A 72,089-nucleotide genomic window follows, 5' to 3' on the forward strand; every position below is an offset into this window, starting at 1 on the left:
AGCAGATATCTGGAATGGTAGATGATCTGAGCCTGGAGAATGTGAAAGGATCTGAGGACGTGTCTCTCCAGGAACCTAAGAGGGTTTCCAAAGCTCAGAAACGTCGGAACAAAAAGACGGAGATGGAGAGGCAGAGACAGGAAGAGATATCACGTCAGGAAATAGAAAACGAGACAGGAGCTAGGAACGTGGAGTACCAGAGGCTGAAAGAGTTACTGAAGGAAAGAGGATTACAGATCTCCGAGATTCCGTCTGATGGGGACTGTCTGTATAACGCAGTGGCTCACCAAATCAATAATGGGGGACATCGTATCGACTGTAAAGAACTCAGGGGGCAGGCTGCTAGCTACATGAGAGGTGAGTCTGTATAACACAGTGGCACACCAAGTCAATAAAGACATAACACGAACTGTAAACAACTTAAGAGGCAGGCAACTAATGATGAGAGGTGAGATTCCTAAGTCTAGAATAATTTATAGGGGTCTAACTGAATTCACAGACAGCTGGCTACTTGAGAGGTGAGTCTCTTAAACATGAAACAAACATCTTTCTGAAATGCATGTATACCGGTTTGTGTAATGTGTCCAGCGATTTTTTTCCACCAATTGGGAATGGGTCCGATACCGGTTCAATTGGGAAAAATAACATCGAAGAAAAACAGGCGAATTTTCTCTCATTTATGCAAATGCTATGTATTTTGCGTTTATTCTAAATTATTTACCTATTACACCTTGTTTTAAGGAATAAGCAACAAGTACTTATTGTTTTTTATATCAATGTCCCATGTTTTCACATTTTCATGCTTTCAATTTGTCAAAATGTATGACACTAGGCTGTCTAACCGACATGTCCCGCCAAATTACGACTTTCTCTACTTTCGATTTAAGGGGGGACCTATGTCCGAAAAGTCTTTGTGTGAAATTTTCAAAACTTTGACATTTCTTTCCTGACCACTTGCTTTTAATTTTTAGGTATTTAAAACAATACCTTTATATGCTTACTTTTACACAGGAGCACATGCAAAAACAGTGTGAAATGCTAAAAATAGATTATTTTCAGACATTCTTGTTCTACTCCAAATATGCGCTAAAAAGAACCAAAAATGTCAAATCACATTCAAAATCAACATGTATTTAATTTATAATTATGACTTGTACCTTTAAAATGAAGGCAAATTCGTTGTAATTCATCTCGCATGAAAAATTATAAAGGAGCACAATGTAAGTATCATCCCGTTTTTCTTGTCGTATTTTTTACAATTCCGACATGCATAACAGGTAATATCTTAAAAAGTCTTTGTGTGAAAATGTTGTAATTAATATTTTTTGAAAGAAATGACCCCTCTCTTTATTTTAACAAAGAAAAAAGTATACCTTTATGATATAATAAACGAGAAATATGACGTTTTCTATTATTTTCGTACTCTTCTGTCATAAATATTGACCTTTCTGCACTAAAAAAGGGAAAGTTAGCACTGACAAACATCTGAATATAAATCTATTTTGCAAAAAACGAGTATTTTATTTTGATAAGAAATAATTTAAACAGATAAACTCTTTTCTTCTTCATTCTAATCATTCTGCCCCCCCCCCCTTCCCCGTCAACAACCAACACCTAATAGAACCTAGGAATGACTTTATTCAATAAAATCTACATGTACACTATAAATCAATAAAATATAGGTACAAGTATATTTCTTAATTTTTCTTAGTTTAATCCAGAAAATATAATTAATGGTAATCATAAAATTATATTTCCCTGATTTAAGCCGCTGTCTTTGTTGAATTTTATCTTAAATTTTTTGCATTTTTATATCAGCATGTCATGGAGGTATTTCTTCACAACTAAAATTGCTATGAATTATCAACCAAAGAAAGAGAATTCTAATATTAACAAACTCCATAAATCAAATAAAACTGTTATAAATGATGAAAAAAATTTCTTTTTGTAAACTGTGTATGTTATTGATTAATAAAAATGTTAAGCCTATAATCACAGTTGCAAAAGTCAGAGGGAAAAAAACAAACGTCGCTATTGTGACGTCACATAACGCTGCTTTGACATAGAACGACATAGGCCCCCCCTTAAGCGGAAGTGATCAATTAGTCAACTTGTACAATGTTTCATTTTACAAGAAATATGATGTTGTCGTAGTCTGTAGCATCACAGTTGAATTGGGAATTTTTAGTCACAGAATTGGGAAAAATTAACGTTTTTTGGCATTGGGAACGGTGCCGTTTATCGGTACCAGTTATATAAGGAACAAAAAACGCTGCTGTGTAGAGTAGAATGGGGTTGGGGCTAACAACCTATTTGATTGGCAGCCAACTACATAAGTGATAAATCTCTACAACACAGAAATAACTTGAGTCTTGACTGAAATATGTAACGGTTTACCAACTACATGTACATACAACTCGCTGAGGTAACCTTAAACTTTTGAACAATCTAGATGCCTGACTGCTATCTATGTGAGAAGTGAATCTCCACAATACAGAAATAATCAGCAACTTAACACTATATAGGTCAACAGCCTTTGTGTGGTATAGATTAACAACAGTTCATTAGTGTGGGAATTGTACAGTCTCTTAGCGTAACCCTTGAGAATCTGTCTTTTTCTTTCAGAACATGCTGATGACTTCCTTCCTTTTCTGACAACAGATAGTGGGGAGCTTTTTACAGAGTCTGATTTTGACAAGTACTGTTGTGAACTGGAAACAACAACAGTGTGGGGAGGTCACCTAGAAATCAAGGCACTGTCACATGTTCTCAATCAACCAATCACAGTGCTTCAGAGTGACACTCCTCCAGTAACACTAGGTGATGATTGTCAAGGTGACCCTGTGACACTTGTGTACCAGAGACATGCTTTTGGTCTTGGAGAACATTATAACTCAGTTGAACCACTACAGGAGTCTGCAGAGACATAGTCCCAAAGTAATAAATTATACCGGTATACCATCACCATAGCAACCGATAAACATGGAAAGGAATACCAGACAACAAAAGTCGTTTCTCCTGTTACACCACACTATGGCCAGGTACATTGGTTACCTTAATTATGTGTCAAACACTCAGAAATCTGCTGTAACGACAGACTATGGCATGAACATTTATTGGATTGATATAATATAAACTCATTTGTTGTTGTGTCATATAAAGTCCTGAGATTTGTTGATTTATTGTCTTAATATATACATACATGTATTAACAATGAATCAGTGATAAAATGTATTACTGGAAAAAATATCAACTTTTTCATTTGATTGCAATATTTATTGGATTAGTTATTTAAAATTTATTTTACTATTTGATCACAGAATTTAATTGTCTGGGTTATATGATGAAATTTCATAAAATTTAGGAAAACATCCAATAACTATGTCTGTTTCATCTTTCTTTCAGGATCATACATATATCTTTTGAATGTTAAACTAATTTTGATTGGTTGATGATCAGATGGCACTTCCTCTGTTTTAAACCCTTTTTTCTTGGATCCACCACTGTATCTTTGATAAGTTTCTGGTTTGACTCCCTCTACAATATAAATGAACTCTCTTATACAAATAACAAAAAGAGTATAGTTACAGACAATATGGCTAGATAACAGAGAACATACTCATAATTTGGTTCAGTAAAATCTTGATATCTTACAATATGATATAAGCAGAATTTTTAACGAGAATTCAATTTTGGCATTAAAAATGTATTAGCAAAGGGGTGGAGATCCATAAAATTAAATATTAAATTATTAACAATTTATTCCACACTTAAAAGGTTAGGCTACCTTTAATATGTTTAAGATACATGTTTACATCTATATTGTCAAATTTTAATAATACTTCACAAAAATTATATACCAATTTATATAACTATAAATCACTAAAATTTACTTCTTGCTGAAACTTCAACTTACCAAGTATATGGTATGTGTTACAGAAAAGAAAGGAATAGAAGTAAAAAGTTTGGAAACATGTTACTTACAGTCCACTGTCCACTGGCAGAATTATTTTATTTGTACATTTAAAACAAAGATTTATTTATACCAGAATGTTACATGATAAATTGACTGACCTGGAATTCTGATTTTGACTTTCCCACTCTGGCCAAAGCTCCCTTCTATCACCCCTTGTTCTCCTGAAGACAGCGCCACCTTCAGGCCAGCAAAGGTTTGAATGTTAGTTTCCTTCTTAAACAGGTTTTTACCGATGACTGTGTACTCATCATTACATCGCTCCACCAGTCCCTCCCGGACTTTAGTTTTGTACACCTTGACTTTTGGCAGGATTGTCTGCTGGTACTGAGTGTCTTTAAACCCAACCAGAAGTCTGCCATGAAATGCCAGTCTACACATGTTAGCATGAATATCTGTGTCCAGCTTTGAACCAATTACAAGGCAGTGTTCAGGACATGTGATAGGTCGCTCATATTCAATGACTGCGTACTGTTGGACTGGATGTTTGGATCCAGATTCCTCAGCACCTGTTGATTTGGCAATTAGTTGTTCCTGATAAACATAATCCAAATTAAAATTAAACTCTCTGCTGTCCTCCGCTGACGGTCCTTCATACAACCCAAAGAATGTCACCCTCCCCATCACAGTTTCGTGGCCAGAGGTGATGTGGAATTTAGCCTTGGAGTTCACTGTCCCTTTGTAGTACCCTATCTTCTCTACACAGACAATCCCTCCACTTATTGTGGGCAGGGCACCAGGCATACAAATCGGGCCACGCTCCAGTTGTTTGGGATCAAACTGTGTCACACATATCCCAGCTCTGTCTCCCTAAAAACAAAAATAAAACAGCTCAGTTCAGTGTTCTGATGCAGACAAATGACATTACAGTACAAAAAGATACCAGCTACTTGTCCTAAAAGATACCAGCTACAAGAAAAGCAAAATTCAAGCTAATTAGCATACAATGCCAACTGCATGTAGTACAATATACCACCTACTTGTGGTACAAAACAGTAGCTACATGAAGTAGAAGATCTTCATCTCTGTCTAGAATATTGGAGTAGTATCCAAACTCGGTATCTGAAAAAACTTAATATAATTTGAAAAGGATTTTGAGATTTGTCTCGGATTCATTTCATTTAATAAGAATTATCTGTATGTTACCTGTAGAATAGATTCCACAGGTTTCCTGAACATCTGAATACTCTTCACTTTCTTTGTCACTTTCATGGAGGGGATCTCAATGCTCTGTAAATGAATGGAGGAAGACACTGTTAGAAATACACATCAAATGAGGAATTGTGAAAATATTATGTATTTGTCAACAATGTTGTTATGCAAGCACCTAGATCTGCTCAAACCTACACCATTTCCATGGTATTTAATGCACCAGTATCCAAGTGAAATGTATATGCATGTAATGTACGCTCAAGATTCAAGATTCTGTCCACTAAATGATACAGCAGCAGTTCAAAGGGGACAACTTAAGATCCATCAACCCTTTCTTTAATAGATTATTTTTCAAGGAGGCATTTCTACTTAGATACTTAATTCATGAAGTTCACAAATTATCAATGCCTATCTCAATGACCTTGTCAATAAACCTTTTGATGCAAATATCTTTAATTTTAACCTGCCATCTTTTTATTTGTTCAAATGAGACTGAAAGTCAATTGGTTCCCTTTAAAAACTTACGTCATTCACTGCCAAAGAGCCACTCAGTGTGGTGCCAGTCATCACTGTTCCTTGTCCTCGAATTGAGAAGCAGTGATCCACAGAGAAAATAAATGGACCGGAACTCTCTCGTTTGGGGAGGTATGTATTGTCACTTAACACAGAAATTAACTCAGACACACCAAGACCCTCAGAGCCATCTCCCTAAAATAAAAAAATTAAAATATCTTACTTGAAATGAAACATTCAACATTATGTCATATTTAGGAAATAAACATCACAAATTTCATTTTGTCAAATCAGTTTATATATACTGAAGATAACTTTGATAATTGTTACCTCAGGGCCCCCGGGCCTGGCGGCTACAGCACAGATTGGACATCCTCTGAACTTTGTGGACTCTAAAGTCTTGTGCATTCTCTTCTTCATCTGTTTCATCAAATTCAGTTTAAGTAACAATAATTTTTCATTTCATATAATTTAAATATATCTGTGTTACATCATCAATTTAGGTTTAGAAAACAAATTATATGGAAGATTTGAGAGAAATAAAAAAATATATAAAAAAACATGTATTGCAAACTATTTCTAAATTCTAAATCTTTCCTCAACACTTTAAAAGAGTAAATATTAGAAGATTTATGAATGACTTGGTAAACATTGCACCAAAGTGAAAAAAATCCCATTGTGTCTTCCTTTTCCAAAGGATAAAGTTGTTGGATGGTTCTTTTTCCAACTCTTCAGTGCAAAAATGTTAGCACTAACCCAATTAAGTCTTGGTGCTTTACACAGAAGCACAGACAATTGACACCTTAAACTTCTTCTTTGATAAAAATTTAAAAATACTTTGTAGTTAGATTTTTTATCAATGAAGAGAAAGGTTTAAAACACCTTTAATAGTGCCTGTGTACATAAGGAAATGGTCTTTGAGGTTAAAATTCTGGTTAATATTTTGATAAAGGACCTTTATCAATGTCATACAGAGCTGTGGAAAACTGCCGGTCATGCCGGCAAGACCGGCAAAAAATGCCCGTGACCGGTAAAAATGCTATCGATGTCGGTCCACGTGACCGACCTCTTTCTTTGTTAAAGGTTTTTGTTTTTCCATTTCGATTTAGGCCTATCATCGGCGCACTTCCCAGCTTAATTATCGTACCTTATATACGATTACGCAATACTTTTTCTTTGCACGAGATCGAGGCTATAGAAAATGAAAGCGAAACCAGCATTGTCTCGCGTAACCTTATTGATTTACAAATGGGACAGAATTAGGTGGAAAACATAAAAAAAAGATAAAGACAGGCTAAATATGTAAAACAATACGACAGAAAATATTCAAACACAGTTGAGTAAAGCGGTAAACCCAGTATGGCCGTCGTTTCGACTGTTCCAGATTTCTTTTTTTTATCGATCATGTTCATGATGTTGGTATCTTTATTATCCATGCTCAGAATTTCTTAGACTCATTTTTGAGGTAAAATATAATTTCCAAAGGCATTAATGTTTAAAAAAAATTACTTTTACTATGCAGAATTATCATTGTCATTTGCCCAAAAGTGATGAAATCTAGTATTGTTATAAATGCAAAAAACAAAAACGGAACATGCCGAAGAGGACTTGGAAATGGAGACTAATTATTATCATTAAGTAAAGTGTAATTAAGAAAATACATGTTATTTTCTTTTTAATTTTGCAACTTACTATTTCGGACCGGCAAAAATCACTTCGGACCGACATATTATGTCTTCTTGGCGGTCCGAATGACTGGCTATCTGAAAAAGTTTTCCACAGCTCTGGTCATATACTTCACCGTTCACCGTTTATCTAAGTACCTTGTCCACCTGAGCCTGTCTTTTTTCCTGAGGTATGAGGTCCACTTTATTAAGGACAATGATCATGTGATCACAAGTAATCTCCCCTATCACTAAACATTCTGCTGTCTGTGTCTGCATCCCCTTTGTAATATCCACCACCAGCATCATAAGGTCTATTATTTGGGCACCTGCTCAACATACAAAAAAGTAAATTATCTGGGCACCTGCTCAACATATAAAAAAAGTGATTATATCAGCACCTGCTTACTATACGGGCACCTGCTCACTATACAAAACTTAAATTATCTGGGCACCTGCTCAACATACAAAAACTTTAATTACCTGAGCACCTGCTTACTATACAAAAAAAAATTATCTGGGCAGCTGCTCGACACGCAAAAATATAAAGCAATTATCTGGGCCTCTTCTTATTAACATACAAAACTATAAATCGATATTCTGGGCACCTACTAAACATAAAAAAAACTCAATTATCTGGGACCAGCTCAACATACCAAAAATACAAAAAAGTTATCTGGGCATCTGCTCAACATACCAAAAATGTTAATTATCTGGGCACCTGCTCAACATACAAAAAGTTAATTATCTGGGCACCTGCTCAACTTACCTTTTACCATGAAAAAAATTACGTGGGCATCTGCTCAACATGCAATGAAATTAATCATGTTGACATCACTTAAACAATTTAAAGCATATCATAAACTGCATAGATCATGTCGACATAAAACATCACCCGAGTATTTCGAATGTGCTAAACAAAACACAAATGATCCGCCTTTAAAAGATAAATCATCAAGTGCCTATCGTACCTCCAATAATTGTTCTGATCAACGAAGCATGACCAGGACAGTCCACCAGTGTATACTGAAGCTTCTGACATTGCGGGGCGGACGATTTCAGGTGATCTGGAATGTCAACAGAAAAAGAGGAGAAGCCTAAATCTAAGGTGATCCCCCGCTCCCGGCTCTGTGGATTCTTGTCAAAACTAGCTGTGCTCTCAACTGTACTCAGAGCCTTTGATAAACTTGTCTTCCCACTATCAACGTGACCAAGCACACCTACATTGAAATTGAAAGTAGCCATCATTCAATTGTTATTTGGAATCACGATCCCGATTTCTTTAAAATATCCAAACGGAAAATTAAAAAGGGCTTTTTTCTTAATTAAATTAATTTTGCTAGTATTGCATGAATGAAAGCAATATATTCCCATGCTGATTTTTTTTGCTTGGATGTGGTTAGAATGTCATATGGCATTAAAGGGGGGGGGGGGGGCTTGGGGATATTTAATGTGCATATCAAAATACGTTGAAATAAGGAGGAAAGTTATAAGTTTTGGTTTCACGTGGATTTTACTTTTCAAGCAATCGAACGTAAAACCACTATGGAATGTTTCCACAGAACATTCCTCCCTCCTTTCCTAGGTGTCTTAATGTAAAAAAAAAAAAATCTGTAGAGTCATTATTTGAAACGATACTAAGTAAGCTATTGACAAATAAGTTGAAGAAGCAAGGATAAAAAGTTTTTTTCATAGGAAACCTTTAAAACATTCTATGGTTGATACAATGACCTTGGCAAACAATTGCAAATGTATAATTAAATCTAATGTTGGCCGCCCTTTTTCATTCAAATCAGTAGCTCGTTGGTATGAAAAATTATGATGGAGGCCCATCCTATTTTTCAGACTAGCGAGCGTCAGATATACAGCTTACAGATTTAGACCATTATTTTTCCCAAATTGTCTATGGACTGCTGATTTCTGAAAAAAGAAGTATTAATCGTTGATCTCTCCTAGTGATACAATATGAGTAAAAAGTAAACAGTTTATTTTGCTTGTGTACTTGATGAGGCTGTGTCCATAATTTTTTAAGTCTAATGGCAAACATTATTTAAAATGCAATCCATATTTGGAAATTAAATGTGATGCATATGATACTTGGCATGAAGACTTTACATGTCCAATCCACAGGTGCTTGTGAGGTGCTCCCCCTTTTTTTTTTAGCTCACCTCAACGAAGTTGGGGGAGCTTATATAATACCCTCGGCGTCAGTGTCGGCGTCACAGTTAAGGTAAAGCTTTTTGGAGCAGTTTTCTTTTTAAGTACTTCTGTGACCTATATTGATTACACATGCATGGAAGATGCTTCTAGTGTGTTTCATTGTACCAGTCAAAGTTTCAGATGCTGCAATTTCTGCAAAGGAATGACCAGGTTATTGGTTTTGGAGCAGGTAAACATTTTTTGTGCAGTTTTGGGTGTAGGTCTCATTTCCAAAGAAATATAAGCCCAATGTTGACCAAACTTGCATGGATGATACATCTAAGGATGCACACTACCAGACTTGCTTTGGATGCTGAATCTGACCTACATTTTCTGCATGAGTGAACAGGTTAATGTTTTAGTGCAGGTATTAATTACACATGCATGGAAGATGCTTCTAGTGTGTTTCATTGTACCAGTCAAAGTTTCAGATGCTGCAATTTCTGCAAAGAAATGGCCAGGTTATTGTTTTTGGAGCAGGTGAACATTTTTTGTGCAGTTTTGGGTGTAGGTCTCATTTCCAAAGAAATATAAGCCCAATGTTGACCAAACTTGCATGGATGATACATCTAAGGATGCATACTACCAGACTTGCTTTGGATGCTGAATCTGACCTACATTTTCTGCATGAGTGAACAGGTTAATGTTTTGGTGCAGGTCTCATTTCCAAGTAACTATAAGCCCCAAGTTGACCAAACTTGCATGGATGATACTAGTACATCTAAAGATGCACTCTACCATGCTTACTTCGGATGCTGAATCTGACCTACATTTTCCGGCTGAGTGAACAGGTTGAAGTTTTTGGTGCAGGTATCATTTCCAAGATACTATGAACCCTATAATGACCAAACTTGCATGGATGTTATATCTTAGTATGTATACTACCAGGCTTGCTTCAGATGCTGAATCTTACCTACATTTTCTGGATGAGAGAACAGGTTGAAGTTTTTGGTGCAGGTTTCATTTTCAAGTTACTATGAGCCCTATAATGACTGAACTTGCATGGATGATACATCTTATGAAGCATACTACCAGACTTGCTTCGGATGCTGAGTCTGACCTACATTTTCCGGATGAGTAAACAGGTTAAAGATTTTGATGCAGGATTTACTTCCAAGTTACTATGAGCTCTTTAATGACCAAACTTGCATGAATGATAATCTAAAAATGCATTCTACCAGGCTGGCATCGGATGCTGAATCTGACCTACATTTTCTGGATGAGTGAAGAGGTTAAGTTTTATTCAGGTTTCATTTCTAAGTAACTTATAATGACCCCTATGTTGTGCAAACTCGCATGGATGATACATCTTAGAATGCACACTACTGGACTTGTTCCAGATGCTGAATTCGACATACATTTTCCAGATAATGGACCAAGTAAAAGTTATGGTGCAGGTCTATAACCAAGAAACTATAAGGCTTATATAAACCAAACTTGCCCAAATGATGCATCAAGGGATGAAAACTCTCAAACTTGCTTCAGATGCTGGATTTTAATAACATTTTTATGATGAAGAACTAATTTGAAGTTTTTATATAGGTCTATTCCAAAGTATCAGATCAAAATTGCATAAATTTTGCATTTTTGGATGTACACTTTCTGTTGAGTAATTTTGGGACTTTTTTTTTGTAATACAAAATTTTATTCAGATAAGTTGGGTAATTATGTGACTTTGCCTTACTTAAGGACGTTCGATCCTGTGCTTTTGATTCGATTTTGGTCTAGACCTTTATTTCTAAAATTCTGCATCGTTTTTAAATTTTAGCATTGAATTTAGATTAAACAATGCAGATTAAACTATATCCATTGCAAAAACCGCAATTAAATTCCATTCAAGAAGGGTTAAGCCAGGGACTATATTTTGGGGCGGAAGGTTTTTTAGAAGAAAATTATCAATTTATCCCTTTTGAACTTAATAAGGTACTGTTAATTTTAGATTCCTATTTTTCCGTGCTGGTTGCACACAAAGCTGTTTTTTGCAGTGAAATGTGTTATGCGTGTTCTGAAATATCTATTAAATTTTTTGTTATGAATTCTTTCGACGAATTATGACAAATATAGTAAATATATTCTGAAAGTCCGGGAAAAAATTGAGCCAATTTTATCAGAAAATTGACAAATTTTTCGTAATATCTAAAAATTTACATCATATACCCCCACTTTTGATGTTCTTTTCTGAATATTTAAGATAACTTTTACCTATCTTCTGAAATTCAGCAAAAGTTTAAGACTTTAAAATAATTTTCTTTTTAATGCCAGAAAAATCCCATTTTGTGAGTGCAGAAAGGTCAAATAATTGATTATGCGTAGCAATTTGAAACTTTTTCTTCATCACAATTTTAAAGTGTCTTTTTTAAAATAGACTTATAGTTTATTTTGTTCCATGCTTAATTAGGATAAAAATATTAGAGGGAAAACGTTGAAGATGTAATTTTTTATTAAGACATAGATTTCAGTGCAAAAAGGTTATATTTAATGTACTGTAGCTCCAAAAGAAGCATATTGACCCCCATATTTTGATTTGATTTTTAATTAAGCTATATGTGTAGAAACTAAAAATATACTTGACAAAAAAAGTTTAAGACTTTAAATATCAGGATCGAACGTCGTTAAAGACAATTAACATTCATTGAGGTGAGCTGGCTGTAATCTCTGACTACCTATGTTTTTATTTGTACATGTATTATTTCATAAATTAATCCTTTAACCTTGTGCCTGGACACAGGTGGTCAAAGGAGGTGGGCTGGCAAGTTGGTAAACTGCACATCTAGATAATAGACTGCATTGCAGCTGGTCGATGTACAGTAGATGATTTTATTGTGTATTAAAACCTTTATTCTTCCACATTCTTATTTCTTAGTCAATTTTATAAGTTTCATTCTTCAATATTCAGATAAAGGTGATTTGATTTCTTTCATAATCTGAGATTCGCCCAAAAAATTACTTCCTCATGAAAATGTAGATTCTTCAAATTGCAATCCATAAAATCTGGCCTCCATGAATTAAAATTATTCCATAGCAATAATGCATCTAATAAACAACAAAACCCAAAATAAATAAAAATTTTCCTTTAATTTTCTACATTCATTGCTCACATAATATTTGTTAAACACTGGTATTGTGTTATAAATTTTTATTATCACTATCATAATTCATTATCATTCTAAAAGCAGCTGTGTCTACAAAGAAGTCATTTTCCATATACAGGGGTCGGTGTTTGACTCTCACTCGCTCAAACAAAGTGGGGGTTTCCACAGTCTCTATATCCGCTTTCGTAAATGTCATGTCCTTTTTAGTACCAATAAAAGTCAATGTTGTTACAGTGAATATCTTAGTTTCACGGTTGTAGTACAAGGCAGTCACGTAGCGGTAAACCAACCAATGTATGATGCAGGGTTGAAGGAAAATGAAGAATCCGGAGATGAGCCCACATGTTGCCTGAAGGAATGGAGGAAGATTCTCTGCCCGCATAAAGACGTATGGAAGGAGAGCCATACAAGTCATACTGGAGGATACAGAGAGGATCTTCAGACCCCTGACCCGTGAACTCAGGGGCCCGTAGTAAACAAGGTCACCCTTCTTGGGGTCACGTAGTAAGAGTCCAGATTCCTCATGCAACTCTGCCTTTGAGGTCAAGGGCCGATATCCACAAACATAAACTGGAGATCTACAGATCCTAGACTTTAAACAATGATGACTGGGTGACCTCTGGTGACAAACTGCCCATCCAGAGTAAAGCCGCCTAACTGCTGGGTGTACGCTGTATTTACTGGTTAGCTGTGTCCAACATAAGCTAATGCTACACTGAAATATAAAAAAAATCCAGGGGTTATCAAAATTTTATAATGGTAATTACATTAAAAACTGTACTTGGAAAATTATTTGATGCGAAGTATACACAGAGTTCTTGAAATCTTTCGGTTCTGTCGGCAAGACCGATAAAAACAACCAAGGACCAATTACTTTACGTTCTGTGTCAGTCCAAATGACCGGTAAGTGTTGACAGAGGAACTTGCAAAAATCCTTACTAAATTTCGTACGAATTCCCAATAACTGTCTCATCGTAATCTTTCAAACGCTTTTCTGCGTCTTGTAATGGCTTCTTCGATGAACGCAAGTGTCAATTTACTTCAAAATATATAAAAAAGATGAGTCTGGGCGTACAAAGATTTATTTGCAATGCACAGTGAATAGCTCAACTTAAAGTAGAATAAAAACACAAAGAACATACATGTGAATGTACATGTAACCTCCCATATGTGCTAAATTATACAAGTATACAGACTGCAGTAATACTACTGGTGGGGGTGGGTGGGTTTTGCGAATAGCACAAGTAGCTCGTAGTTATCAATTGCTCAAAGGCGCACTAAAAAAGGCGCTCAAGTTAACATAATGACGTAACAGCATAACATAACTGCCTGAGTAAAAAAGGTGGAAAAACTATTTCCGTAAACCTCATTCATTTACAAGAATTAACATTTTACTTCAAAATATATAAAAAAGATGAGTCTGGGCGTACAAAGATTTATTTGCAATGCACAGTGAATAGCTCAACTTAAAGTAGAATAAAAACACAAAGAACATACATGTGAATGTACATGTAACCTCCCAGACCCATGTAAATAATGTGTGAAAGAGGAGAGGGGGACTAAAACCTCAAAAAAAAACCCCCCAAAACCCCCCTAAAGACTGAAAGGTAGTCCTCTACCAAACTGGTACATTTTTTCGAACTTTTGGTCAGTGGTAGACTCTAAGTAGCGCAGATAGGCGTTGCTCTTCCAGAAGCCCAGTTCCTGTATCAACTCGCCTTGTAATCCTTGCTGGAAGGCCCAAGTGGCCCCTCCCCTTCGAAAGGAGTGCCCAGTTATATCCACTCCAGGCAAGACTCTCCGCAGTCGCGACAGAAACCAACTATAAGACAGGGGTTCGCCGTTTGCCTTCTGTAGGAGGGGTGAGGTGTCAGACGTTAAAGAGTCAATGAAGAGCAGATGAAATAAGCTGCGCAAGGCACTGGCTGGGCACAGTGGGTGACCATGCAAGTCAGGAAGTGTAACTTGAAGTTGTTGCTCTCGGAATTGCAGGGTCTTGGTCCAATTCAGGGATAACAAGAAGCCCTTGGCATGTGGGCTTATATTTTGAATACACAAATCACGGTCTGGAACACAGATAGGTCCCTGAGATAAGAAGTTTCCAGGCCGCAGAAGTCCAAAGAAGGCGATAAGGCATGCCGTCCAAAAGGACAAGTCCTCCTTCAGATCTAAACATAGGGAACTCCTAATCAGTAAGAGATGTCTAGGCTGAATAGGTGTCGCTGCTCCCTGGGCATCACCAAGTTCACGTTTTGCTCCCTTCAGGGTTTGCTGAATGGACCACACTCCATGAATAGGGTCATCTAAATCATTAGCACAATGTAAATGTTTCACAATGTTCAGGTAATTCTTGATGGTACTATACTTAAAGGACTTCACATCCACCAAGTATGCAATGTATAAGATAATCTGCTCAGGTGCTGCTGGTACTCCAGGTAAGTTAACTTTAGCACAAAAGTCCAGATAGCAGGTAAGTTGGGCTTGGTAAGTTTTCTTGGTGCTAACCGCCCATCCCTGGGTCCTCAGGCGACTGGCTGCCATGCGCAGTGCTTGACGAAGCTCGGCCCCATCTGCAATAAATAAAAGCAGATGACATGTGTGAGACCAGTGCTTTTACTGTGAAAGGTACAATGTATGACCCATCAAATGGTAATATTTCATAGAGCTTAGTGAGCATGTAAGGTTCACTTAAACGCGAAATCACATCTGCTATTGTGTTCAGTTTACCCTTTACATAGGATGCATAGACACTAAAGTTATAAAATGCTTGAGTCCAGAATAAGCTTCTAAGCCATTCCATAATAAAAGTATTTCTGCTGGAACCTTTGTTTATGTATGCTTTAGCAGTAGTATTGTCCGTGTACACTATAACTTTTTTGTTCGCAAGCAGAGGTGCCCAACGTTGTAATGCTAGGATTATAGCCACAGTTTCCTTGGTATTAATATGCTTGTCTGCGACTTCTGGCACGTCCGGTGTCCAGTTCACATAAAAGTAATCACCGCTAAAGTAGCCGCCGCCTCCTGCATTGCAAGCATCCGTCATCAAGGAACGAACAGGACGTGTCTCTAAAAAATGCACTGTTCCGTTGAATATGGGGAGGAACGCTATCCACCACTCCAAGTCTTTTCGAAAACAATCCAAAAGTACTTTGTCCGATTGGCGGTGTAAGACATTTTTAGCGTTGATCACACGACGTAGAAAGGTGCGGCCACCTTGTATCACCTGACAAGCCCAGTTTAGTTTACCTATCAAGGACTCAAGTTGACGTTTACTTGCTCGCTTCTTGGTTTGAAAGGTCATCAGGAGGTCTTGAAGCGCTTCCATTTTGTCCTGAGGAAGTGAGAGGGTAAGATCACAAGTGTCTATCTTCACACCAAGAAAAGTCAGTTGTTGGCACGGTCCTTCCACTTTGTTCCAATTGATACAGAACCCTAATTGTCTCAATGTTTTGATTAAAACTTGTAAAGCAAACAAACATTTCTCAAAAGTTTCTTCGATAACTAAAAAATCGTCAATGTACACAATCACTGTAACACCATACTGAAATTTCAAAATTCTACAAACACAGCTAGACAATCTTTGAAAAATGCTAGGACTCTTAGCAGCCCCGAAGGGTAATTTTGCATCATATATATACGTTGCATAACTTTCATTTGAAAATTGCCACTTTAAACCTGTAAATCTGTAATTACTAGGGTGAATGTTGACTGACCTGTAAGCACTTTTAAGGTCAACTTTGGCTAAAAAACAGTTTCTAGAGATCAGTTTACAAGCATGGGTAAGGTCCATATATGTACATGAAGTATCTGAAGTATAGTCATTTAAGCTTTTGCCAATAGGTCGACTAGCATCGTGAATGAGCCTAACCTTGTTAGAGGACTTAGGAATAGCGCCAAGCGCACTAACAATATTCATAGGTTTACCGCATACAACATAATTTCCATGCAAAATCTCATAATTAATTTGTGACTCAACCTGATCATGAAAAACTAAAGAAGATTTATAATTGCTACATTCAACATAAGTATCAAGGTCTATAACATTGTCAACAATATGAAAACCCTCCTTTACGCCCTGCAAGATGAATTCTCTATCAAAGTCATCAGGGGGGATAAGTTTTTCCCAGGCCGATAGCTGCAGGTCGTGGGATGGAGGGTTGCCTATGCGTTTTTTGGATCTGTCGTTGTTTTTCCTGCCAAGCCATGCTTCACTGCTGGATGATTAGGCCCGTAGCAAATAAAACAATTGTGGGCTAGCCTACAGTCTGAACGCACACAGTTGTCTTGGTTAAAACGACGGCATATTTCTCGTCCATTCGGTAAGAATGGTCCTCGTCCGCGTTTGTTGGGTGCTAACGTTGTTGGCTGGTGAACTGGCTTCTCCGCTGTAGCTGTTTTGTCCACTTGCTGTCTATACATGTGCGAAACTGTCTGTGTGGTAGAGTTGTCCCGCCTTAGGTATTAGATTAAACTCTCGAAGTTGAGCGCACGGAGTGTTCCATAAGTAAGAGTACTTTGACTGATTTTCACGGTATTCTCTATCATACAGCAAAACGCTTGGCCACACATAATTAGCAGCTAATCTGAAGACAGACTGGGTGTAGCGTAAGTAGTCTTGAGACTGTCTTAAAGTACAGGTACCATCTGCTATCATCTCAAATAGAATTTGGAGGCTTGCGTACCCCCACTGCTCTACCGTTACATCTCCTAGGGATAGCTTTTTCTCTCCTACGTTCAATTTGACTCCATTGCCCATATCAATCGTTTTCGATTCGTCTAACAAGTCTCTCGTTCCAGTCCAAACGTAATCTTGAATTTTCCTAGCTTTCTTAGACGTAATAGAATTACCTTGAAATTCCTGTGGAACTTCCCGAGTCCAAGTCCTCGTTTCCGTTTCTAGTGGGGCTTGCAGCAGTGCCTCTACGGGACGGGGGGTTGCAGCACGCATCTCGGTTTCCTTTTGTATTTGAGTCTGCAAGTCGCGGTATTTATTCTCCAGTTTCATCTGCTGTAGCTTTCTCTCGAGATCTTGGCACTTTGATTCGAGGTCCGCTATATCACGCGGGGAAGCAATTTTTTCGTGTTGACCGTCCTGACCTTTTGCTGCTGGCGAGGGTCGAACTGGCGTGGTATCGATATCGGTCGTTTCGTTTTCCTTCAAGGACTTCATGATTTCTAACATTTTAGCCCCTGCGTTTGCCCTTCGTTCTCTGTCTACCATTTCACTCTGTATGAAACGCAACTGCGATGTTTTTGCGAATAGCACAAGTGGCTCGTAGTTATCAATTGCTCAAAGGCGCACTAAAAAAGGCGCTCAAGTTAACATAATGACGTAACAGCATAACATAACTGCCTGAGTAAAAAAGGTGGAAAAACTATTTCCGTAAACCTCATTCATTTACAAGAATTAACATACTATGATTGGTAAACTGTAAAAACAGGTTTGTTGACGGTGCTCCGGTAAGTCAGATGAGAAAATCGAACTAGATTAAAAACCTATGAAGAAAACGACCAATGGGATAATTCAAAGAAAGTTGACGATCAAATCGGAATGAAGTGTGCAGTATTTATTGACAAAGGGTGCACAATATATTGATAATAAAATTTAAAGTTTTCATCTTTTTATTGAATTTTCTTCAGACTGATAGAAATCTGTCTGGACTGACAAACTTCATGTAGTCAGTCCAAATGACTGACAGTGAAAAAAAGATTTCAAGAACTCTGATACATGCTGCATGCATTATATTATATACTACCCTGAATTACTTGAGCTTATACATATCTGTATTTATAGTAAAAGTATTGTCAGAACCTGTTTAATTCCTAGCTGCAACTGATCCAAATGGAACAGTTCCAAGTTTAAATAATTTCAGCATGACATGTCACCAAAGCATAACTTAATTATATTCTGGGAAAAAAATACAAATGTATGAAAGCATGATGAAATCAGTCTTTTAGCCAAATCAAGCAATTGTACAGGATTTAATAAACAAAGACAGGCCCTGAGACTATTATTAATATCAGATGAATATATTAAAAGTAAATCCTTTATAGTTTCATGATGATGATGTCTGATATCAAATGCTATTTTCGCTGAATTCTTAACCCTGTTCACACGGAGAGTTTAATTCGAATTAAACGTAGTTACTGCGAATTATCTTCGCTTAGCGTTCACAAGAAGAATTTAAAGTAGGTCTACACTCGCACTACGTCATTTACGAATAGTAAAACCGGAACCACGCTTCCTTTTTCGGAGATGTGATTTTTGAACTATATTGGTTTGACTTTTACTTAGCGTTTTAAATATCCGGTAACGAATTTGCTCCAAGTTGCTCACGTCAACAAATGTACACACACTGTTTCTACAGTTTGATAAATTAAAAAGAGATGGCTGGGAAAAACTTTCGGTTGACAGAAATGATTAGGTAATAAAATGATATTTCTGTGAATGATGCATGTGTTATATGCCGTGCCGATATCACGGACCACGAACATGCTACATCATAACATGTTTCAAACTGTCGAAGTCGAGGCGACTGTATTGTTGGCGGCCAAGTTAAAGTTACTAGTGATAATTCGGAAGAAAAGTAATGACTACGATTTGACTCAGACAATTTATGAATGTTACTAATTAATGTATAAGACGGACCCCCCCCCCCCCCCCCCCCCCCCCCCCCCCCCCCCCCCCCTTCAACCTGCTTACCCACGAATCACAATGCAAAAATTATCTTTTGAATATATGTAATATAACAAAAGTTGATTCGCTTGCAGCATACTTACTTTCTGTAACAAAATTGTCCAGTTTGTGAGAAACAGTCAATCACTTTCATTTTCATTGTCTCCAATTTACAGACAAGTGTGTTTTAATTTTTTTAAAGTGTAAAATAAGATAAATTTTAGTGACAATAGGTATTGGGTGTGTATAATTATTGTTTTAAATATAGACAACTTATATACAACTTTGTTAATACAAATATACACTCAAACATTAACAGTATTACAGGAAAATGTGGCAATATATTACTTCTGGAAGAAGGAAATTAGGGGGGGTCCCTTTAGTGTAGAGCTCATACCACGAAAAGTAATGCGTCAACATATAATTTTTTTAAGCTTATTCTTTTTCTTAAATATTATTTAGTAAAAATAATGCAAATTTACGAAGTTTGAGTCCATAATTTTTTTTTAAATGACCGAGATTGACCTGTGAAGCATATTTTCTCATATTAAATTTTGATACGTTACCCTAACAAAGTGCATCTATTTATAATAATTCATGCAAAACAATGATTATATATTGTTTACTAACATTTTTTTACTCTATTTTGAATATTAAAGTTGAATATTTAGACTTTAATTCATTTATATACAACAAAATCTAGGATAGGTAAATTTTCAATATTTTACATTTCGGGGTATATACTCCGATAGGCAATAGAGGAAAAATAAACATGTCGACATATATTTTTTCTTGTGTCTTTCCATTGCTGGGATGTATGTCTATCTTATAAAAGCAGATTTTTTAAGATTGAACCCATTTAGTGCCGAGTGTAGAACTACCTTAACGTAAATTAGTTTTAATACTACGCATTAAATTACTTCACATTTGCTCGGTGTGAACGCTAAGCGAAGCTAATTCGAATTAACTTCTGACGCATGCGTAATGGCAAAATTCAGTCAAATGCCACTTGGCAGTGGTCAGCTATACGTTCTAGTGCTATTTTTGAGTAAAAAACTAAGGAAAATTGTGTTAATCATTAAATTGTGTATACAGACACTTTGCCATTATGTCAAATGGATCTGCTTCTGCATAAGGTGACATGATTTGCAAATGACGTCATAATAGCCGTGCTGACGCCAGGCTGCAGAAGTAAAATTTTAATTCGCATTAGTTCACTTCGCATTAGCTGAACACAATTTAATTCACAATAGTTTGATTCGCATTTGTTTATTTCGCACTAATTTACTGCGAATTAATCTCTTCGTGTGAACAGGGCATTACTTTCCATAAAAGCGTCAAGCTCTCCCTAATACATCAAAATATAAAAACTGATTCAAAGAACCTTGGATTACAGGCAAAAAATTTAAAGTAGTAAGTGGTTTAAAATGTAAACAAAAAATCATTTTTTGTGACAATTGTTAATGTTTTATTTCTTTAAATCTTAGGAATGCTCTATTCTAAAGAGGTGATTTATAGCTGCAGATGTGTAGCTCTCCGGAAAAATTATATTGATAGACTGGAGAGCTACAGAGCCACCATTGAAAAAACTGCATATTTATTGCGCACAAAAAAGTGCGCTCAGTTCTCGATTTATTTCTCCATGTTTTTAAACTGTAATCTAAAAATATTACTAACCGTGTGCTCCTAACATATCCTTTTGCTGTTTCCACAACCGACATTTCTCATAATTGTTGTTAATAGTCCTCCTGACCCTGATATTGTAATCATCGAACATTTCGCTTATTAACACTACCGTTTTGGTTTCAAAGATAATTCGGTCCAATATACTTCATTCAGATGTAAACTACGAGAGTAATTGATTGAGGATAAAGGATTTTTTTTTTTTTGGAAATCTTTCCTTTTTTGCAATTGAGGTAAGAATTTGGAAGTATTAATCAAGAACCGAGCGCACTTTTTGTGCACAATAAATATACAGTTTTTTCAATGGGTGGCACTGTAGCTCTCTGGTCTATCAATATATTTTTCGGAGAGCTACAGATCTGCAGCTAGGTGATTTACTAACAATGCTATTTTAAATGTAGGATTACTTATTTACATGCCTCTGCCCTCAGATTAGAACTAACATTGGGAAAGGTCGAGGAAACTCGAAATTTTGATTGTCGCATTACACACCTGTGAAGGAACTTGCGCAGTCCTTATCAAGCCTAGTCCTAATCTACAACAATTCATCGTCAGCTTTTACACCAAACTACAAAATGGAAACATTATCTCTATAAACTGGACCGGTTTCTGTCAGCAAACCTCATCGATCGGTCGGGGTCATTGAAGTGGTGCAAATTTGTGGACGTCAAACCCGATGAAAATTATACATGGGGGGGGGGGGGGGGGGTTAGGAATCTTAAGGACATACACAAACGTACATATACAAAAAATCTACAATGTACCTTCCCAATTGATTATTTTCTATGAAATTCTAAATGTTGAATTATCCTAGTTCCATATGATGTTCTCACAGGCACATGACGTTACTTATTTTTCTTTTTATCTAAAGAAAAATAAGTAACGTCAGGTGCCTGTGGATGTTATTGCACAAAAATAAGCATAAATTATCAGAAGTTTTGACTAGATAAAAATTATGAAAATTAAAGTACATTAAAATTAGCATAAGTAAAGCTTTAGCTTGTAGAGGAGGTGCACAGAATTATCATACATAATCAATTACACTTGTCCTCACATTGTCCTTAAACAACTGGAAATTTTTAAATGAACAAAGAATTATAAAAATTAGTTTAAAACTACGTTGCGTATTCATGTCCTTAATGTAATGTGGCATTGTGAGATTAACTTTCGTAAAGTCCACCCATAATGATCCAGCTGTATAGTCACCCAACCAAACAGTTTGTTTCAACTATCTGAATTATTCATACAAGCTCAAAAGTTCATTTGAATAATGCAAAATTGGAACAGAGCATGCAAACACAAACCTAAAAAAATTGCTGGATCTGGTACCATTGAGGAGTGAGCATCCCCTGCCGACCTGTCACCCCCTCAGTATAGATAGACGAAATTTTCGATGATCTCAATTTCAGGGTCAGGAGGGCTAATAACAACACACGGTTAGTACTATTTTGAGATGACAGTTTAAAAACATGGAGAAATAAATTGAGAATAGCGCACTTTTTGTACGCAATAAATGTACAGTTTCTTTTTCAATAGGTGTCACTGTAGCTCTCCGGTCTGTCAACATATGTTTTCGGAGAGCTACAGTTCTGCAGCTATTAGAGGTTTTGGGCTTTAAAAGTCGTAACAGGTCCCAGATGTATCAGACTCTGTGGTATCTTTTATTTCATTTTTTTGCGCACTTTTGGGGAGAATTTCTCCACTTACCAGCATCGGTCAAATAAATACCTTTCACTCCCTAATTCTAGGTACATTATTTAACTTTTTTTTTTTTTTTTTTTATTGGCTTTCACAAGTACACAAAGCAGACTATATATATATATAAGCAAAGCATATAAACACATGTACACGGTAAATGTCTTGATAATTTCGTTCGTTTACAGCAGTACAAAGTTTACTTGTATACGTGAAAGTTATTTTATTTTATTTAAAAAAAAAGGGGGGGGGTCAGCAGTAGTAGAAAAATGCATTCAAATGTTTATAATTAGCTAATGTAAATCCTTAAAATTAGCATATAATTACATTTTACCATAAAAACAAATGATTTTTTTTTTTCAAAGTACATCACAGATTTTTTGCCAGTGCCTTTCATATTCCATATATTTACAACTTTGTAATAACAACACCTTTTCTGTAAAAATTCTCTCTATAATCCTCTTTATTAGGATGTCGATACTTAATTTTGGAATAATTTTATATTTACTAGCAAAAATAAATTGCTTTACAGTAAGTATAATCAAGTTTTGTAATTTACAAATATTTCTGTTCTCGTATTTACCAAAAAGTATTGATATTTTATCAAAACTACAATGCATCTCAAAATTGTCCAAAACCCATTCTTCAATCCTACACCATAAATCTTTTACTTTGAAACATTCTACAAACAAGTGGTCAATTGTTTCTATGTCACTTAAACAAAAAGTGCAGGCTGGTGAGTCAATCAACTTCAATTTAAAAAAAGATAATAATTTGTTGGAATAATTCTGTGTAATATTTGAAATTGGAGCCAGTGAAATTTGGATTCCTGAGTAACTTTGAAAGGAAGTTCAAATATTTTATTCCAATCTGCTTCATCAAAGAAAACATTATTTTCATTCCATTTTAAAAGAGAACTGATTGGCTCTCTCTTGTTATTTATAAATATTTTATACATATCCTTACACCCTTTATTACTTCTATAAAAAATGAAAGTTGAATGTGGAATATTTGGTCCAATAACCTTTAATCTTTTAATGTCCTCTATTCCTGCATACTTCAGTCTTTTTAATATAGCCCTCTTAAGACCATTATATTCAACAAAATTTGTTTTCACTTTTAAGTTTACTATGGTATCGAAGCTTAAAAAGTTACCATCATTATCAAACATTATTTAACTTATTTGTATAATTATCTTATCCACCTCCCAACCAACTATAGTTGTCTTTACAGGCAATAAACTCGTTTGACGTGAATTTTCAGCAATCTAACGAATAATTTTAAATAATCAAGCGAGTTTATCACTTGTAGAGACGACTATAAAAGGGTTGGTTGAATAATGTGTCTAGAATTAGGAAGTGAAAGGAAGTTAATTGAACGATGCTGGAAAGTGGAGAAATTCTCCCCAAAAGTGCGCAAAAAAATTGCACCGTAAATTGGATCTTTTTTGCATTACGAGATCTGTAGCGTTATGGTCAAAGACAAATATACAAAACCATAACGCTACAGATCTGCAGCTAACATTTTTTGCCCGATAAAAATATACGTATGCAAGAAATCTGTTATTTTGATACAGAGGTAATGTGAACCTTTTTGTAGCGGTAAATGAGTATATATATACAGCGGTGACGACGATTTTGAAGAAAAAAAATGCTGTAATGATATGTACCCGGTCTCTTGATGTAGGAGATAGATCTATTTTTGGAAATGTTCCAAACTTTAAATTTGCATGGTCATAGCTTTCGAATGGTTGGAGCTTTTATATTTTTCACGTGTATTTCGTGTACTAGTATTCAGGGGCCCGTTTTACAAAAGAACTTACGACTAAGACCAAAAACCTCAGATTATTGTAAAATTTTGCAAAATTAATAGTTCTCATTGAAATTGTGTAAAAAATATCTTATCACATTCCTTTTAATAAGTTTAAATTAATTTTCGATTTAATGTTAATCAAAAAGTTATATGAAAAATTAAATTTGGTCCTAAGTCGTAAGTCCTTTTGTAAAATGGGCCCCAGACCTTTTTCCTAGCACTTGTATTTTTGACCTTTCAACCTAAAAATTGCAATTCGACCAACTTTTGAAAAATTTAAACCTTGACCAGAACTTTTGAACGGTGGGTGCTAAGACTTTTGTATATCACATGTATTAACTTGGGTATCAACATCTTTCACCTTATGTCCTCGACTTTGGAGTTAAATCTACATTTGGAAGAAAAAACTTAACCATGCCTATACGTTTTGAATGTTTGCTGTTTGGACCTACATGTGAAATATATTGGAAATAGCCTTAGTGCTGTGTAGCAACCGCTAATGATATAAAGCCGCTTAATGATACAAATATCATTGAAGGTTGCAACTGCTTAATGCTTTAAATTATTACATAATTGGTTGACCTTTTCAACCATTAATGCTAAATCGCCGCTTAATGAAAGAATTATATCATTAAGCGGATGCGGATGGCAACTATTAATGCAATGATGAATGACATTGCAACGCTTAATGATGTGTATCATTAAGCGGTGTTATACCATTAGCGGTCGCTACAGTACTAACCATTCAGAAAATATCGCCGAGGTTAGAGTTTTCTTTTTCAAAAAGTAAGTCGCACTCCAAGGTCAATGTTCTGAGGTAAAAAAAAAATCCTTTGGAAAAGGCCTTGTCAGAAGTATTGCAAGATCGAAACATGTGTTTTTCTCGTAAGTTGTAACGGGAACTTTCTTTGGATATCAAAATTTTCAAATTCATAAACTTGGAGTTTGACCTACATTATTTAGATAAAAATATAAGAAAGGTGTACCAGAAAAAACATTTAGGCTCAGGAATAGAAGGTATTAATTAATAAAAAAAAAAACAAGAATAGTATTTTCTTTTAATTTTCTGATTTATTGTTTGAAATTGAACACTGTTTGCAGTATGATAGGATTGAACATAGTTAGTACTGTTACCACAGAGAGGTTCAGTAAGGATACATATCTGCTTTTTCACCTTTATCTCCTTTATCCCCCTTTGGCCCTCTATGTCCTCTGGGACCCGGTGGTCCTTTGGGTCCGGGGTGACCTCTCGGTCCTGTATCTCCTTTAGGACCTTGGTCCCCCTTGGGTCCGACTTCTCCCTGGGGCCCTGGGTCTCCCTTTTCACCTTTCTCCCCCATGTCGCCTTTAGCACCTTTATCTCCTTTCTCTCCCGGCTCCCCGGGGTCTCCCTTGTCCCCTTTAGGGCCTTTATTTCCCTTGGGACCCATTGGGCCCTGTATACCTTGAGGGCCAATATCTCCTTTATCTCCCTTTTCTCCCCTGTCTCCCTTCTCTCCTTTATCCCCTTTAAGTCCAGGGTGCCCCCGGGGGCCAGTGGGTCCTCTTTCGCCTGGGTCACCTTTTGGACCTCGAGGGCCCCTGTCTCCTTTCTCACCTCTGTCCCCCTTAGGTCCTTGTTCACCTGGATCTCCAGGGTCACCCTTTTCGCCTTGTATACCAGGAGGGCCCGTGTCTCCTTTTGGCCCTCTGTCTCCCTTAGGTCCTCGTTCACCGGGAATGCCCTGGGGTCCCTGATCGCCCTTCTCGCCCTGTGGACCTGGATCCCCTTTCTCCCCTCGTTCACCCTGAATTCCCTGTTCTCCTCGTTCACCCTTTTCTCCCTTTCCCCCTTTCTCTCCTTTCTCCCCTCGAGGACCGGGTGGACCCATGTCTCCTTTCAATCCGGGAATTCCTCTGTTACCCTTACGACCCGGCAGGCCCGGTATTCCGGGATGCCCTGGAGGTCCTTTATCGCCCTTTGGACCTGGAGGTCCTGGGTGGCCTTTAGGTCCCACTGGTCCTCTCATTCCTGGGTCGCCTTTCTCTCCCTTCATCCCGGGCTTGCCTTTAGGCCCCACTGGCCCAGGAGGTCCGGGTTCACCTTGCGGACCTGTGATTAAATAACATCACTTAGATAAGACGTTAAACAAAGGAAGATATTTTTATATATATTTTTTCTTACACATTCTTTAAATACATAATGACATTTAAAAAATCTTTAATTCATGTTTTATAAATGTCAAATGTAGGAAGCCGATACTTTAAACATGTAAACTTTAATGCTACGTTTAACAATTTTTTTTAGAAAAGAGAGCAAGCTGTTCTCTACGAGGGTTGTCCCAAAATTCCGTAGACAAGCGTTGTTTTTTTAGGAATCTTATGTCATACATTAATGAAACTTCGTATATAGATTAAACAAACACTATCTAATGGATTTATCGACAAATATGGAGTAACTACACAAATTATTCCCATTTAAAAGACATATTTCATTGTCTGGTGTAGGAAAGCGGCGCAATACCCAAAAGTTGCCATTAAAATTTGGTATATCATATTTAAAATCCTAAGGAAAAGTAATTACTACCTCATATTTTTTAATGGAAATGAAAATTCTTAATGTTGCTTTATTAACTATATTTCCTCAAATTTTGGTGTTAGTGCTTTGATAAATATGAATTTTATAACGTTTTATATACATGGGGTTGAAATCCGAATTTTTGAAAAATGGCGGTTGCGTTGGCCCAGGCGGCGCACTGGACTAGGATGAAGTGTTTTAATCGTGAATTCACTCTTACAGAAATGTTCCAGTCATAAATGTTTGGTTGACTAGGAAACTTTTTCTCGTCCTTAGTATTTACAATGACTAAAACGGTTTCTCTATGTATATGTGAATAACAGTAACTAAAATAAAAGACAGTGCAGAGAAATGGGCAAGAATTCCATTGTGCAAATTCATTAGGGAAAACAGACGAAAAGCCCATAGAAATAAAGAGTTTTCAAATTATTATTATTTTATACCTGTACATGCATATACTTTGTTTTACATATTTTAATGTTTGATCATATAGTAATTAAGATATTTTACATTTATAACCATAACCGTTTCGTTTAATTTCAGAATTTGATTCTAGTAACTAAAATATTTTCTCCAAAAATTTGAACCGTTGACAATTGTTCTTTTTGACGTTGGAGATTGCTCCGGGTGTCAGAGAACTATATCACTTCACATGATATTACTCGAAAAGTTTTCAAGTCAATATGATAAAACTTCGTAATTTATCTGCCAAGAACATGGTTTATCCACCCTGAAAATTTTATAAAGATACGTTAATTTCTTAAAAAGATATGAGCTCAGTCTACGAAATTTTGAAACAACCCTCGTATCTTGTATTTTGGGATATAAAAATACAAGAAGCAGAATTAATCATACCAGTAAGATCTTAAAAGAATATTGATAATTTAAAACAGAATATGCCACTATTAAATAATATTTTTCAGCTTTATTATTTAATGAGAGGCTTAGAATTTACAAATGACTTTTAGTTTTTAAGTCTTTAATCGGACCCTATTTTCTTTACTTTTAAAAATTCTACAGGATAAAACTATTCTTTCTTTGTTTCGTCTTTCCATTTTTTGGAAGCTCTAAACATGAAGAATTTTTTTTTGGATTTGGAGAAATATATATTATATAGTGCTTGAATTCTGCAAGAAAAATATTCAAAGACAATGGACTATGCGTGAACAGAAACACAGTGGTTTACATGTACTTACATTGAGAAAAGCAATGAAAACTAGTGCTAATTGTAACGGGGACCGTTACAGATGATCCCCAAACGCTCCCCAACTCCCTTTTGGTGTCATATTCCCTGTAAGCTTCATTAAATAAGACAAACTCTATGCATCTGAGATTTTAACAACATTTTCAAAGAAGTGTACAAAAATCATTTAAACTTTAGCATTGCACGCGTTCACATGTGAATGCATTTGCGTCCTGACCATATCATCTTGTCTACACAATCTATATTTTTAATACACTGAATATTAAAGTATTTAATCCAAAAATATTTAAAAAATACGCTCATTCAAGTGTATGTTTGATTTTACTCATTTCACGTGCACGCACGTGCATACATGAGCATGGTGACCATACCTTCTTGTAGAAGTCCATTACATCTATCTATGTTCTAAATTCCATCCCGTTTGGGTGAAAACTAAGGGAGTTATAGCTGTTTAAAGTTTCAGCCAATCAGATTGCAGCACATGTACACGCACGTGTACGCATGTGCATGGTGACCATACCTACTTGTAGAAGTCCATTATATCTATCTATATTCTAAATCCCATCCTGTTTGGTTGAAAACCAAGGGAGTTATAGCTGTTTAAAGTTTCAGCCAATCAGATTGCAGCGCACGTGCATGCACGTGTTTTCATGATAATTGCTTTATTTCGTGTTATAGGATATCCTAATGCATGACTATGTTCAAAATTTCAAAGGATTTCGTCAAAAAACAAGAAAGATATTGAGACTTTAGTTGCAGCCAATCAGAGCGAAGTGCACGTGCATGCGCGTGAGATCTTGCTATTTTCACCATGTCGTCATGTCTATACTACTAATATATCCTCACATTATGAGTTTCAAAGCATTTCATCTAAAAAAAGAAAAGTTGTGGCTATATCTATTATATTGGTCATTTCACGTGTTGCTCGTGCACGCTCTTGCAAGCACGTGCGCGCAAAATGACCTTGATTCCGCAAATCTACATAACATGTCTACTAACCCTAAAAAGGTTTTACCTACATCGGACGAACAGTTTACAAGATCATTCCCGGACAAAAAAGTTCCAGGAAGAAGAAGAAAAATAATAATAATAATAACTAGTGCTTATTGTAACGGGGACCGTTACAGATGTTCCCCAAACGCTCCCCAACTCCCTTTTGGTGCCATATTCCCTGTAAGCTTCATTAAATAGGACAAACTCTATGCATTTGAAATTTTAACAAGATTTACCCAGAAGTGAACCAAGTTCATTCAAATTTTAGCATTGCACGCGTGCGCAAGTGAATGCATATGCGTCATGACCATATCATCATGTCTACACAATCTGTATAGTTTAATACACTGAATATTAAAGTATTTAATCCAAAATTATTAAAAAAATACGCCCATTCAAGTGTATTTTTGATTTTACTCATATCACGTGCACGCACGTGCATACATGAGCATGGTGACCATACCTTCTTGTAGAAGTCCATTACATCTATCTATGTTCTAAATTCCACCCCGCTTGGTTGAAAACCAAGGGAGTTATAGCTGTTTCAAGTTTGAGCCAATCAGATTGCAGCGCACGTACACGCACGTGTACGCATGTGCATGGTGACCATACCTACTCCTAGAAGTCCACTATATCTATCTATGTTCCAAATCCCAACCTGTTTGGTTGAAAACCAAGGGAGTTATAGCTGTTTAAAGTTTCAGCCAGTCAGATTGCAGCGCACGTGCATGCACGTGTTTTCATGATAATTGCTTTATTTCATGTTGTAGGATATCATAATGCATGGGTATGTTCAAAATTTCAAAGGATTTCGTCAAAAAACAAGAAAGATATTGAGAATTTAGTATCAGCCAATCAGAGCGAAGCGCACGTGCATGCGCGTGAGATCTTGCTATTTTGACCATATCATATTGTCTATGCTACTAATATATCATCAGATTATGAGTTTCAAAGCATTTCATCCAAAAATAGAAAAGTTATGGCTATATCTATTATATTGGCCATTTCACGCGTTGCACGTGCACGCTCCTGCAAGCACGTGCGTGCAAAATGACCTTCATTCCGCAAATCTACATAACATGCCTACTGACCCTAAAAAGGTTTTACCTAAGTCGAATGTGTAGTTTACAAGATCACTCCCGGACAAAAAAGTACCCAGGAAGAAGAAGAAGAAAAATAATAATAATAAGAAACAGAGTAAAAACAATATGTTCCCCAACTTCGTTTGGGGAACATAATAATAAGAAACAGAGTAAAAACAATATGTTCCCCAACTTCGTTTGGGGAACATAATAATGGAAGTTAATTACTCATTCATGGCCTAATATATATACAATGCTAAGCATTTTTTAGTCTATCACAAACTGTGTAATTGAATGTAAATAACAATTTCGTTTATCTCACTTCTAGGGACAAATCACTCTAACAGCATGTAGCTGCCCTTCAATTAGAACTCTTTAGTGTGCAGTATTTAGAGCTTCCTTAAGATTCACCATTTATGTTCATTGAGACTGCTTACCTTTGATGTAGTGTTTGGAACACTTTGACACAGCATGCTGAAGATGTGAAATGAGATCCTGTAAATGCTGGACCTCTGCTTTAAGTTCTAAGTACTGTCTCCGGCATTTGTCCCATTCCTTATCGTATGCCCTCGCGGCAGTCTGCCACGCGAGACAGAAAGTCACTACTACAGCTAACGTGAGCTACATCGTGGTCCGCTAACTCACACACCTAAAACAGTCAGGGGGTTTATATAGGATCTCACAATGTAGCTCACCACCAGTCCAACAGGCCAAGCAGGGTTCATTGTGTAATCAATCGAGGAGGAACATGCCCTCATTTACATAAAACATAACTTGTTAATGGCGGTAATTCTTTATCGTATTAACTTACAGAACTTAAAAAACCCAGTTGTTGATTTATAGATTATGATTTATGTTTTCTTTTGACGGCTGTTCAAACTTGGTTTTCATAGTAGAATACACAACAATGAATGATCAGAAGTTTGCAGAAATTCCGTGTTAGTCCGGTTCTGGGATATAAACAGCAGCCAATCAGGAAAATGGTGGAAATTTCAATTTTCTTGCCACCCTTCACTTCAGGGGATATATTTTTGAATTCATACTGATAGCACCAATTATCATTTTGAGATAGTTGTTATGTAAATAAAGTTTAGTGTTCTGCATATGAAATTGCATATAGAATATATTTCAAATGTTTCTAAAAAGGGAGACTTTATCAATTGAAATTGAGACTTTATCAATTGAAATCTTTAAGCGACACTGATTTTTAAAATTTGACTGTTTTGATTGACAGCTAGCAAAGCTCTGTTTGTAGAGAAAGATCAAAGGCCTGAAGGGCACGCGAGTTGACTCGCTCGAGTTAACTGAGCTTTTTCATACATCTGGACACCATACCTTAAATTCAGTTTATTTTGCAAATTAACAGATTGAATATTATATATCTCTCTCGAAAATAAAGTGTATACAAGGAGTAGCTCGCTGTATGCGAACCAACTTAAAAAGTATTGAAAATAAGAAATATGACTGTAGGCTGTATCATGGTACATCACAAAAATAGCAGCCTAGTCCGTAATAGGAAACACACAAAAGTGCAAGAAACATTTAATATACCAGTAGTACTACAACAAGATAGTAAGCGAGTAAACATTGATTGAATATAGAAATTACGTCAAATAGTCATAAGAAGTGAAGAGAATGGCAGAAACCAAGCGAAAACGGCCTGCCAATTTCAAGTTTGAGATGCCAATTACTGAAGGAAAAAAGTAGTCTTGTCCGATTTATAGAAAAAAATACTTCTTAATAAAATAGCATAGTTTTTTGACCTATTTCAAGTATGCTGAATCCGAAAAAAATATGCTAGCCTTCATGAAAATGGATTTAAAGAGGTAAAAATGGCGATTCAAAATGGCGGACATCCAATTCTTCTAATTTTTTCTCAATGTCGTTCAAAATGGAGAAGTAATGAGTGAATATCTAACTTAGTGTAATAAAACTATGAAAAGGATAATAGAATGCTAATATTATTAGTTTAACTCAGAAAATTTAGTCGTTTCTACACTTAATTCGAATTTTCTCTGATTTATTTGTCTATTGTTATATATTCTGCTTTGTTCAGGATTTTACATTTGCAAATATCCATACACTACAGAATTGTATTTTTTTCCTCTGCATCTCACTATTCTACAATTGAATGACGGTGCAATTGTAAGTTAAAAGTCAAAATGTCAATAGAAGTGTTGACTAGATCGAAGTCAAGAATGACTTAAGCCTATTGGTACGAAAGCTTGTACATGATAGGAATCACGAGGAATCTGCAGACCCTCTTAAATTGCATAATTATACAACTTTTGGCACCAAAATATGCACACAATGTGATTCCAGATGATAAAAGTAGATAATTTTCTTGCTAATAGAATAACCTTTCTACACTAAATGACAACAAATCGACAAGAGCTACATGTCTTGAATATCAGAGATTTGATTGTCTTGAAAAGCGGGAGGGTATAGTAATCGGTATGTCCGTCCGTCCGTCTGTTACGATCTTATCCCTAATGGTTTTGTCTACTCATCAAGATCTAGCACTCCTATAAGTTTGGTGTCTTAATCTGTTACAGTTTAAGAGATCTCGTAATGTTAACTTCTTATTTTGAGGACAGGAAGTGAATTTTACAAAGATATTTGACGTTACTGTAGACATTTTCAGTTTGAATAACATATCCAAAAATCATAACAAATTCTTTATCTATAAAAATATTTATGGGAAAGAAAAATACTCAAAATATGAAGTTTTTCTCTTATAACTGTAAGTTGTCGTTTTTGTTTCCGGTGGGACTGACATATTTCGAAACTACAAATAAGATGCTATAATATGATGCAAAAAAATTTCAAGAAAGAAAAGTTGAAATTTTCGATTTCTTTGATCACTTCCTGTGACGACCGGAAGTGACGGCGGACAATCTTAACCCAAATGGGCTCGCCTACTCATCAAGATCTATTACTCCTATAAGTTTGGTGTCTTCATCTCTTACCGTTTCTGAGATATGAATCAGACAAAATATTTCTGAACAAGAGGCCCAGGGGCCACATTGCTCACCTGAGTGAAAGACCTTTACTTGCAAGAATTATGCAAGTAGATGTTAGAGTATGGACTCCCTCTTTTTACTCATTTACTGTCATTGGGCTTGATCTAAGTATAAAATTGGTACATGTAAGAATGGCTTTCTTTTCAAACAGTGCTTAATGCCTACCTCATTATCAATTTAGTCAGAAAGAGGTGAATATCAGTATTTCTGCAGAATATAGCACTTGTACCGTCAACTCTGAAGTGTAATATGCTATTATTGAAAAATAACAGTTCTCTCCTTTTTTTGGGGGGGGGGATGTAACATTAGCTATGATAGTTATAATAAAAACAGAAAATGTTAATAAGATTTTACTTTTATTTCTTTACAAAAATTAACAGATTTGGTGAAAATGTATCAGACAATTGGTAGATAATATAATTATAACTAAGAAGCGATAATAACAATCAACTATCTAAATTTTATATGACTTCAACAGACATACACTGTATATGCACACAGTATCAGATATGCAATATTGCAACAATTTTGTGACAGAAATGTAAAACTTCCTGACAAGAACATTTAAACATATATGCTTTGTAAACATTTCAAAAATTTGTTCAGAGGAGAGTTGAATACATCAAAATGATCATTTGAAAGATGCAAAATACACTGTATTTATTTTTAAGTTCACTTAATGGTAAATCTTTCCTTTACATGAACATAACGAAAGCGAAAATGGGAAAGATTGCAACTGAAAGTGAATAATTATATGATGATCAACAGACTCTGACTTTGAATATCAACTAGTCTAATATTTTGAAATAATTTTTAATAAGTAACATTTAATTGGAGAACCTGCAGGAATCAAATTACCTAAACTTGATGGTAATATTCCAAAATGGAATGATTAAGATCATTGCAATCAATAATTTTGATTTTAAGACCAGTCATGAGAAATTATTGTGATCCATTTTTTTCCTTTCTTTTATAGGAAAAATTGTAATGTTATAAAGAGGTAGGTTTACCTCCCTTTACGGGCTGGCCATTAACCCCCTCTTTCCATACTTACCTGGGTATAAGGGTTTAATATATAGTTAATTCTCCTTAGATTATAATATTATGGTGGTCACATATTAAATATCTCAATGCTGGAGAAAATTAAATATAAATCAATTAATATGGAGTTAATTGAAATCAGCAATATACTAGTTCACTTAGAATAAGTTGTCAGTTTCTCTCTGATTATGCAGGTTGTTTCCTATTCTAGACAGGTAACTAAGCTAGTAAAAGTACTTAATGTTTAAAGCAATTGCTGAATTTTTTGAAATACATAAATACAATAAAATTAAACACTTTAAGGCAAAAAAAAAAAAAATAAAATAAAAAAAAATAAAAAAAAATCAAAAAAAGATAAATAATCAAGTCAAAATATTTCAACACAATGTTTCACATATACAGTAAACATTATTTCAAAACAAAATGATGTAAATGATTTGTATTTTAAAAAAACATCTCTAACCGAGTTGTGCTTTCAAAATGTATCAAATTCTAATTCAGCTACAAAGCTACAGGAATAAACAAGTCACTCTAAACAAAAATCAATAAGTTTGCTGGATGGTCATGATCATTAAACTAATTTTTGAGAGCTTCAGCCTTAGTATAAAATCATAGATATAAATGGCTTTAAATATATAGCGTGTGAACATTTGCAAGTATTTCATTTTAGGTGCATCTATTGGTTAATTTGTTGACCACCCACTCTGTTTGGAGCCTCAGCAATTAATTGTGATATCTACAATACTGCATTAGGTTGATTATAAAGTAATTACATAAAGACTTGAATTACATGTATGATAAGAATATTGACACTGAAATTGTTATTACATTTGCTCTGTTAAAAATATTAATTCATATACACTGTAAAAGTTTATACTCTCATGTACTCCAGTATTGTTCTGCAGGGACTAAATGACACAAGACACAGTCACATTAATAAACTTACAATATTTCTATACAGCAATTTTTTCATGAACAGATTATGCCAATAATTCTGTGAATTTACTTCATAAAACTATAGAATACAGTGTTGAACATAGAAGTATATCAAAGATACCAATTACTTGATGCAAGTGTATATTTCTAGTACTATTATCTCTAATCATCATTTAGCAGAACTCATTTTTTTCATTAAATTAAACTTTTAACATTAACAATTCATGTAATCTCAAAATATTTCATGTATATTAAAAATACCAAGTTCATGATGTTCATGTGTCATTAAAAAAGAATTTAAACAGTAAGGGTAAAACTAACTCACAAACATCAACACAGTATATACATAATTTATGATAAAATATTAACACAATATAATACAATGATCATCATTTTTTTGACATGAATCATTGTCATGTTCCTTAACATGCAACATTCAATTATTTTGTACATTTATTAATTGTCTGTTGAAAATTAATCCACAATAAAAAGTCATATAACAGTAATGAAGGATTCCTGTTTAGTCCAACTGTTTTATGATCAGTAATGAGCTGTTTGCAATTTTGTTTAGGCTATTCCATCATACATATAATAAAAATAGTTTAAATTATATATATGTTAAAAAAACAAACAAAATTTTACATCAAGTAATTGGTGGCTATAAGATACTGTATACAGGGAAATATTCGCCCCATTTCATTTTTCCCCTGTCATCCATCTAAATGGTAGACAAATTTAAAACGGGGTAAATTAAAAGAGCACAGTATGGTTTCTTCAATAAAACTGTGACTAGTGAAAATTTTAAACATTACAAAATTGTGTGAAAGGGTGAAAATAACAGCCTGGGCGAATATAACCCTGTATACAGTAATCAATGTACCAAATGTCACTAAGTGACAGTGGCACATTGGTAGCTGGGAGAGGGGACAAGATGACGTATCTCCCCCAAATAAATACTCATGCGTCCCTTATATCAGATTTATAAAGTATATATACAGTAAACCATTTTATGGTCTGACCAATATGCCTTAATCACATCAGTTTCACAATGAGGGAAGTTTGTGAAAATCAAATCAAGTTGTGAACCTGAATCATGAGTTACCTTTTTTACCAATTGTGTGAATTTTAAATTAAACTTCATAAACTTCAGAAATTCTTTCTGACCTGAAAACAAATAAAAATTGAAATCTCCAAGAATTATCAATTTTTTCTCTGTGTCTACAAAAGGTTTTAAGTGTAACATAACTTCACGTTCAAATTCTTTCAAAGAACATGCTGGGAACTTGTATAAAACAACTATCTGCACTTCTCCAAGGTCTCTGAAATTTATTAAAGCTATGATGAATTCAAGCAAAGTGTTGCTAAATTTCGAGATACATGTGATCGAATGGTCTTGTTTAACGTATAAAGCTGTTCCATGATGAGGACGATTGCTGTCACTTCTCTTTTCATGATTAAGCAAAGTCAAGTAACCTTCCATCATAAAATTCTGTTCATCATTGATGGTTAATCTTGTTTCTGAAAAACCAATAACATCTGATGCTACAACATTGGGTTCATTTTTAATTTCATCGAAATGTTTGTGAAGAGATCTTGCATTATTAAACATAATTTTTAGTTTGTTCTGCTCTGTTTTGTACAATGGAAGATAACACAGTTTTAGAGGTGCATCCTTCCTCATTCTTTCCATTTCTTCTACAATTTTTTCATCCACAGTTAATGCTTGCTCATTGAAATTCAGAATATGCAACTTGTCAACAGATCTAACTCTACTAAGAGCTACATAATGAATGTGGGGTGTTTTCCTTATCCTTGACTGAGACAAATCTACTACAATTTCATCAACAGTGCAGCCCTGAGCCTTATGGATTGTCTTACCAGCAGCTGGTCTTAAAGGAAACTGTATTCTTTGACATGTAGTTGAATTGAAAACAAAAGATCACTGACAGTCAAATATTGGTGTCCAATCATCCATAATATCATCATGGAAAAGATGTCTGTATTTCTGTCGAGCAATTCTCCCTACTGCAGAATCTAAAAACTTCACCCACACTATACTTGGCCTTGATACACCAGGTAATCTGTTTTCAACAAGAAATACAGTACATGATGAACCATTTGTCAAGCCATCAGTAACATCAATATTAACTGTAATGTCATATATCATTCCAATGGCTACAGTTAGTCTTGTTATTGCAGTTTTGCTTACATCATCTTGATTTTGCAATGAACTGAGTAGTCGGTCTTTCACAGACTTACTGTGGTCTTGGAGGACACTGTCAACAGCTTTTACAATGACTTTTTCACCAGGAAGTTGCTCTATAAGTTTATTGTTATATTCATCTACTTTGGCATTCATTGTGAAAAGATGGGGGGCATTGTGTGGATAATTTTGACTATTTTCAGCAATGATGCACTTGTGAATTATATCCAAGTCCTCAGAAGTCATCTCATTGTGACGAAGACGGTTCAAAAGCTGTGCGAATTCTAAATCATCCTTTTGTCGCATTACTTCATCTAACTCAAAGTGAAGTTTTCTTTCCAAAGATTACATGCAAGTGCTTGGGCATTCTGTTTTAAATCCTGAAAAATCCATCCATCCATGATTGGTTTAAGTTGAAAGAAATCTCCAACAACAATAATACTAATGTCTCCAAAGGGCCTTTTCAAACCAGTAAGAAGTTGTAATTGTAATTGTAATTGTAATATACAATTTATACAGCTCTCTATCGATTTGAGTCCTCTAAATCGCTTTACAATTAAGAATTAAAATATATCAAAGAGACAGTAATTAAAAATACAAAAATACATACATGTAAATAAAATTTGTCATGATGTCACTGTCCAATTATAAAACTACATTTATACTTGTCAAAATTTCTAAGTCCCCACTTCAAAAATTTAAAAATTGAACAAACCGTTTAAGGTAGGTATTTGAATTTCAAAACATCGTCTGCTAACGTAAAAACCAACAACATTACACAAAAGAAATGGGAATCGCACTTGTGATTAGTGGACCGTAACCGGGTTTGCTTACAATGAAAATCTCGTGTTCGATTGATTTTCCAGTCGCATGTTTAAAACGTGCTCTATTTTTAGTGTTCTCTATACTTAGTTACAAATGAAAAACATAATAAAAGTTCTGTAAAATGCCGCGTATGTCAGTGGAAGAACGTTCAAGAGCGGTTTGCATGGTTCAGGCTGGGCGCAGTTTGCGAGAGGTTAGCTTTCATTAAATATTGATACAAAATTTCCTCACATTTTTATATAATTGTTTTTATCAAAATAAAAGAACTGAATTAACTTCATAATCATTGTTGCAGGTTCACGATATTTCAACAGGGACCATAAGACTATCCGGAAACTAGTCCAAAAATTCAACGGAACCGGAAGTGTGACAGATCTACGACGACGGCCCAAACGGCGCGTGACGACCCGTCAACAGGACCGGTACATATCAGTTTCCCATTTGCGGGACAGGCTTTTGACGGTACGAGCTACTGCAAGACGTACACTTGGTACTCATGGAAGGCCCCTCAGTGACCAGACGGTAAGGAACAGGCTCAAGGAGACAGGATTAAGTGCAAGAAGGCCTTATGTAGGGTTAGTGCTCTCTGCAAGACATAGGCGACAGCGTTTAACATGGGCACGACGCCATCTGAGGTTTACGCGAGCGGACTGGGGTCAAGTGCTTTTTACAGACGAATCCAGATTCAATCTGAGAAGATCAGATGGTCGTTCCCGCGTCTACCGGAGAAGAGGTGAGCGATACGTAGATGCATGCGTGCGGGAAAGAGGGCAGTTTGGAGGGGGTTCTGTCATGGTTTGGGCAGGGATATCTTTGCATACCAAAACACAGATCGTACCAATCCATCAGAACTTAAACGCTGTGAGGTATCAGCATCTTGTACTGCAGCCTGTTACCATACCTCATATCCAGGCAAATAGAGGAATGATCCTAATGCAGGATAATGCTACTCCCCACACAGCCAGAACAACCCAACAGATGTTACAACATCACAACATCAGGGTACTGAACTGGCCCCCATGCAGTCCCGACCTAAATCCAATTGAGAATGTGTGGGACGAACTTGACAGGAGAATTAGGCAACTTCCACAGCAACGGAACCTGGCGGAACTTGAAAGAGATTTGGTAAACACTTGGAATAACCTTCCACAGAGGTTTTTACACAATTATGTTAATTCCATGAGGAGTAGATGTCAGGCAGTTATTCGAGCTAAAGGGGGACACACTCGCTATTAATTGAGACTTTTATTTTGTAGAGTACCTATTGTCTTTGTTCTTCAATTAAACGATGCAAACAACGATTAAAAAGAAAATGTTTTTTTTCCAATTTATGAGAGGTTTTTCTTTATGTCAAACAAATCTTTAGTCGAAATAAAGTGATACAGAAATAGTAGGCGACGAAAACCTAGGTGGGGACTTAGAAATTTTGACTAGTATATATTTAAAAGAGAATCACAGATTAAAGGCTAGCTTAAAAAGGTGAGTTTTAAGATCCTTTTTAAAACAAGGCAGTGAAGCACATTCTCTAAGGTTAAAAGGCAGTGAGTTCCAGAGACTCGAGGCGGCCTTGTCTAAACGACGGTCTCCGTATGTTTTAGTGCGTGTCCGAGGTACCTGGAGTAGATGTGCGGATTCTGAACGCAGTGATCGTGGCGGGTTGTAAACAGTTATGATTTCTCTCAAGTAGGCTGGAGATAGGCTGTGAAGGGATTTGAAAGTGTACAGAAGGATTTTATATTGTATTCTATATTCAACTGGGAGCCAGTGGAGTTGGATTAGAGTTGGAGTTATTCGATCAGATCTTTTGGAGCGTGTGATTAGTCTTGCAGCAGTATTTTGTACTCTCTGAAGTTTGGCGATATGGTGGGTAGGAACGCCGTATAGCAATGCATTGCCGTAATCTAGTTTAGAAGTTACTAAGGAATTAACTAGAGCTTTACACGCTTCGTCACTAATATAGGAACGGATACGACCAATTCTGCGAATGTTCATATATGCCGAGCGTGAAATTGAGATGCATTGCTTTTCCATGGATAGGGTTTTGTCGAAGAATACGCCTAAATTTTTTTTTACAAAAGATGCATCACTAACAACACAACCACCAAATTCTAACTCAAAACTCTTCATATTTGTAAGTCTTTGTTTTGGTGCGAAAACGATAAGTTCGGTTTTGTCTTCGTTTAATTTGAGGAGGTTGGCACTCATCCATTTACGTATGTCCGATAAACAACACGAGAATCTTTGGGACATATCGGTCCAATTATCGCTTGGTTCAACGATGATGTATATCTGAGTGTCGTCGGCGTATATATGGTACGTCATTTTATGACGTCTACAGATTTCGCTGAGGGGTTTAGAGAACAGACAATAGAGTCTCGGACCTAAAACCGAGCCCTGGGGTACGCCGAATTTTAGAGAACTTGCATCAGACAACGATGAACCAACCACGACACGTTGTTTTCTGTCACTGAGGTAGGATTTGATCCATTTCAACGCGGATCCGGTGATACCAAACATATTGTCCATACGTTGAAATAGAATGTCGTGGTCTATAAAGTCGAAAGCCGCGGAGAGGTCGAGCATAACAAGAACAGACATACGATGTCATGGTGAACCTTCATCAGCGCAGTTTCCGTGGAGTGTCCAGTTCTGTACGCAGACTGAAAATTATCATGCAGTTGATACATCTCCATATGAGCGTCGATTTGTTTTGCTACAACTTTTTCAAGTAATTTTGAAATAAAGGAGAGATTCGACACAAGATGGGTAATTTTTGAAATTTTCTTTATCTAAACCTGGCTTTTTAAGCAACGGTCGAACAATTGTCTGTTTAAAGACACCAGGGACGTTAGAGTCCGACAGCGACTTGTTTATGATTGACGTGATAGTCGGCAGGAAACTCCCAATGCACTGCTTCAGTAGATGTGTAGGTAAGGGATCAAGTTCACATGATTTTACCGATGCTTTCACTAAGAGTTTTCGAATCTCTTCTGCAGTTGCTGTCGCGAAATTAGAAAGCTGTTGACCATCAAATGAACTGTCAGCGTGAAAGGGATCTGTTACATCAATATTCGAGGTGTTTGACTTACACAGTGATACTCGGATATTGCGTATTTTTCCTTGAAAATATTCAGCAAAATTTTCGGATAATTCCTTTCCGCTTGCAGATGATGGTAAAACCGGGTCGGACTTGATTCACATAAGCTGGTTCGTCAAACAGTAAAGCTTTTTGGTGTCTCGACCACACTCGGTGATTTTATTTGAGTAGAATTTCTTCTTGCTTTGTGTTAAGGAGTTGCTGTATGATCTAGATGATTCTTGGTATATAAGATGGTGAACAGTCAACTTTTCCCGTCGCCAAGTGCGTTCTGCTTTTCGCTTATTTCGTTTGAGTGTATGCAGATCTTCTGCAAACCAGTGTGCGTTCTGCCGAATTACTTTAGTTTTCTCGTGCAACGGTGCATGATCATTTAACACCTCGCAAATACGCTCGTTGTACAGGTCTACCATGTTTTCAATTGGAACATCGCTCCGTATTTCCGATAGACGTGATTCAATATCAAGGCAAAATTTATCGTGATCAATTTCGCGTAATTTGCGAAAAGAGAACGCCTTCCTTTGTTTTTGTGGTTTTTGTGCTAGAAGGGTAGCATGAATCCCTTTGTGATCACAAAAAGTAATTCCCTTTGAGTCACATATGAGCTTATTATCAACGACTGGGGTGGAATCTAGAATTTTGCTTTCGTCTCTGGTATTGAAAACATCAAGTACTTGTCCGCGCTCGTGCGTTGGATCCATTACATGTTGTGTTAACCCGTGCTCTCGAAGCGAGTTCATGAACATTTTAGAGTTTGGATCCGTAGCCTTGTCAAGATGGAAATTCATATCGCCGGTAATTATGAGTTCGTCGGAAGTTGAAGTCTATCGTTGATGAATTCCAACTTTGCATTGCCAACCATTGAAATTTCATCTATAACGACAACGGACAAATTTCTGTATTTATTTCTAAATGTGTTCAGTTCATCACAATGCATGTTTTGCTGCCTTTGGTTAATTTTCTGATGAAATGCAGAAGCAATTGTTTGACCACCGATGTTAAATGCAGCTTTACCAGTGTATGTACAAAGAAGAATTCGTATATCGTCTGGATTTTCTCCCTCCTTAGCACATAAATATCGATGTAAAGCTTGATAAAGTGCTCTGATTAACACTGACTTCCTAGCGCCTGCACCTCCTGAAAGATATGCATAAATATGTTCATGTTTACATTTGATCCACTGCATAACATGATTGAAGAATTCACGTTGCTTCAAATTCAGACTGGCTACAAGCTTTAAATACTCGTCATCAGGTAATCTAACAGAACTCTGCTCACTCAGTTGTCTTGTTGATGGAATTCCAACATCATTTTCTATATCATACTCTCTCTGTTCAATTGGCCTTTCAGGATTAAAGTGCATAAATTTTTCAGAGTCTACATTTCCTTCATATTCATCTTCAGCCTCATTTTGTTGAGCTCCAGGAGCTAATTCATCATATGCTTCTGTCAAATCATCTTGTGCCATCTGTTCTGCCTGCTCAAGAGCATCAGCGTTGTGTTCATACTGTATGATTTTCTGTGCTTAGAAAAATTTCTTCTGGTTAAATGACTGCTCAAGGCTCTGCTGTCCACAAAGAAGATCAGAACTTTCATTTCGCCATGGAGTGAACAGCATTAGTTTTTCTCTATAGTAATTTTCTGGGTCTGTCTTTAAACTATAGCGTACATATCTAAAAACTCTTGGCGATTTTCTGCGCTTGATTTTGATTCCATTTTTCAACACAACTAATGTGCTGTCATCTTTAAATTCACTTTCATTATCAGATCCACTGTCTTCATTTTCTGTCTGTTGTGTCTCATCATCATTTGTTTCATTGTAAGACAACTCAGTTATATTTTCTTTTGGGAAAACTACATCTATCTGTGAGACATAGTCAGCTAAACACCAGTTTTCAAGTTGTTTTGGACGTTTTGCATATCTTTTGACTATGTTACTGCATTCTATGTCTGTGGAGTTGGCATTCAACTTTTCAAGTTCTGAATCAGGTTTGACAAGTATCACACGATCATCAACTGGAGATGTGTTTATAAACATTACGTCTCTTGATACTTTTGTAAGTGGCATTTGCAAAACCAGATATGCTGCTTCTTGTGCTCCAACTTCAACACTGTAAGAAATTGATTTCCAATGTGTCTAACTTGTCTCTTAATGTCAAGATTGCCCTCTCTTGCTTCTTTTGCAGCTCTACTCAGAAGATCACTCATACCCCTTTGGGATTTACTTATGTATGAGACAATGTACATTGCACAAGCATATGGTTCCAAGACATACTGAATGTCAATATTAGCTGTCCATGCATGAAGAAGGGTACTGTTGTAAGCATTCACTCTTAGATCACAAGGTTTGCGCTTCAGAAATACTTTGGGTCCTCTCAAGGAACTTCTAATGCATTTGATATAATCATCTTCAGATAGCTGTAATACATCCTGCAAGAACTCTAGAAAACTGACGCTTACATCACATCCATTTTTAAATTTATTCATTTTGTCCTGCATAGCATTATACATCTTTCTGTATTTTTCAACTTCACTGTCCAAAGGTTCTAATATCATTGTAGTTTGAAGTGGTGGAAGTGGAAATCCAAATCTACAAACAGCCTTTCCTCTTTTTTTGCATGTTTGAGAGAGTTTATGCACCTGTAATTCTAGCATCTTGTCTTCTGTATTTCTTTCTCATTTTAAGTAGCTATCAACAAATGCAACAATTTCCTTGTTATCATTTTCCAAGTATTTTGGAGCATTTTCAATCCAAACAATCATATGAACATGTGGTGATCCCCTTTGTTGAAATTCAACCCTATAGAAGAAGTCCTGTACTTTGCCAATAGGATGATGATCACTCTTAATCACAGTATTCAAAAAAAGTTATAAAACGATGATCAAAATACCTTGTACATGTAATTGGGTGTTGTTGATCTAACTTTGATTTTTCAGTCCACGTAATGCTCTCAATTTCTGAATCTGTGTATTGTCTATCATCATTCAAGACTCCTAATGCCCTTATCAGGTCATTCCATCGTGTATCTGCAGCAGAAAAGGACATAAACCAAGTTGGTAGACCAAGCTGTCGTATCATTGCAAAAACATCCTTCTTCCTTGTTTCAAGCTATGAGGAGAAATTTCTCTACTGTTTGAATACATAAAATCCCTCATTGTGTCTGACAATGTTGTTAATTTGATCAGGATTTCTTATTTCATTTGCAGTAAAGGTTCTTCCCTTTGTTTTGCACTTCCTAAGAGCTAAATTGCATTTGTCTGTTACCTGTTTTAGTTGAATTTTTTTTCAATTTGAAAAACAAGTTTTGCACTGACTGTGCTGCACGTCTATCAACACTTCGTAATTCCTACTTGGCAATATCAGCATATGAAACAGGTACTTGACGCTGATTATTTTCTACTCTTCCTTTACCACAAAATATTGTTGGGAATGACAAATACTCGGCCATTTGATCTTGATACAAACTAAGTGGACGTTGTCCCTCTCCTGGAGCAAATGTGAAGATCTGATTCATATCATATGAGTCACTGTCTAATAGTGTATCACAATTTCCATCCTTACAACTACTATCAATTTCACAGAATTCTTCAGAGTCTGGTTCATTTGATTCATCATGCATTGTTGAACCTTGATTGGTGTGGCCTTCAATAAACTCTCTCATTAATTCATTTGCTGAGTTGGTAACTTCATGGAACCAGTTGTCATCTATGTTTATGTTTGAATTCTGATAATATTCACTGTTTTTCATTAACCAATGTAAAGCAATCAACACCTTTGTAGGTCGGATATTTTCATGACAATAAGAGTGCTGAAAAGATAGTTTTCTTTTTAACTTCACAGGTATTGTAATATTTTCATCAAGTCTCCTAGGAAGACTATTGATTGTTGGTTGTATGTCAACTGGCACATTTACAACATTTCCTTTTACAGAATACTGCCCTCCTCTTGGTAATTCTCTTATCTGCATGAAAGGAATTCTTAAGGATACAAGTCTTTCTTCCAATGGAAACAAATTTAGTTCACTTGGTTTTTTTTACCCATGTCATTCCATTTGCAAAAGACAATTTGGGAGTTCGACTTTCTTTTAAGCTTGAATTGCAAGTGTTGCATATCCATTCCTGCCCATTTACAGACTTTGTACTAGTAAGATACTTTCTTTTGATTTCAGCATCCAACAAAACATTATAAACATTTGATACACTTTCATGAAACCATGTCTGTTGGCAACATGTGCATACAAACACAGGACCCAATCTTACATTGTTGTGAAAATTGTCAAAACACTCCACTGCATCAATTCCAAATTTACTTTTTCTGTATCTTTGTTTTTCAGTTTCAATATAGTCCAAATTCTCCCGTGAGTGTGCTTTTGATTGTTTTGCAGCAATATTTTCTGATGTTCTACATTCTTCATTTTTTCTTTTTTCTTTCTTCTTCAATCTCTCTTTTTCTAATCGGTTAAGATTTTGTCTCATTTCCTTTTTCTTCATTAAATCTCTTAATTGTTCATCATGCCTGTACTCTTCTTCTTGCCTTTTGATTCTCTTACTGTCTCTTTCCCTGTCTTTAAACTCTGAATCCTGTCTCTTCTTTCTCATACTGTCTCTTTCCTTGTCTTTAAATTCTGGATGTTGTCTCTTGTTAAGGTCTTCCGTTTCCAACGGAAGACCTTCTACTGATTCTGAAGATTAAGATTATTCTTATTATTCTTTTTTTTGTTTTCTTCCTAGACGCCAACTTTGAGGCCTCGTATCTCACTCATTTCTCAATGGATTTTGCTCAAATTTTCAGACATTATAGATGGGAATAAACTCTATCAGAATGCTGTCTAAAATTTCAAGAATTCACTTCCGGTTTTGAGTTATTTCCCTTTAAACGAAAAATTATAGGCTTTCATTTCCAGACAAAGGCTCAGAGACCACTAGAGCTGGAGCAGAAATTTTACTGGTTTTAGATAACAGAAGGATTGAAGTTGTGCACATCGGTTTTTTTTTTCGATATCTCTATTCAAAATGGCGCTATATAGGGGTCAAAAAATAGAACGCCTTAAAGAGCGAAAATTTACACATGTTTTCCTTTTTATCTTGAAAACTAAAAATATTTTGTTAAGACCTGTTGAACAAAAGTTGTGCATAATTGCAAGGGCTTTCATATAATACTATCCAAAAGGGGCTGGCCCCTATGATTAGGGATTTAGGGAGCTTGAAAATTTTTGCTTTATAACTCAAAAACGGTAAATATTTTGATCTGGATTATACGAACAAAATTGTTCTTTGACACTTTTTTAACCTGATGAAAATGTTTTGTGTTCGATTATACAGGGGGTATTGCGTAATACGTAGTTGAAAGCAGGCCAGGTAAACAGGTAGCGTTTTTCAATCGGAAAGAAAATCAGACCTCTTCATGTGTATAATTTACAAAAACTTCCTATCAGTAATAAACCCTATGGTATTTAATGTTAATTTTCTTCTAAATAGGGCTTTATACGTGCTTTACGGTTCACTATTGAATTATTTATAACGATAAGTCTTTCTCTTTTATTTATTATTAATTAGTTTTATAGTGAACACGTATTTATATACGGATATATTAAATCTATCTTTTTCTACATTGATTATTATGACAATTATAAGTTATTTTAACTTAATGCATCGAATAATTCACGATCATTAGTTGTATACATTTGGCGATCTCCAAGATCGCCTAGATGTTTGTAACAGTTATGTAATCCAACGCCGTCGATCGAGGTCACTAGTGTACCAGCCACCTGTTGTATAAACAATGCAAGTGTCTGTGATCGTGTTTAAAATCCATTGTGTACAAAGACCTATCAATTTATAGAAAATCATGTTTTTAATTTATCGAATCAATAAGAATACTTCACCGATCTTTCATTTAATCGTAATTCGAAACATTGGTGCATAAAATCATTTTTGTGATCGCTTTCTTTGGCCTGTTCATGCAAAATTATTTCTCTATTCCGTGTTAATGTATTTTATTTAAATTGTAATTGAAAAGGGGCTTCAGCAAATAATTATAATTAGTGATGGAAGTCTTGTGATACGTAATGTACTATTATGTACGTTTTATTTTTAGCATCACTCTTTTGCTTCTCCATTATTTTTTTTAAAATTAATAAACATTGAACGTTAAAAAAATACTTTAAAATATACTATTATTCACGTATTTGTAATAAACAGTTTACATCCAGCTTTGTCGCTTTGTGTCTAAAATTTTGTAGCTCAGTCGTCATTTACAAGCACGTGTCCACAGATAGCAGCGGGTACGTCGATTTGAAAATCCGTTGTGTACTCCGATAGTTACAAATGGAAAATTGGGTCTGAAATCATGTCGACTTCTTTTACTAGTATATCATTCAATTTCACTCTATTTCAGCTTGTTTTAATCAATCGTAATCGCTTGTGCATTTATTGATTAATTTCAAGTTTTATGCCTTTTGATAGCCGAAAAAAAAACCCGAGATAGGTTTACACCATTTTTTCCTGTATTTATCGAAGTGGTAATTGTTTTATGGATCTTAAACTACACATACGCATGCATGATAGTTGTAAGTGGACTTAACGTTTGTAATTCACAGGGGGAAATCCAAAATGAAATTAAGCACTCTTGAGTTTGCAGTTATTTGCTACTAAACGTAAAATGATATTGTACAGAATGGTATACTATTTCGTCCAATTAACAGTGAAATTAAAAAAAAATTTACATGCCTGTACATGTACAATGTCAGTACGAATTTAATTGATGCAAAGCATCAAATTGGCTGCAAAGCAAAAAAATTCTTTCACATGCAAGGAAAGCACGTCAAGATATTCAAAGCTGAAATTATAGTTTTTCAATTCTATTTCGGCTGTTTTCAAAGCAAAATAAAAAAAATTTATCGCATTTGCTCATAAATAGATTTATCGATGTTAAAAAAAAATCATGTTCATTGATGTATAAGAAAAATTTATTGTCATCAAAATGAAGGTGTAGCCCTGTCCGAGCCTCGATACCCTGGATCTTGATTACGTGATAATGCTCATGGTTTCTGCAGAGCAGGCTATGCTGCAAACCGCAGTGCAAAATTAAAAAAAAAATATCTTCATGATCTTTTGTGTCATTTGTAGATGTAGAGCAAATTCAAAACAATTTTTACTAGAAGTTGAAAAACTCCTCATTTATTTTATATACCATGCACTTTAAACACATCATCATTATCCGGAAAATCAAGAGATTTCTTTTCAAATCTAACACACTCTAGGCTGGGAAGTATCTGATGTAAACTCTTTTTATATGACCATAAATTATGGTCATTAAGCTGATGATCATGAGATATTAATGACAATGAAATTGAAATTTTATATATTTCAACATTTAATATTAAGTTTAAGCAAGTTTTTAAAATATTTTACGCATGATTTTTACTTGTTATAATTTGCAAATTATTTTATTGAAGTAATAAAAAAAAATGTCTCATTTCCCCATGTGCACTTTCAAACACAATCACAAAAAGATTGGCCGCTACCGCAGCCGATAATAATTACATGTTTTATATGTATGAACTTTTACATAGAAGAGCAGCCAGCCAAACATATACATTCAGAGCTTTCAAAATACGATTTTACAACATTAGAAAATTCGTTATTGCCTATTTATCATAAAATATAAATTAAATTTTTCCCTTAATTATTGAATTCCTATGTATTTAACTAGTTACTTAAATTATCGATTCCCTCTGATATTTGGTTGTATAATGATTACAATGTACATAAACGTCCATCTGGTCAGTCATTGTTGCTTGACGACGTCTTGTTTTCTACTCTCACATTGGTTGCGCGTATGAACAGAGGTATGAACACAAGCTTGTAAACAAAATAAACGGCAATTCACAAAAAAGGAAAACCAGAAGAAAAAAAGTGACTGTGTAGATGAAAAACACAACTCATAAATTTGTTTTTGAACGACCCCATACGTTTTTTTTTCTCTCCCATGCATTTCGACTATACGGAAAAAAGATCTTTTCTCTTGTTTCTCTTGCTGTCTCTTTCTTTTCCTTTATACTCTGGATCCTGTCGCTTATTAAGGTCTTCCGTTTCCAGCGGAAGACTTTCTATGATGCTTTTTATCTTCACTAGACCTTCAACTGATTCAATATGAACCTTTGGTTATATTAAAAGAAAGGTGTTGAACCTTCAAACGGCACTATCAAATATATCACGGCGTCAATAAAAGAATTATTTAGATATTTCAAAAAATACTAATTTCATTCTAAGAAAAGCCACGCAGCTGTATACAGATATTCCAAAATAATGTTTCATGGACCGACAGGTTGTTAAATTCCTATCATTTCTATAAGTACCCCATCCCTTAAAATGAATACAATGTCTTCCTTCTAAGCAGAGAATCTCAGTCGGTTGATTTGTTTTTGTACATGCATGTATACATGTAGTTTAGGGGTTGAATTCAAAAACGAGACTGAAAGTTACGATCTATTTTTATGTAAACCAATAATCATACATGACATGTTATGCCCTGCCATGAATATGGCCAAGGCATTTGGTGTTTGTCTTCTCCTTCCTACTTTCTGTCCTTCCGTCTCTCCTTCTGTCACACTTTGCCTTTATCTCAAAGGCCTATCAATTTATAGAAAAAAAATTGTGTGTTCAAAAAAAGCTTAGTTTCAAACAAACTATGGCAAATAATTATAATTAGTGATCAAAGCTCTTGTGATACGTAATATACTATTATGTACGTTTTATTTTTACCAAGATATTTCTTATCAATCTTTATATACTGATAGACATTAATTAGAGTTATGCAATTGCATTAACATTTTTTTTAAACTTGACTTTATATACATGTATATACCTCACTTTTCTTAAATTAGTGTTTAGCTCAGTTTTAAACACACCATTCAAAATGGTGTTATCAAACTTCACATGTTGATGCATACTGATGAGAGCTATTTAATGGCATCACCATTTTGGAACTTGGCCTTGCTTTTGACCCTGACCTAACTCTTTTTATCTCAATTTTAGCTCTAACGAGAGTTAGATATTGCTTAGCACAAGGTCATTTGGAAAGATCAAGGTCACACATACTAGTATTCCTTTACAGTCTTTTTCCCAGCGAAACATTGTAAGTTGCTTCTCTTACAAGGTTTTTTACTTGTAAATCTTTAGTATGTGGCTTTTGACCTCGACTCAAGGTTACGTCTTCTAGTCCGTAGCTCCAACGGAAGACTTATTCGTTGCTTTGCAACGAGCTCGGCTCTAGTTTCTCATACTGTCTCTTTCCTTGTCTTTAAACTCTGGATCTTGCCGCTTGCTTCTCATAGTGTCTCTTTCCTTGTCTTTAAATTCTGGATCTTGTCTCTTGTTTCTTTTGCTGGCCCTTTCTCTTTCTTTAAACTCTGGATCTTGTCTCTTGTTTCTCTTGCTGTCTCTTTCTTTTCCTTTGTACTCTGAATCTTGTCTCTTAAAGCTTGTTTCTCATACTGTATCTTTCCTTGTCTTTAAACTCTGAATGTGTCGTGTTTCTCTTGCTGTCCCTTTCTCTTCCTTTAAACTCTGGATCCTATCTCTTGTTTCTCATTTATTCTCTCATGTACTCCTTTTTATCTTTCTTTACCTCTGTTGTTTTTAAGTGACCAGTATTACTACCAACAGATTGTTTGTTTGAGGAAACAGTTGTTGTTGACTGATCTAATCTATAATATTGATGTACACTTTGATTATTGCTAGGGAAGCTATGAATAAGTGTATGAAATGCAACAGGCATTACTACAAATTCAGTTGCAAATTCAATGTGCATACCTTCATACATTGCATACAGAAACCCTAACAAATCATCTAAGCAGCAACAGTGTCTCATCAAAGATTTTCCATCACATTAAGACAAACCATTTTCCCCATGAGAATGCCAGTCAAAACAAGATGTGTTTGTAAAACACTGATGCCCCCGTATGGCAACATAGCAAAGAATAAGCTTTTCTTAAATGCAAATTTTTCTTAATTGGTACCAAAAGTAGGGTATTCTCACTGGAAAACAATTGTGAAATTTGAAAGTAAGCTAATGTTAAAGTTTTTTAATAATTACAAAAATCTCCAAGGCCAAGGTCAAAAGGTCAATGTAATTAGTATCAAATGAAAGGTCTTGCCACATAAAATACTTTTGTGGAGCATGAAAGCCCTAGCCTTAACCGTTCAGAAGGTAAGGTCAAAGTTCAATTTCTTATAAAGTATGTCAAACTCCAAGATCAAGGTCAAAGTTATTTTTATCAAATGAAGGTCTTGTCATTATGATCAAATATGTAAAGTATGAAAGCACCAGCCCTAACTCTTTAAAAGTTATGGTAAAGGTTTGCTTTTTTAAAGTAGGTCAATCTCAAAGGTCAAGGTCAAAGGATCAAAGTTCATGATATCCAATAAAGGGTCTTCTCACAAGAATTACATGTATGAAGTATGAAAGCCCTATCCTTTACCATTCAAAAGTTATGGCCAAGGTTAAAGTTTTTTCACAAGTACGGAAATCTACAAGGTCAAAGGGTCAAGGTTGTTGGCATCCAATGAAAGGTCTTTTAACAAACATTGTATATGTGAAGTATAAATGTCCTGGTGTCTACTATTCAAAAGATATGGCCCAAGTAAAATTTTAAAATTTTTATGTAAATGTGGGTCAAACTCCATGGTCAAGGTCAAAAGGTCAAATTTGGTGGTACACGAAGAAAGGTCTTGTCATAAGGATCAAATATGTAAAGTATGAAAGCACTGGCCCTAACTCTTTAAAAGTTGTTGTCAAGATTTGCTTTTTTAAAGTAGGTCAATCTCAAAGGTCAAGGTCAAAGGGTCAATGTTCTTGATATCCTATAAAAGGTCTTCTCACAAGAATTACATGTGTGAAAAATGAAAGCTCCATCCTTTACCGTACAAAAGTTATGGCCAAGGTCAAAGTTTTTTTACAAGGAAGGAAATCTACAAGGTCAAGGTCAAAGGGTAAATGTTTTTGGTATCCAGTGAAAGGTCTTTTAACAAACATTACAGATATAAAGTTTAAGTGTCCTGGTGTTTACTGTTCAAAAGATATGGCCAAAGTAAAATTTTAAAATTTTCATGTAAAAGTGGGTCAAACTCCAAGGTCAAGGTCAAAAGGTCAAATTTGGTGGTACCCAAAGAAAGGTCTTGTCACAAGGAATACACATATGAAATATGAAAGTCATAGCTCCACTAAATCAAAAGTTATGGGCAAGGTTAAAGTTTTTGCGGACAAACAGACAAACAGAGAGACAGAGAGACAGACAGACAGACAGACAGACAGACACGACAAAAACTATATGCGCCCGAAACTTCGTTTACGGGGGCATAAAAATAAAAATCATTGTCTGAAGCTTTGTACAGTGCTGAACATATCGAGCCAATCATTATTAATACATATCTAGATAATCCCAATGCCTGTTGCAGACATTCATGTAGAGTTTGAATTTGATTTTTGTTATCATCTGTAACTAATAACCCAAACAATGTATCAAACTTATCAACCATGTGGTGATATTCACCAGATTGAATATGAATTGGTTACTCATCAAACATCAGTAATCTACTTTTCAGTTTTCCAGCACTCTGAAGATTCTTCAGAACTGTGTTGTACAAATTATCTCCCTTGAGCAGAGTTTGATCTAAAAAGGAACTAGTAAATGAAAAATTTTCATATGAATTTGACAACATCATAAGTGAATTGCATGTACACTGATTGCCTCTTGAAAATGATGAAAACCTCATGCCTCCCTGATGGAAAGCTAGACCCAAACACTAGATTATCTGAATTCTGATGCATACAATTACCTTGTAGTGCATGTGATGTTTCTTTTGGAATATTGTTCATTGTAAATTGAGTAATATTCTGAGTTTTAATCTGAGATATATTCTGAGTAAGCAACTGAGATGAATTCTGAGTAATAATCTGAGATAAATTCTTCAAAGTGGTCTCAGGGAGAGCCGCAGAGACCACTGTCACAGGGGTGGTAGAGATCACCACTGCCGGTACAGATGTCATAGGTGTTAGGACGTGGCCTACACCCAGAGGCACAGATGGTTGGACGAGGCCAACATCTGTGGGGCACTTATCACCCACATCTGCCTTACATGCATTCTTCTTCTTTACAGCAGCTTTCTTCCAGCTCTTCTTCCTAGGCATTCTGTGATCTACAAAAAATACAAGAACGTTATAATCCATTTTATAAAAGATTGATGAGTAGCCTATACTTGATACATACACACATTCTCAAATTAATAATGCTGCCATCACTGACACTTTCAAAATTACATGTAAAACATATGCCAACATCTACTGAAAGAGGTTGCTTTGGACGAGACTGAATATACTGAGGTCCCGTGTTGCAGTACGTGTTGGCGTGAAAAAGATCTCTCCCTGCTCAATGGCCCAAGTGCTGCGTACAGGACAAAATTTGTAGCTCTCCACTGGCAAGTGGTGGCATCTTCATATGAGTGAAAAATTCTTGAGAGGAATGTTAAACAATATACAATCATTTAAAGAGGGATGTAACTTACATGTAATTGGTAAATCGTTTCTACATAAAAATTACCTTTCAGATGTGTCACACATTTCCAGAAACTATATGTTCTATATACACTGTAAATGTATCCAACATTTACTAGCAAACAGTTTTAATGCAATCATCCAAATTACACACATGTACCCTAACTATTGTGTTATTTAGTAAAAATTTACAATTTTTTTTTGTTTTAATTTTTATGAAAAAAAAGCTCTCCTGTTTTGAACTTATAATAACAAAGATGCTTGGATTTCATAAAAGTTACTGCTTCTTAAAAGTGCATCATAACTCAATATCAGAAATTCAGAAGTCAACACAAAGATTATCATATTGCATAATCCCACACCAAAAAAGTTTTGTCACAAGTAGTGCACAATGACATGTAAGAAAAATATGTGAGTGCAAATATGGTCCAATAAACAAGAAATTTACATTGGATTTATACAACCAAAAGTCTCTGTCGAGACTGAAGCTCTACTTGTTTATACTTAAAGCAAAGGAGGAGAAAAGTAAGTAAGCAGTTGGGCATTGAAACCTTACATCAGCAATGAATAGACAAATGATCTTTGATTAAGTCTCTTTATAATCTTAGTGTAGTCAACTTGTGTGCCACATTATATTATAATCAGACTAAAACTGTATTTGGAGTAGCATTTTGAGAGTATTTAACAGAAATTTCTATTTTTAGTAACCAAGGCAATAATGTACATGAGGTAATAAAGCTATGAAACACTATGCGCCCGACGGCAACAAAGTTCGAAAAAGCTATTTTTAGCATATTGATTACAGTCAAGGTCACAAGGCCATTGACCTTGGTGTCATTTGAAAGCACTTTATTAGTGAAGTATGCATACCAAATATAAAGTCTTTATGGTTTAAAAATTATAGCCAAAGTTCGAAAAATCTATTTTTGGCAAATAGGTCACAGTTCAGGTCACAAGGTCATTTTCCTTGGTGTCAGTTGAAAGTGTTTAATTTGTGAAGTATGCATTACAAATATGAAGTCTCTATCTCTCATGGTTCAAAAGTTATGGCGAAAGTTCGATAAAGCTATTTTTAGCATAAAGGTCATAGTCAAGGTCAAAAGGTCATTGACTTTGAGATCAGTTGAAAATGCTTCATTAGTGGAGTAGGCATACCAAATATGAAGTCTCTTTCTCTCACGGTTCAAAAGTTATGTTGAAGGTCAAGGTTGACAACAGACAGATAAAGAGACAACCAGACAGACAGGACAAAAACAATATGCGCCCCAAAAAATTTGGGCGCATTAAAATATTCAATATAGTTTCTATGTATTCTACAAATGTATCCTACCATACAGCTTGCCTCAGGCTAGAATGTGTTAAAATTTCAAGTACCTGCAATGAATACTTGCTGAGAAAACGGCAATGAAAATTTAATATGAAACGGACAGAGGCACAGACAAAACAGGAAGTAAACATCCGATTTTGAATCGGAAATGTATCCCACCTAATGGCATGCCTTAAGGGGGAAGATTGTGTTAAGATTCATAAACCCTCTGCTTACTCATATGAAATGTTGCTTTAATGCTCATGATTTTTCAACAGAAATATGTGTAATGAGTAAAATACATACGATTATATCGTGGCTTGCGGGGCAAATTTGGCCAATAAAGACATTTCAACTTGACAAATTTAGAAAGGAATAATAGACATTTATAACATTAACAGTTACCTCTCTCTAATCAGAGTATCAATGCAATGCGATTAGAAAATACAAGTACATGAAATCAAAGTCTATTGAAGAGTTTTCTTTATAATATCCTGATTTTGTAAATCCCCGCAGTTATACCAGGATTTTAAGACTTTTGAAATATATCATGATAAAACTCCATCTACAACAGACCACAGCAATAACGGTTAAATTCTCCACCTTATGCATTAAGATTTACCATTATTCGATTACGTCTACCCCCATTAAACTGTCAAAACTAATCTGACCAAGTTTTACGTTTTCCGTGGAAATATACAAGTAAGCAGCGGGTGCGCACTCCCTGTCGTGGCCTCATCTCAAAATTCTTAAGGAAGTTTGGATGAAAAAAAGGTTTTTTTTTTCATCTTCATTTTTTGTTATTGTTTAGTCTCTTGATTATATAAAATAAATAAAACAATAATTAACAACACAAACATCTTATCTTTTAATTCTACTAGTATCTTTTTTTTTAATTACATTTTAGCCAGGAACCTGTATAGTGATATTCTTCTGCACGATCTACACAAAATCACATGCATATATGTATTATATATGTAGGAGTTTACTTTCTGCAAACTTTTACAAACAAGTTGTACTACTACTTTTATAGACAATAAGTTATCCGGATCCTTTATTAACATACAGTTCTGAAAGTTTCAGTGAAACGACTGGTAGAACTACAGGGATGCGTTGATTTACCCAAATGGACCCAAATGGAAACTAAAATGGACCCAAATGGAAATAAAATGGACCCAAATGGAATATTTAATAAATATATTATATCGTATTCTCAAGTTTTACTTATTTAAAACATAGAAGAAAAAAAATGAAATTAAAACAAAAAAAGAATATCTTAATATCACTATTTTCTTAAATTGTATTTTTAAAAATGCGATTTACTTCTATTTGTAATAACTATTGAATATAACTGAATACAAAACTGAAGTATTTGATAGTTTCTCTAACCGTAGGAACGGATGGGAGGGGGAGGAGGCCATGCCCTCCACCCCGTCCCGCCTCTACCCCCAAATAATTTTGTCGGTATATAAAATACTTTCAAAACTTCATGTTTCAAAATACAGTATTAGAGATTAATAATAAAAAAAATCATTTGTAACTGTAAGTTTTTATTTTCATCATTTTAAATAAGTATTAAAATACGATAATACATATTTCATATTCCATTTGATTTCCATTTGGGTCCATTTGTGTTTCCATTTGGGTCCATTTGTGTTTCCATTTGGGTCCATTCGTTTCCATTTGGGTAAATCAACGCACCGGTAGAACTACAGTAGATACAGGAGTTGCACGAATGTTGTGAACAAACTAAAACGTTTCCTTCCACTAAGTATATAAAATAAATAGATAATATTTTTTTATAATCTTGTTACACTAATAAAATGTGACAGTGTAACAGTGACTTGTTCTCCTTGTGACTTTTCTCCAAGAGACTTTATAAACAGTAAACTGCGCAGTATTATGTTGCGCCGAAACACTGTGCAATAAATGCTGCATGAATAAATATACTAAACGTTGTAATTATTCCGATAAATTATACACTTTTCAAACCTTACATAATGAAACCAACAATCAGCAATGATCAATGGATATTTTTGTTTCCGTTCCGCGTTTCTAACAAAACTTTCAACACTCTACATCAAATATGGCGAGTGAGCCTCGTTTTCAGAAATTGGTACACCGCGCCCGATCGAAAAAAAAATTAAAGAAACTCGGCCCTCTGTTGATTTTATTACTGACGTACACAAACTATACAAAATTGATTCTGCATTTAATAATGCAGAATCACTAAGTACATGAGGGTGCCTCTATATAACTATAACCAATAATTGCTTTGCTGTCCTTGAGAAGAAGATTTTTAAAGATTTTCCCTATATACTCCTATGTAAAACTTTGATCGGCCATTGTGGCCCCACCCTACCCCCGGGGGTCATGATTTATACAAACTTTAATTTACATTACCTGAGGATGCTTCCATACGAGTTTCCTGTTTCTTGGCCCAGTGGTTCTTGAGAAGAAGATTTTTTAAAAATGCCAATAATTTTTTGCTAATTCATAATTATCTCCCCCCGGAAGAGGGCCTGGCCCTTCATTTGAACAATCTTGAACCCCCTTCATCTAAGGATACTTTGTGGCAAGTTTAGTTGACATTGGCCCAGTGGTTCTTGAGAAGAAGATGAAAATGTGAAAAGTTTACGACAACAACAACAACGACAGACGACGGACAAATTTTGATCAGAAAAGCTCACTTGAGCCTTCGGCTCAGGTGAGCTAAAAACGGAAATCGGACAAATCTGATGACCGGAAGTGAATTTTGAAAAAACGAAAAAAATGTCTGCGCGTTTTTTCATTCTGTATCAACCCTAAAAATTTCAAGAAAATCCGCCCAGCCATCTCTGAGAAATCCGATTTACAAGAAAAGGGGAAAAAAAAAAATAATAATAATAACTAGAAACTCTTGTTGCTATAGCAACAAAGAAGGTCTTCCGTTCTCCTCTATTTATCTGCATGAATGAGCTTTCATCTATGTTAAAAAAGGCGTATAATATTTTAAATGATTTCAAGAAAACAAACGACCGGAGGAGTAACTTACCAAGATTCTTTATTTTACTTTAGACAATTATAGTCTTAATAACAAGTACAAAAATCATTTTCATTTTTTTTTATCACTTTTTGTGACGACAGGAAGTGACGGCGGGCGCATGTAACCCTATATTTGTTGCCCTATATTCATGGTATATTATTCATATAAGTTTAGTGTTTTGATCTATTTCAGTTTAAGAGATCTCGTAATATTATCTTCTCATTTTGAGGACAGGAAATCACGTGACCGGAAGTAAATTTTTGAAAAGATATTTGGGGTTACTGTAGACATTTCAGTCTGAATAACATGTCCAAAAGTCATTTCAAATGCTCTTTTTATCAAAAAAAATATTTATGGGATAGTATGATTCTAAATTTATGCAGTTTTTCTTTCATAACCTGAAGTTGTCGTTTTGTTTCCAGTGGGATTGACATATTTCAAAACTACAAATAAGATGCTATAATGTATTACTAAGAAAGATTCCATAAGAAAAGTTGAAATTTTAGATTTAATTCTTCACTTCCTGTGACAACCGGAAGTGACGGCAGACAATGTTAACCCATATGGATTTGCCTACTCGTCAAGATCTATCACTCCTATAAGTTTGGTGTCTTACTCTCTTATCGTTTACAAGATCTAGCTATGATAACTTCTCATTTTGATGACAGGAAATCACGCAACCGGAAGTGAATTTTACAAATATATTTGACGTTACTGTAAACAATTGCAGTCTGAATAACATATCCAAAAATCATTACAAATACTTTATCTACAAAAAATATTTATGGGAAAGAAAAATACTCAAATTACAGTAAAAAACGGTTAGTACGAACACGGATATTGCAAATTCACGGATGCAGCGAAGTCAACTTGGCTCCCCTAGTAATAAATTAAATTACTTTCTTATACGGTTATAACGAATTACGGATATAGCGAAGTGATTTCAAAGGTCCCAGCGACTTCGTTATAAACGAGTTTTGCTGTATGTAGTTTTTTCTTTTACAACTGGAAGTTGTAGTTTTTGTTTCCGGTGGTACTGACATATTTCGAAACTAAAAATAAGATGCTATAATGTGATGCAAAAAAAGTTTCCATAAAGAAAAGTTGACTTTTTCGATTTGTTTGATCACTTTCTGTAACAACCGGAAGTGACGGCTGACAATCTTATCCCAACTGGTTTTGCCTACTCATCAAGATCTACAAATCCTATAAGTTTGGTGTCTTAATCTCTTACCGTTTACGAGATCTAGCTATGTTAATTTCTCATTTTGAGAACAGAAAATCACGCGACCGGAAGTGAATTTTATAAATATATTTGACATTATTGTAGACAGTTGCAGTCTGAATAACATAGCAAAAAATCATTACAGATACTTTATATATAAAAGACATTCATGGGAAAGAAAAATACTCAGATTATGTAGTTTTTCTCTTATAACCGGAAGTTGTCGTTTTTGTTTCCGGTGGGACTGATGTATTTCGAAACTACAAATAAGATGCTAAAATGTGATGCAAAGAAAGTTTCATAAAAGAAAAGTTGAAAATTTCGATTTCTTTGATTACTTTCTGTGACGACCGGAAGTGATGCCGGACAATGTTAACCCATTGAGCTTGCCTACTTATTAAGATCTATTATTCATATAAGTTTGGTGTCTGAATCTCTTACCGTTTCTGAGATATGACTATGACAAAATATTTCTGAAAAAGAAAAACGGAAATCGGACAAATCTGACGACCAGAAGTGAAGTTTGAAAAGACGAAAAAATGTCTGAGCGTATTTTCATTCTGCACCATCCCTTGAAATTTGAAGAAAATCCGTCCAGCCATCTCTGAGAAATCCGTCTTACAACAAAAAGGGGGGGGGGATAATAATAAAAAGAAATAGTACAACCACTATAAGGTCTTCTGTCTGAAACGGAAGACCTTAATAAAAAGAAACAGTACAATCTCTATCAGGTCTTCCGTCTGAAACGGAAGACATTAAAAAGAAACAGTACAATCACTATAAGGTCTTCCGTCTGAAACGGAAGACCTTAATAAGAAACAGAGTAAAAACAATATGTTCCCCAACTTCGTTTGGGGAACATAAATATAAAGAAAGAACTAGATTAAATATTCCTAGCAATATCATAACGGAAAATACTCTTCGAGTAAAAGTATGTGAAGCTAAAGTTCCAAGATATTAAATTTAATACATGTGCAGATTTGCAGAATTATCTTCTAAATATCCTTCCACCACAAAAAATTCCCTCATAAATCTTGCTTCGTTGTAGCTTTTTGAGCAGTTTTTTCGTTTAATGTTAAAACATTCTCATTGTTGAATTTAAATATGTTTTAAAAATTGAATTTTAATGAATAGTTTTAAAGCAAGAGGATCTGCGTGAACTTTTCTAAAAAGCCTTAAAAATAAAAAAGGGAATGGTGAAACAATGAATGACTGTAGGAGGGACTAAGAAAAAAAGAAAAAAAAAACTCAGAAGGGAGCGGAAATGTTGATTAAAATAAGAAAAAGAAGAAAACCTATAGGGAGAGTACTGTTAGCCCGAGGGGGATCTAGTAGAAACAAAACAAGGAGGAGGTATGGCCAAGAAAAAAAAACGTCCTTTAGATGTGTTTGACTGAGAGAGAGTATAAATAGTACCGTAGAATCCCAAAAGACCTTCATTTTGTGAAACCTCTGTCTTTAGTCAACACATCATGTAACAGCCCTGTAGTATAAGGCGTCCGGACAGCCCGGAAGTGACGTCATAACCGGAAGTGGGCTAACCGGAAGTACCTGGAATTGGTCTAGTGGAAGCGGAAGTGGGCCCTAGCGGAAGCGGAAGAGGTTTAACCCTAAGTGGTCTAGCTGAAGCGGAAGTGGGTCCTAGCGGAAGCGGAAGTGGTTTATCCTGAAGTGGCCTAGCCGGAAGCAGGTTGGATAACCTGGTCAATATCTAGGACATTATGCAAATGAGATAAAAAATGGTGGATTCTGATTGGCTGGGAGGATAAGGGGGTCAACTCAGTACAATCCTTGGGGGGTGGGGGATAGGTGGGTCAATTCATTACATATAGCCCCTAAATACGGGGTGTTAACACTGTGTTTACATCACACTATACACTGCTACTACGATTCACAACGCTGCTACTACGATTTTGGCAGCGACTCAAAAAGAATGTCATTATGACGTCACGCATTCATTCACAGTCTAGACAGCCTAGCCTAACCAGTTTAAACTGGTTTTTTTACTGAAAGACAATAACAAAACCTGGATTTTCTGAAAAACAAGAATACTAACACAGATTTTGATTTTTCAATTTTTATTCAGTATGAAAAAAAAATACATACAATTACATTTTCTGTTTCTTCTTCTGTCCCTTATCAGTGGTCAGGGGTAGTTTCCTCTTGGTTTCCTGAGGTTTTTTTTCTTTAGTTTTTTTCTATGTCTTTTACTAATACATACCATGGATACATCTGTTTAATTTTCTTACTCTCTCCTGATCCCCCTGGTCCTTCTTTTTTTTGGTCAGTGGTTCCTCCTCCTTCTCTCATTTTTGTTGTCTTTCCTCTTAATGACTTTGTGATTGAGGATAATTGGGCACTAATGTAACAAAATCCTCTGCTGTTGTAACATTTCAATTTATCCAGCTTGTTTTCAAGATCACTCACCTTGGTGTTCAATTTATTTACCTTGCTATCAACATCATTCATCTTGGTGTTCAGTTGATTCATCTTGTTATCCAGTGCAGATAGCATGTTAACAATCCCATCCAAAGTTGTATTTAAAATCCCCATATCTTCTTTATTTATGTCTTCAGGAAAATCATACATGTCCAAATTCAAATCCAAATCTACTGCATCGTTTATTAACTCTGTCATGGGAGCTCCCACATATCCTTCAGGTGTCATATAATACTGGGAATTTTCTGAGGAATTCATCATTGCTTCTATTTTTCTTCACCTGTGTCCAGTTCTTTTGAAATTCCAACTAAGACTGATCTTTCAAATTTTACAGTTTTGCTTTATATACCTGCTGTGGGGGCCCGTGTGCACCTTTTACCTGGGCTTTTTATACCTGTTACATCATTTGTAAAGAACCGTGTACAAAAAATTAAGGACCGTGTGCAAAAATACGATACACCTACGTTTTTTATGCTGACTATACAGGTAATACTTAGGGACCGTGTGCAAAAAAAAAATATATTTTACCTGCGTTTTCTTATATACCTGTTGCATCATCTATAAAGTGCCGTGTGCAAATAATTAGGGTCGTGTGCAAAAGAAATATACCTTTTACCTGCCTTTTCTTATATACCTGTTGCATCATCTATAAAGTGCCGTGTGCAAAAAATACGATAAAACTTACCTATGCATTGTGACGTCATACACTGTATAAATACAATGTGATTATGACGTCACACTTTTTCATTCACAGTCTAAATCCTAGTCTAGCCAGCCTAACTGGTTTGTACTGGATTTTTTTTACTGAAAACAATAACAAATAACACACAATACAATAACAATGGAATTTATTCAGAATGAAAATACATACGTTTATATACCATTGGGTTGTTTAGGGCCGTGTGCTTCAATATGTTTGACTTACTTTTTGATTGTACTGTACACAGTCTAGTCAGCGAGCTACCTATGCATTATGACGTCATACACTTGTAAAATTTAAAGTTTCATTTTCACTTTTGTTTCTAAGAAGTGAACGTAAATTTTCATAAAATGTAGGATTATCTTTTGTTTTTCCTCTCTTATTCTATGATGATTGTCATGCTATGAAGCTTTTCTTGTATATAAAGCTCAATTTCTCTATGACCACTGAAGTAATCATCCTGATGCATTAATTCTTGCCATATGAATGATGAGACCATGGTCTGACAGACATATTCCACAGGTAAGTTTGTCTTATTTTTGTTTGCATTTCCTATGAAGGTCATCTTTGCATTTAATCATAATTATATGTAAAGTTCTGTTTTGAATGTAAATACTGCATTTATCCTCATTTCATGTGATTTACAGTTATATAACCTGCATGTAACTCAGAGTGCATTTTATATTTCTATGATGGGTCATTCTATGATTGAATTTAAATCAGAAAAATGTTCACTAAATTTTGGTAAAATACATGGTATCTTTTACATTTCTGTCCCTTTTGTCTGTAAATTATTGCTTTACTTACATTGTAAAGTGAGGTTAATTTGTGTATCACTAAATTGTATGATTTTTTTCAGGATCAGCTGAGATGTTATTTCACTGGATTATTTAATGGATAGGCTAATTGGGCATATAGTTGGATATCTCTGGTAAGTTTGTCTTGTTTTAATTGTTTAGTCTTGTTTTCATTGTTTACATTTCCTATGAAGGTCATCTTTGCATTTAACCATGATTATATGGTTAATTTAATTACTGTGTAATACTTATGTGATCTGTTGTCTCTAACTTACATTCATATAAGCACATCCTTTTTTAACCTAAAATATATTAACACATGATTAAGTGATTTTCAGAATATTAAAAAGTCCTTTTGTATAAATGATGATTTCATAATTTATTATGTATGTTACCCATTCAATTCAGACTTACTAAAAGGTGATCAAAGAGATATTAATTAGGAATCTAATAAGAGAAAAGGAGGAATTTACAAAAGATTAATCCTAAGTCATTTACTTTTTGTTTTGATTCTTAATATGTGTGATATATGGCATAAATATATTTTCATTTTCACTTTTGTTTCTTGGTAATGAGCTTTTCAAAAAATGAAGGACTACATGTTGTACTGTGATGATGCTAAAAAAAATATATTTTTTACGTATGCACTACATATAGGTATTAAACCAAAATTGAATCTGCCTTTAATAAAAAGTCTTTTAGTGTCTAAATAATTAATTTGATAATCATTTTATTTGTGATATCAATACAGTAATTGTGCTTTTGTTTATCATCTAAAGATATTAACATTATGAACTTTTCTCACCTGGAGTTAATGTTAAAAACAATTTTTTGAGATGAAAAACAACTATTTTCATGATCTTTTTTTTTGGCATTGTTGTATTTAAACATGCATTGTTTCATGCAGTACTCTGTCATATTTACAAAATGGTTTTATTTTTACAGTCATCAACATGGAAGAAAAGTTTTGTTCCTAACCATCTATAATCCATTCTCTATGAAGTTCAGACTCTCTGCTCTTCCTTTGGAATTACACAATTAGTCAACCAACAAAGAAACACACAAACTTGAAGGTAAAGTTTCAATGAGATACAATTGTAACTTTTCTTTATTTATTTATTTATTTTTTTTTACATATGTATGTTTATAATTTTGAATTGATGAGTAAATGATATATGATTTTTTAAATAAAGAGGGCTTGGTGGTCATGGTCATGTTTAAACCATATTGATATCCTTTAGAAGAAGAAGAAGAGCTCCATATCAATATATATATATATATATATATATATATATATATATATATATATATATATATATATATATATATATATATATATACAAAAATGCATGATCAATTTTCAAAACTAAAATGTATGAAATTTTTCTTTGCCAAATGATAGTTAACAGCAGAAGATAGCATAACTAGAATAAGATAAATATGGTTAATTTGTTAACCCCAGCTTCCTAAATAGCATAGTTGGTAAAGATAGTAAGTTTTGACTCCAGTTGCTGTTGAATTATGAATTTTCCATTTAATATATTAACATTATATCACAGGGAAAGAATACTATAATGTGGCCCATTAGGATGACCAGAAAAGAAATCTTAATGACCCTCTTGATTATGTATAAAGACTGTAACCTTATAACTGATGTAAGATGATCTGATTGTTTGGAATTAAAATTTCCTGGTGTTTCTACTACCCAAGATCTTCTTATGAGTGCTTGGGACTGCTGTAACCCTTCTGTTAAAGCATACCTTGGAGCATGACACTTTATTCATAAAAGGTACTTTCAATATCATCTCTTTGAGATTGTGTTCTTTCTATTAATAATCTAGTAATTAATTCTTGTGTTATATCTCCTTTAACCTCATTAATATGTATGCTTCCAAAATCTTAGATCTGTCTGTAAAGTTTATTCAGCTCTTTGAACACAAATACCCTGATTCCAACTTTTGAGGTAAACATAGAGACATCATAGATGATTATCAGAGTTTGTATCACAATCTTGACCATAAGGTCAATTTAAAATGGTCTAAGGCACAACAAATGAAAGTTAAAACTTTTTTTTATCATAATACATAATTTTGTATTACACAAACATTGGAAAGTTACTCTCTTAATGAGCCTTAATGTCCTCCAAGAGTTCAGTTTGGACTTCCTCCATTAATCCTTGTATCTCCAATGGTTTTATGGGCTAAAACTCATGTGTCTTTAACATTCTTTTCTGACAACTGTTTTCTCTTATCATCTATAAACTTGACTTCTTCTCCAGTCAAAGGTCTTTCAGGGCAATCCAAGTAATTCTCATCCTCTTTTGGTAATAAATGGTTATATTCTTCATTGGCTTCTTCTGCAATTAAGGGTCTTTCTATGTAATCTCTGACAACATTAGGATCACCCTTTTCTGGACATAATTGGTTATATTCTTCTTGAGAAATGATCTCAATAGTGCCATCTTTTTTATTTTAACTGGTATACCCCTGTCTACATCTTTCTCTGAAAGAACTCTCTTTCTAAATTGAATTTTACTCATTCCTTTACTCTTTTCTTTACTGGAGGTGTTACCCATGGTTAATATGAAAAGTCAAAATCTGATATTACACCTTGTATTTATACCCTTTTTGTCTATATTTAGAATTCCATCAAGCTTATATTACATTAAAAAAATTTTTTAACTAAGACATTATTTTTTTTATTTTCCAGGATATTCTAGTGAGGGCTTATGGAAATGATCTATGTCTACTCTCAGAATAATGAAAGACTATCAGACTATCCTCTCTTAAAACACTGAAACAAGAAAATCAAACAGGAGGTGGATGGAGGATTTAAGAAGCACATAGATAAATATGATTTCCAACCAATTTAAGTACGATCATAGACTGTGGTTTACAGGATGACAAAGAAAGGACTCAGGATTGTATCTTTTACTGTCAGACACTGACTATGGATAAGATGTAGCCATTTATCAAACTGAGATCTAGTCAAATCAAGTATTGAGAACATGATTTTCTGATAGCATGAATTTATTCTCAGCAACTTCAAAGTATCTACAGGTGACTTTTATTTTTACCAACTCATATTGAAAACAGTTGTTATGTATGATTTTTATACATTGGATCCTTTATTTTTCATCTTGTTTCTAAAACCCCTAACAAATTAAACAGATGTTTAGAAGCTAGCTTTGCTGTAATTATTACTTTTATGGAATTGTAAATACATTTTGTTTGTGTATGTGTGTATCCTATTTTGAATTTAATAGGTCTCAATAGGACCCCCTAAAGATGCAGGTGTCCCCTAATCTGTGATGTAATAATATCTTGAATATTTCTATCATCCCATAGACTTCATGCTTACTTCACAGAACAGGTTAGAGTAATACACTTAGTTTTCTAGGACACTTCATCAGGGTCAAAGCATAAGATTATTGAGATAACTACCTTTGACAATAGTTTGCAACCTACAAACTTCACATCATAAGTGAAGAAAGTTTCAGAGATTTTCTATATATTTTTGGATCATTTTTTTCCTGGGTTATATTTTCAGTTGTTGTAACTTTAACATTTTGTGATAACCTAGAGACTTTTTATTAACTCTATTGGGTGGCATGGCATATTCTTTGGAAAGAATTGAAATGTTAATCATATGCACTATGTTCAAGGATGTTTAAAGACTATTACTATGTAATACCTTAGAATTCTGTAAAAATCTTATAATCACTGCGTAGATAAAGACTGATTGAAATAATTTATGTTTAGAAAAAAAAGGCAGGAATGTGGATATGACTTTTATTCAAATGGTGCAGTACAGCAACTCTGGTGATTTACATATATTCTGTCATAAATAGATTGGGAAGACTCCTCTAGATTTTGAAATTTTCATTCAAAAGTATAGAATTTTTTTTTTAAGTTTGAAAGATTAAATGGCACCATATCATTTGCTTGTGAATTAAAAAATAAATCCAAACATATACATCTTTGGATGAAAATTGTAGAATTTTATCAATTTCTGGACTTAGGTCTTGATATCATCCTTTAATGTCCTTAAAATGTTTATGACTGTCTTTTAGTTTTAGTCGAATTAGTTTCTTTTCTACAAGTGAAAATGACACCATCCAAAGAAGTTCTTCATCTGCATGTTCTATGAAAAAGACAATTTTCATCACACTGAAAGAGATTGTTTTGTTAAACATAATGCATTGATGCACAAATATATTTTTAGATTTTTAATAGCTAGGGTTCATATTTCTTAATATGGAATGCTAAGTACTGTTGATTTTAATTTTTGTGAACAAAGACATATTAGTAGGAAAAAAAAATTACATGATGTGTTAGAAAAGCATGTGGAAACCTGATGACTTTATCATTGTTGATTAAATCAATTATGAGTTTCATCTTTGTTACATTGTAAACATTGCTAAGTAGTGCACACATCAGAAACTCTTAAAATTCTGAGTATCAGGGTTTAACACATCAATTCCAAATGATTTTTGGACGCTTTTTATGTATCAAAAAGACAAAATAGAATATCTGTTCGCAGATGTTCCAAAAGGAAAACAAGCACATGAAAATGATTTGACATGTTCTTTATGTGATTCATGTAAAATGTATTTTAAAAAAGTACCCTAACATTTATCTTTTGCATAAATACATATTTTTGTGGAGAATTGTTCATAACTTTGAAAAAAGTAGTCTTATTGTATAATATGGTTAACTTAAAATTTTGTAGACTTAAAAGTTGTACATGATGTGTTACACATCTTAAATATGTAACCATTTTATTTCAGGGCATTCAGCATATATTGTGTTTTTATCTTAAATTTGTTTGTTCATGTAATCAATAATTTGAGAATACTCAAATTAGGAAATGCATGAGAGAATAGGCAAGAAAATCAGGTTTAAGAAATGATTTTTACTATTTATAAAGGGTTAGTCTATATATTGAATCTATAAGTACATTTAGTCTATACACTTAAGGTATTTGTTTATGAAATAAACTTGCATTTAAGCATTTTAAGTCAATTGCAAACATTACTTTAACCAGTTTTAAAAAATGATTAAATTCACTGTTAGCATGTTATTTCCTATAAAATAAATGAGAAAACAAACAATTTTATTTGAGTCAGCTACTTAATGTAAATAAGAAGCATTGGAAGTTGGGAATATTTCACAAAGTTGATTGAGCATAATTAATTTATACAAAATTTTATTCACATAAGTGAATGGAATTGGGCAGCAGGCAAAGCCTATTTGAGCCCTCTCCCTAAAGAGGATAATTGAGCATAATTCTCACTAGGACAGTTGGAGTATTTTGATTTAAGCATTAAAGAAACCATTTCAAATTTCAATATACAAATCATGTTTAGTCATGCAGTATATAGTTTACACTTGCCAAAAAGTAAATGGTTATCTCAATTCAGGATCAATCCAAAGGTCAAAAAAAGAATGAAAAAAAATATCTTTTTATGTATCAAACATGTAGGTATTGCAATAAATTCACTGTATTCATTTTTTTTCTTTCTATGTATGAATAGCTCTGATTTAGGCAATCAAAATACAAGAAGTAAATAAATTATGTCAAATGATGAAGGTATACACCAGAAAATTACATGAACAGATAATTTTAAGTTTCCCTCAAATATGATTGCCAAGGGATACAATTTTTTTTTCAAATGTGGATTCATCTATTAGGATTGAGACTTGTACATAATATGAATGATGGTTACTATGACATTAAGAATGACATGAAAGAAATAAGTTTGATTCAATTATATACTTAGTTCTTAATCCATACAGTCAAAATGGAGGAAAAAAATTTCTTTATTAGGCATGAAGTAACAAACACTCACCCAATCCATCAAAATTTTACCTTTTGAAGAAAAGGAACCTTACTTACTTTTTTAAGTTAATATTCATATTTTTTGTATTTGACAGGTAGAGCAATGGTTTCTGACTAGTATAGTGAGAACTTCTTATTTTAGAATCACCAGATTGTTCTGATATTTTGATGAAAATAACTGCATGACATCAATTAATTTGTTCATACAAAGGGATGAAAGCTTTTCCAGATTTCCTCCTTACTCAGATTAGATTGTGTCTTGCTAATATATCCAACATATCAGTTACTCATCAAAGTCAAACAAAGGTAAATAAATGACCTTATTAAGTTTTTCAGTCAAATGGTCAAAGAGATGTGTACATCTGCTAAATTTAATTGGACAATTGTTTAGTTAATATTCATCAAACTTTATAGATAGGTTAATTAAACAAACTTCATATATTTTTGGATTTTCAGGTCAAAGATCAGCACAATTTTGCTATACCATTGTTTTCCATGAATATCTTAACACCTCTATTGACTTTTCAGGTTAAAGGTTAATGTATTTCTGCTACAGTAAAAACTTCATTATAAGAATCTCATAGTGATATTCTTTATTTGTAAGGAATAAGGTATAAAATCTCCCAACTCTTTCTATAATATGTCACTGAATGGGCTCCTTCATTTTTACAGAGAGTTTTACAAGCAAAATCATATACTGACTTTCAATCCTTCAAAACACAATATGTTTATTGAATCTTGAGATTCAGACTTTCAGGCTTTTAGGCTTTCAGACTCTCAGGCTTTCAATCTTAAAAATTTTCAGACTTTCAATCTTTTCAAAAACGTTCAATCTTGAGAACTGAGTATTTTAATATTTATTTTGTAAGTCTTGTCTTTTTTATGTCATTATGATTAATCCTTAGTAATTCAAACTTTTTTCATGTTTGTAAAACCAAAGTGTGAAAGTACAGTGTTTGTGTAATCTTCTCAATGTTTATCAAAAATTACTGATTTTAATACAGTCAAAATCTATTTTCTGATGATCAAAATTTCCAAATTGCCTGACCTATACATATTTAAAGTTTCAATATTATACACTCTTGAATATACATAAATATCAATATATTGATTCAGCATTAGCTATCATCCATACACTTGTTAACCTAAGGAAGGCTCTTATCATAAGTTAAACTCATGGAATTCTTCATGCAATTTTGAAGAATCTTTGTTATACAGGATGCTAAAGACAAGAGATCCATACATTTCCAAGTAGTCATAATATTTTAAAACTATATATATCCACATTTTAAATTAAGGAATATTGGAAGAACCCTTTTTTCCTTTATAACTCATGACTTTTCATGCAGATAGTGGCTATAATGTATAAATAATCTTTATGAAAGGAGGATAGTGTAAAGTTACTCTTACCCAACACCCCAAGGGAGAGGGGAAAGGGGTTGAACCCTTCTTTTGTCCAGGAAAACCTGAATTTTAAAGTTTAAAAAAAAATTATAAAATTGAATTCAATTGATAAAATTAATCTTAAAGTTTCTTTTTAAATTTCAACATTTAAATTTTTCCTTTTGATTACCAGGCTGTCTAATAGGTGAACTGCATACAACTGAATGCATTTTTTATGCCAAATCATTAATAATGGTATAATATATATAAACCTCAGCCATACATAAACAGGAGTGAAACTGAAAAGCTATGAAAGTTTGCATTCTTAATCTTATATTTGTTTACTATATGTTTGACTTGTACCACATGTGTTTTTTTGTCCAATTGAATAAATAAAAAAAATAATAGGCTATCCTCTCCTTAAGTTTTCTGTAACCACTAGCACAATCTCAATAAAAACAGCACCTTTTAGAAAAACTTATGGCTTTTTTCCTGTTGTATGTTAGACAGACTTATTTTCTTTGAACTGTGTTCATGTGAAATTGAATCATTTTGACCTTATACCTTAAAATTGAAGAAGTAAAAAAATTGTTCATGTTTTAAATTGATGACCATGTTCAGTGAGATACTTTAGCAACAAAAATAAAGGACCTGTGACCCTTCTATTTATAACAACCCTTTTTTTAAAAATTCAAAAATTTATTCAATGATTTACACTTCTATTTCTTCTTCTTTGTCTTCGTCTTCTGATGATCGGTCCTCAATCAGTCGCGTCAACACCCCAGGTCCTTTCTTTTCCATCGACTCTTTAATCTGGGAAAAGGGGATGCGACAATACACGTACTCTGTAGGACAATAATGAGGTGGAAACGTTAGTCCTTTTTTCTCCATCTTGATATAATATTTCAGACAATCTCCAATGTCCGAGTACCATGAACTTTCATTCCGAATGGTGTTGATGGGTGTCAGAAGATTCCTTTGAGTACAAGTAACCCATTTGAATTGCTGATAATGTTGGTTGATTTTTACCCTCACTTTAGATCCTGTTAGAGGTGGGATTTTCATTCTTTTTTCCAACCACACATTGTCCAGGTAATAGCCTGGATGATTTTCATAGAAATCCATGATGGCTCCTATTTTAGTTTTCATCCACCCTCCGTGCATGTACATACACTGACTAATGGGACTCTCACAATACCAACGATACTGCATCTTTGGGAAACAAAAACACGTCTGACTTCTTCCGTGTCCTTTTTCAGAATGAGAGAGAGAGTTTTTGATATATACCTCTTGAATAAAGCTCCGCTTTATATATACCTTTACTGTAAGAGCCGTGTGCAAAACATATACGATAGACCTATGTTTTTTTATGCTGACTGCACAGATAAATACTTGCG

General features: G+C 34.6%; 5 protein-coding genes across 5 annotated transcripts; 1 reads left to right on the plus strand and 4 right to left on the minus strand.

Annotated features, from left to right (window-relative positions):
* Window positions 1-5: 5 nt before the first annotated feature.
* LOC134248239 (deubiquitinase OTUD6B-like) lies at window positions 6-3,142 on the plus strand (the record flags this gene model as incomplete). Its single annotated transcript, XM_062730651.1, has 2 exons — window positions 6-357; window positions 2,626-3,142. Coding segments are annotated over 2 exons (657 nt in total), but the record flags the coding sequence as incomplete, so codon positions are not given.
* Window positions 3,143-3,247: 105 nt separating this feature from the next.
* LOC134248236 (selenocysteine-specific elongation factor-like) lies at window positions 3,248-8,552 on the minus strand. The gene is made up of 7 exons (XM_062730649.1): window positions 8,274-8,552; window positions 7,462-7,631; window positions 5,969-6,058; window positions 5,651-5,833; window positions 5,120-5,203; window positions 4,075-4,783; window positions 3,248-3,537 (listed from the first exon to the last, which is right to left on the minus strand). The coding sequence occupies exons 1-7, from the start codon at window positions 8,548-8,550 to the stop codon at window positions 3,380-3,382; spliced, it is 1,671 nt and encodes a 556-aa protein (XP_062586633.1). The 5' UTR covers window positions 8,551-8,552; the 3' UTR covers window positions 3,248-3,379.
* Window positions 8,553-12,557: 4,005 nt separating this feature from the next.
* Window positions 12,558-13,316, minus strand: LOC134248235 (transmembrane protein 70 homolog, mitochondrial-like). The gene has a single exon (XM_062730648.1). It carries the CDS (start codon window positions 13,006-13,008, stop codon window positions 12,628-12,630), a length of 381 nt encoding a protein of 126 aa, XP_062586632.1. The 5' UTR covers window positions 13,009-13,316; the 3' UTR covers window positions 12,558-12,627.
* A 696-nt stretch (window positions 13,317-14,012) lies between these two features.
* On the minus strand, window positions 14,013-17,999 carry LOC134248237 (uncharacterized). Its single transcript, XM_062730650.1, has 2 exons — window positions 17,442-17,999; window positions 14,013-15,163 (listed from the first exon to the last, which is right to left on the minus strand). Exons 1-2 carry the CDS (start codon window positions 17,812-17,814, stop codon window positions 14,187-14,189), a joined length of 1,350 nt encoding a protein of 449 aa, XP_062586634.1. The 5' UTR covers window positions 17,815-17,999; the 3' UTR covers window positions 14,013-14,186.
* A 7,605-nt stretch (window positions 18,000-25,604) lies between these two features.
* On the minus strand, window positions 25,605-36,985 carry LOC134248234 (collagen alpha-1(XXV) chain-like). The gene is made up of 4 exons (XM_062730647.1): window positions 36,769-36,985; window positions 36,398-36,459; window positions 30,733-30,874; window positions 25,605-26,551 (listed from the first exon to the last, which is right to left on the minus strand). The coding sequence occupies exons 1-4, from the start codon at window positions 36,983-36,985 to the stop codon at window positions 25,605-25,607; spliced, it is 1,368 nt and encodes a 455-aa protein (XP_062586631.1).
* Window positions 36,986-72,089: the final 35,104 nt, after the last annotated feature.

This window comes from Saccostrea cucullata, unplaced genomic scaffold, assembly GCF_032062105.1.
Source record: "Saccostrea cucullata isolate Sc308-1 unplaced genomic scaffold, CSIRO_AGI_Scuc_v1 ctg1879, whole genome shotgun sequence".
Taxonomy (NCBI): domain Eukaryota; kingdom Metazoa; phylum Mollusca; class Bivalvia; order Ostreida; family Ostreidae; genus Saccostrea; species Saccostrea cuccullata.

Bases quoted from the DNA above. Each gene is read 5' to 3' on its own strand.
- LOC134248237 (XM_062730650.1), bottom strand. From the start codon at position 17,814: ATGGTAGACAGAGAACGAAGGGCAAACGCAGGGGCTAAAATGTTAGAA. The intron at 15,164-17,441 runs GTAATTCTATTA...TATTTATTGCAG, and splicing joins AGTTCCACAGGAATTTCAAG to ATGGGGCCGAGCTTCGTCAA.
- LOC134248234 (XM_062730647.1), bottom strand. From the start codon at position 36,985: ATGGAAAGAATGAGGAAGGATGCACCTCTAAAACTGTGTTATCTTCCA. The intron at 36,460-36,768 runs GTTACTTGACTT...ATTTGTTTTCAG, and splicing joins ACAGAATTTTATGATGGAAG to GTCAGAAAGAATTTCTGAAG. The intron at 30,875-36,397 runs GTAACTCATGAT...CTCGCGTGGCAG, and splicing joins TCACACAATTGGTAAAAAAG to ACTGCCGCGAGGGCATACGA.
- LOC134248235 (XM_062730648.1), bottom strand. From the start codon at position 13,008: ATGACTTGTATGGCTCTCCTTCCATACGTCTTTATGCGGGCAGAGAAT.
- LOC134248236 (XM_062730649.1), bottom strand. From the start codon at position 8,550: ATGATGGCTACTTTCAATTTCAATGTAGGTGTGCTTGGTCACGTTGAT. The intron at 7,632-8,273 runs GTACGATAGGCA...TATGTTGAGCAG, and splicing joins GATCAGAACAATTATTGGAG to GTGCCCAAATAATAGACCTT. The intron at 4,784-5,119 runs GTAACATACAGA...TTTTGTTTTTAG, and splicing joins CTGTGGAATCTATTCTACAG to GGAGACAGAGCTGGGATATG.